Raw genomic sequence first — 72,089 nt, forward strand, 5'->3', positions numbered from 1 at the left:
TGGTGGAAATATTTAGGGTTATTCGTCCTTCCTTGCAATTGAATGAAAAACAACTGATTCAGAATTATTCCATGTCACGTGATAACGTTTCACCCAATAGAATTGTTTAACATATATGTAAGGTATAATAACAGTTGTTATTCATTTGTTTGATGTGGTTGAGCTATTGATTTTGTTATTTGATTAGGGACTTACGTTTTTGAACTTTCTTCGGAGTTCAGGAACTTTGTGATTCTACTTTTTGCACATTGTCCTCTTGATCCTACACTATTACTTTTTGTTCGATTCATGTCAACTTTGTAAACTTTAGTTTTCTCTGTTAACGATGATGGTATGATTGAAACAAAATACAGAAACCAATCGGATAGAAACAATTGGCCGTTGTACACAAAACTTATCTTCTTACTTTAGACTATATAAACTTTTTGTACTTGACCTTTTATTATTATTTCAAAGCAGAATATACGCGTCACACTTTATAATAAAATATTATTACTGAAATAGAATTTCTCAATAGATGATATCAGACACATTTTGAATATTATGGAATATCATATGGGGTATTCATGAAGTCAAAGCCACTAATTAAAGTTTGAATTATTCAGTGAGAGAACACTATCAGTATAGCGAAAAGTAAACTTAAAGGATACTGCTAACTTCTTTCATTCTTCCCAAGAAGTTTCTTTATCAAGTCAGACTCATATAAATAAAGAAATTAACATATCTGTAGAGGGACACAGATTGTTCCCTTGTGGATGTCGATTTTTTGTTGAAAAACACGTCCTCCAAACGGAACACATAAACTTAACATAGATGTTGTGTACATGTTGCGATTTTGTACAGGTTATACATGTAATATGTACAAAAATACTGTACGTGTTATAACTTGTATAATGCAAAAATACAAGTTATCACATGTACAAAAGTACCTCGTACATATACTTGATTCGATACGATATTCCCGTGTTTGCATTTCCTATCATGATTTTCTTGATAGAGGGTTGCTGCTCACAAGGAAGCTATTAAACCAAGAGTTCCAAATGGTAAAGTTGAAATCATCCCTTCGTAAATTTTACGGACGACATCACGAGTTGGTTGACCGTTATGGAATAACCGTTTCACAAATGATATCGGATATGTTCCTTATGTCGTAACTACAATCCCCTTCCCTTTCATGAATGTGACCTACCGAATTAGACTATTTACCGGATTTGTTATCACATTAGCAACACAACGAGTGCCACATGTGGAACAGGTTCTGCTTACCCTTTAGAGGCACCTGAGATCACCCCTATTTTTTGGTGGGGTTCGTGTTGTTTATTCTTTAGTTTTATATGTTGTGTCATGTGCACTATTGTTTGTCTGTTTGTCTTTTTCATTTTTAGCCATTGCGATGTCAGTTTATTTTCGATTTATGAGTTTGACTGTCCCTTTGGTATCTTTCGTCCCTCTTTTATAACATGTACGAAATATTGGTTAAAAATGGTTTTAACTTGTACAAAAATTAAGATAAATCCAAATGAAGTAAAACAGACATTACAATTTATTAATGAATACAGAACAACAATCAATAGGCCAGAACGTGTTTTTTTTCTTTTGAGGACAATGATCACAAAGTTTCAGAAATGTATGCTTCATGACTTAATATGTTTGCATAATGTGTTTTCATGTAATTGTATGGTTTATGCAGTTTAATATCATGGCTCACATCAGTGTGACACTATTTACTAAAAGCATACATTTCCTTAATGACAATACATTAGATACTAGTAAATAAATTCTTCTGAAATTTTTAAGAAGAATGCCTTAAAATTTTGCATAATACTCCTCCCTCTCGTTTTATAGCTTGCAAAAACTAAAGCAATGTCTCATATGCCTACTCTGTAAAAGCAAGAGAGAGCTGAATTTGTTTTCATTGAACCACGCTTTATTATAAATATCTTTGGAGCAACTCTTCAACATTTTTGGCCTTTAGTATGACTTAGGTAAATTTATACCTTAAATTTTTTTTTTTTTGGATAAATTATAAGATCATTGCATGAGGCGATTGTCATTTTGATGTTTTATATATATCCTCTACTTTGAAAGAAGGTCTTGGTGGCCTTCGGCTGTTATCTGCTCTATAGTCGGGTTTTGTCTCTTTGACACATTCCCCATTTCCATTTTCAATTTTATTTGTAGAGAAATCTATTCTGGCTATCCTCTTACGTCTTTTAGTGTCAACTACAAGGAAAATATTTTACTATTGTCTTCAAAGTGGACACTCACAATTATATACCATCGGATAAGAATACTGAATATATATAGTGTTTGTTGACTGAATGTGTGTTTTAAAAAGGTATAAAGAAAGTATTAAAACTATGCATCTGGAGCCAGTTTCACAACGCTGTTCTAGGACCAAGACATCTCTTAGAATGGTCTAATGACATAAATTACTCCTAAGTGGGTTTCACAAAGTATTCCTAAAGTAGAACATCCCTTAAAGTTGGTCATAAAGTTAGGACTACACGAGAGGTGTCTAATGAGGGTCGTAGGATAGTCATAAATATATTTATATAAATTACACTTATTTATTATCTTATCATCAATTTTCATTTTACTGCTAAATCTTTATAGATTAACTGATTATTATGAGTTGTCAACAATAAACCTTCAATGCATTGGTCATAAAAACATATTGAACATACTTGACAATAAGAAGAAACTTGGTTATATTTGGCAAAACCTTTTTGAATTTTGGGTCCTGAATGCTCTTCAATTTCGTACTTTATTTGGGCTTAATTTTTAACTTTTTTTCGATTCCAGTGTAACTGATGAGTTTGTTGTTCTTTTTTTTTTAAAGAAAAAACGAGCGTCTGGTATACACCATCAACGCCTGATATTGGCTGATGAGATTAGTAAAGTGTTAAAGGGACATTGTGAATAAACTAAATAAGTCATAAATACCAGGATTGAAATTGCATATTTGCGCCAGACGCGCATTTCCTCTACAAAAGACTCATCAGTGACGCTCGAATAAAATAACGCCAATAAAGACGTACGAAGTTGAAGATCATTGAGGACGTGAAGAGCATGTGATAGTTCTTAACAATTGTTATTGACCTTTAACGGTTAAATGAAGTTTGTTTAGCTATAATTTATCAAAGACAGTCATCAAAATGATTCTTTATCACATTAAGAGACGCATGCAATTACTGTTAACTTTAATTTTTCCTGTATCTGGATTAAGAAAAAATAACGAATAGTATGTCAATGAGTATATATTATTACATTAAATTAGGAAAACTTATACGAAGACCACCAAGACCATCAGCCATCAGTGTTTTGACTACAAGATAATAACTAATACTCCTTCACAGAAATTATCTAAGGTGTTAAATGCATTGGTCGACCTATCTCAAGCAGGCACAGCTTCAGTAAATGTATATTTGAAAATCTATACTCAGTTAAAAATGCCGTGTCAAATAGTATAGACATATATAAATCATTATATGTCTTAGTCATAGAACCTTTGGCATATATTGAAATAGCAGTAAAATAAAGGGATTACGTGTTCCAAATAGTAAACAAAAACTCAAATTATTGCTCGACTATAACGACAAACATAATAGTAGTATTGAGTTTGTTAAGGAATTCGAGTATTTTGGTTCATTTTGTGGTCTAAAATAAATTAAAGAAAAACCCTGAAATTCTGGCAATAGGTTTTTAACAATGTGAGAATATAACATTGGGTTAATTGACCAAAGAAAATGTAAAAGTAAAAGGCATATAATAATGGTTTGCAGAAAATAAGGTGAAGAAGAATAATTCAATTGGATTCCTATAATCGCAACACTATTGTGCTTACATGGGGGAAACAAAATTATGTAAGAAAATGCATTATTAGTATAACATGTATCTACTACGTAGCAAGAGTTATTTCGCTTCCCATATATATTTTAATACAATTAACAGACCTAGATTCAAGTTCCCCAGAATGAATTAGGTGGGAATAATTTTGAATTAATGATTATATGACCTCACAAAAATTAGTTAACTAGTACACTATAATGAACAAAAGTGGTAATCCATATATCAAAAACATACACAGATCTATACATGTGTAAACCGTGGGAAATGTTCTACGTATTTGATTGGACGAGGTATATTATGTACTGTTATTATTTAGGACGTTTACCAAATATGGAAAACATGGTATTTCACAATATACATTAGCTTTCAGTTGAAAAAAACACACTCATGTTGTCGTTAGTTAAACTGCTTTTCTTAAGAACGAATATGTGACACGTTCCTGTATTAATTTATTACATGTACATATTTGTGTTACTTAATAACTTTGATGTCTTTCGCACAACCTCATTTTGAATGTGCCGTTAACAGTTCTGTTTAATTTTGCATCGGAATTTCGAACAAGGTTGGTATCTTTTTATAAATTTTCTTGTAAATATCGTGATATCGTGAAAACAAGTCTCCGTGAAGTCAACAACTTTGTCGAATATTTCCTTATCCAGTGGCGGATCCAGAACATTTTATAAGGGGTTGTGGGGGGGGGGGGGGGCTACTGCCATATGAGGGGTTTTTTACTGTTTATTGTTATTCCATGGTTTTTTTACTTTTCATTTAACTTGTTGTATAAATGATCTTTTCTTCATTTTTCTATCCGTCTTGGAACAACGATACTGTTTTCATGAATTTTTAAAAGGAAACCTTTTTTTATTAATCGTCAGTCATGTTCCCGGGTTTATAAGATTATTTTCTTAACACGTTTGCACTAGATACCATACAGGACGACTGTTACAATTAGTCAAATAGTTTTAAGGGAAGTATTGTTTTATAAAAGTTATTGGACGACGCACAACAGACGACGGACGCCAAATAATGACACTAACTCACAAATTTGTCTTCAGGTCAGGTTAGGTCATAACGAACTGACAATATCGCACAATTAAAACTAAGCAGTACTGCTATGCTTAATTAATTGCTATGTATATAGTCTCAGAGTATATAGTATAAGTAAACACGGGATTTTAAATTAATTAAAGTATTAATTATATCATATTTTTGAATGATCGTTATTGTGTCATAGATGCAGGGGCGGATCAAGCCATTTAAAAAGGGGGGGGGGTCCTAACCCAGGACAAAAAAAAGGGGGGGGGTTCCAACTACATGTCCCCATCTAAATGTATTGATCGTCCAAAAAAGGGGGGTTCCAACCCTCGGACCCCCCCCCCCCAACCCCGGATCCGCCACTGTAATCTTACTGTGAATTGCTACGTACAGACTATTCAACTAGTAAATGTGCATGTACGCACCTTTATTAATGAATCATATGATCAAGCTTATTGTTTTCAACCCACGTGTTATACATGGTTATACATGGTTATATCGTAGACAGTTTATCAAGTAGTACGGAAAACAGTGTTCAAACTTGATTTAATATTGTGTGACGAAAAGTTTCTTGAATGAGGCCCAACATGAAATCAATTTGTTGTTCGTTTGCATATATATGAAATGCATTGATATAAACAAGTTCATTACAAAAATATGTTTATTTAGGTGAATACTTATACCTTGTGACGTCAATGATAGATGATTCATGATATACAATTTAAGTGCAAAACAAAATTGTCTCGTTCGAATGATCACACAAGAATCGAATAGTATGATATTACAAATTTAATATTCAAAATACGTAAACAAGTGGGAGTGGTTTTTTTAAGTGTTTACGGTGTTAGTTTTCGTTTGTACTCATACGTAAATGGTAATTTTTATTTATTTTAACTTTTAAAATATGTATTGCCAACAGTCTTGATTAACAATGGGATGGTTTTTTTTTTATTCCATTTCAGCCTTAGAACATTGATACAGCAACCAACAAACAATGCCACCTAACCACAGAGATGTAATAAATTGCAACTATATTCAACATGAACACTATGTTAGACAAGGCGACTTCTGTAAAAAATGTGATCAGTGTTTCCCGGGATTAGGTCTGGCACCATTCACGGTATATATATATATGTATTTAGAATGTATTTAGAATGTATACACTTAACATCGCTGAAATGATTGTATCATATACGGTCAATGCTAAAACTAAATAATTTGGCAAAACAAGCTGAGCATTCAACATTATGAAACACACTTGTATATTTAGAAACTTTTCAGTTATTTTTCGAGTCTTACTGAATGAAACATACCTGAAGTATTCCATAAATGTGTTAATATATAAATATATAAACTATTAATTGTGCCATCAGAACAAACTATTTGTGTGTTCCATTGCCAATTAAGTCCCTTTCTATCACTAACAGAATGCTGCCCTCGGTTTCAGAAATTTATCATGTTGTCACAGCACCTTTTCTAGTAATCAAAAACACATTGTGAAACACGTATATTTTATTGATAAAAAAATATACTAAGCAATGACATGGTCTACGTGAAGTCCAAGATAGTTTTAATGTATGCAGGTAGAATAATTATGAATGGTATTGCAACACATTTTATCAATGTATGTTCATGTCTATATTTATATTAGGAAAGACAGTTTGCAATCGACCAACTGCATGGTGCTTTGGGATGTCTTCACTGTATCCCCTGTCCATCAGGTTTCTATAGCAAACACCTATCGTTTGAGGAATGTTTACGTTGTACAGATTGTAGAAAGCAAGGGGTATATGAAACACAGAATTGTACATCCAAACAAGATGCAGTTTGTGGGGAAATTAAACTGAAGTCAACCATGTAAGAAATAAAAAAAAAAAATTATTTTTTGTATTGATTTAAAATGAGAGAGCAGGCCTCTTAATCTTGACGAGACTTCAGCAAATATCATTGTAGATATAGACAGTCTGTAAAGCTGAAAAAAGCAATACAATAATTAATACTTTAAAAAATTCTGAATATTTAGTTTTTGATGATCATTTTCGTGTGCATCATTTTCTATCAGTTCTGTCTTGACTTAATACTTATAACCAGAAGAAACACGTAAAGTTAAGATTTGTGTGAAACAATGAAAACAAATTGAACTAAAAAATTACCAAAGTTTCTCCACACCTTCCAAAAAACTAAACGAAATGTAAATCTATGAGAAATAATTTGATACTTTATTGTTTTAGACATGACGATAACAAACACTATAATGAACTGAAAACTATCGATACTAACAATCGGAAACAGAATCATTCTACAAATATCGATAATAACCATATGACAGCTGTAATAAGTATTTCTGTCCTTTGTGGTGTCCTTGCTGTGTTGATTATTTTTGCGGTGTCTCAACATCTCAGTGAGTATTTTCATTTCTCAATATTAATATTGAAAGCCAATCGGATTAAAATTCAGATCTACTTAGTATATTTACTCGCATGATCGTACTTGTATGAGTATAACGAAATCAGTTTTGTTTTTTGTTTTTCAAGTACACAATAACTTTGTTTGGTTAACAATTCAGAATTTATATATAAAAGGGAATTACAAGCATTATGAATGTTTCGATACATGTTCTTTATTTGATTTTATAATGGCTTATGTCAATCCGATTAATTGAAATACTAACGATAGCATGACATTGAAATTCATTATGAAGCCAGTCATCAAACATCTCATTTCATATATCAAGATTATATGATTCTACAACCTTATCATACATACTTGAAATTGTCCATATCCGAAATGTTGTTTTAGATATGAACATCTTGCGCGGTAAATGATGAGAAATATAGTTGAATTTACAAATACATAACAGACAATTGACTTCCGACATTGTAACATTTCCACTGGTTTTGCTGTACTAAATTGAGTTAGTTGGATGGTTTACTTTATACAAAAAAATTACATGTAGGTTTATGTATGTCTAAAAATTAAACTTCATTCTTATGCTAGCTTTTGATTATGCTCATTTTTATTGGGTTTTTTTATACGACCGCAAAAATTGAAAAAAATTTGGTCGTATATTGGTATCACATTGGCGTCGTCGTCGTCCGTAGTCGTCGGCGTCCGAAGACTTTTGGTTTTCGCACTATAACTTTAGTATAAGTTAATAGAAATCTATGAAATTTAAACACAAGGTTTATGACCATAAAATGAAGGTTGGGATTGATTTTGGAAGTTTTGGTCCCAACAGTTTTGGAATTAGGGGCCAAAAAGGGCCCAAATAAGCATTTTCTTGGTTTTCGCACTATAACTTTAGTTTAAGTAAATAGAAATCTATGAAATTTTGACACAAGGTTTCTGACCACTAAAGGAAGGTTGGGATTGATTTTGGGAGTTTTGGTTCCAACAGTTTGGAATTAGGGGCCAAAAAAAGGGCCAAAAATAAGCATTATTTTTAGTTTTCGCACAATAACTTTAGTATAAGTAAATAGAAATCAATGAAATTTAAAAACAAGGTTTATGAACACAAAAGGAAGGTTGGGATTGATTTTGAGAGTTGAGGTCCCAACAGTTTAAGAATCAGGGGCCAAAAAGGAGCCCAAATAAGCATTTTTCTTGGTTTTCGCACCATAACTTAAGTATAAGTAAATAGAAATCTATGAAATTTAAACACAAGGTCTATGACCATAAAAGGAAGGTTGGGATTGATTTTGGGAGTTTTGGTCCCAACCGTTTAGGAATAAGGGGCCCAAAGGGACCAAAATTAAACTTTGTTTGAATTCATCAAAAATAGAATAATTGGGGTTCTTTGATATGCCGAATCTAACTGTGTTTGTAGATTCTTAATGTTGGGTCCCATTTTCAAATTGGTCTACATTAAGGTCCAAAGGGTCCAAAATTAAACTAAGTTTGATTTTAACAAAAATTGAATTCTTGGGGTTCTTTGATATGCTGAATCTAAACATGTACTTAGATTTTTGATTATTGGCCCAGTTTTCAAGTTGGTCCAAATTGGGGTCCAAAATTAAACTTTGTTTGATTTCAACAAAAATTGAAATCGTGGGGTTTTTGATATGCTGAATCAAACATGTACTTAGATTTTTTTATTATGGGCCCAGTTTTCAAGTTGGTCCAAATCGTGGTCCAAAATTAAACTTTTGTTTGATTTCAACAAAAATTGAATCCTTGGGGTTCTTTGATATGCTGAATCTAAACGTGTATTTATAATTTTTATTATGGGCCCAGTTTTCAAGTTGGTTCAAATCATGGTCCAAAATTAAACTTTATTTGATATCAGCAAAAATTGAATCCTTGGGGTTCTTTGATATGTGCTTAATCTAACCATGTATTTAGATTTTTGATGTTTGGGCCCGGTTATCAGATTTGTCCACATTGAGGTCTAAAGGGTCCAAAATCGAACTTTATTTGATTTCATCAAAAATTGAATTCTTGGGGTTCTTTGATATGCTGAATCTAACCATGTATTTAGATTTTGGATATTGGACCATAATAGGTAATGTCCAATTCAAAATTTAAAGTTTTTAAGTTTAAGTTCTTACACCACATTCATTATGTGTCATAAACCTGTGTTGTGTCAACTATTTAATCACAATCCAAATTCAGACCTGTATCAAGCTTGAATGTTGTGTCCATACTTGCCCCATTGTTCAGGGTTCGAACTCTGCGGTCGTATAAAGCTGCGCCCTGCGGAGCATCTGGTTAAATTTTCAATTTCTTTTATCTGAAAGGAAAGAAACGGAGAACAGCCAGAAAACAAAAGGAAGAATCGAAAAGGTGAGTTATAATCGCAAACGTATTCTATAAAAACAACTTGTGTATAAGTATATGGATTTTTATGAAATTTTTCCACAAGGTTGCATACTTTGAAAGGTAGGCTGAGATTGCATTCGGGGGTCTCGGTCCAAACAGGGAAGGAATTAGGGGTAAAATTTTAAGGTAGCAATACACAGTTAGAAGTTTAGTTTTCGCATTATGGCCATGGTGATCTTTTTTAAATATGAAGGTTTTTGTACAATAAAATGGATTTTTAGATGGTTACAGAATAATATAGCCTTCCAAGTGTGTTTATATGAGCATTTAGATTGTTTTTTAAAAGCATGGTTTATAGGTCATTTATCAGTTTTACAGTCCGTATTTTCCTATCCGTACCGCCCATAGGGCCAGAAATTCTTGTAGTGTTTTTCAACAAAGATTTGACGCTCGATCTTTTCAATTCAATTTTATCGAAAAACGAGCAGAAATGCATATGATTTGTTTACCCTCTTGACAGATAAATGTCTTAGGTTTCGGGAAAGGTATCACACTATTTGATTGACATTTTTATATGAACCAAATTTTTGAGACTTTTGTGACTTTTTCACCCCCCTTTTTGCAATATTTTGTATCAAATAAATGCAGATTAAATTTCACCTTTATAACTATTTGAAATCAAATCTATGGAAGATTCTCTTTCCATAAATGTACAGTTGCATAACACAAATAGTAAGCTTTATTTATTAGAAAGGAAGGAAAAGAGGGTGTTTAAAAATTATAAGTGTCAATTTTGAGTTTTTTTCCTAAATGTGTATTGCTACCTCAGGAGCCAAACAAAACCTAAGCTTTTCTGGTTTCCGGACAATGAGATGCGTAAAAGTCTATAGAACTCTTATGAAATTGTACCACAAGGTACCATTCCAAATAAGGAAGGTTGGGATTGATTTTGGGGGTTATGGCCCTTAGTGTATGGAATCATAAGGGTTCTTTAATATGTCAAATCTAACCGTGCATTTAGATTTTGATTGTTTGCACCGTTATCAAATTGGTTAATTCACATTGAAGTTTAAAGGGTCTAAAATTAAAACATTGTTCGATTTCTACAAAAACTGAATTACTGGGATTCTTTGATATGCTGAATCTAACAATTTCATGTTTCAAAAAAACTAAGGACATACCGTGTTTATACTTATCACCGTGTTTGTACCTGCATCATGAAAATACGACAGGTGCCATATGTGGAGCATAGTCTGTTCTACTTATCCCCTCCCCCTCCCCCCCCCCAAAGGTTACCTGAGCAACCCGCTTTTTGGTTGAACTGTTTTCCCTATCTTTAATTTTTTATGTTGTTTTTTTGTATACTGTTAATTGTTCGTCTTTTGCAATCATATGATATCTGCTTATTTTTATTCTTTGATTTCTTTTCATTTTTGACCATGCATGGCATAGTCAGTTCGACACGGGCTTGGACTCATAAGTTTGAATCCATTTATTATCTTTCGCCTCTCTTAAACAACAACATAAGACTTATAAGTTAAACAATACCTTTTTAAATAGTAAATAATTAAAACTTTTCATCTGATTTGAATCCGAATGGTACATAGTATCCCCTTGACAAGTTTTGTCTAAGATTGCTAAGGTTATACAATAATGTAATTGGTTATCTCATCCGGCAATGTTTACAGAAGACGGTCTAGATTCATTTGTTTTTTTTTCCTGTTTGATGTTCATGCTATTAAAATTTTACAATGTTGTCCTTCCCTTCTTTAAGATTTAATTGAACATAAAACAGTGCATTCAAAAGCCATGTGTTGCAAGCAATCAAAGATATAATATCTGTGCTTCACTGTTTCCAAAACTTTCACCTGTTATACATACAACTTTGACTTCAATGAGTATTGATATATCTTACCAAATGCCTTGATATATCTTACATAATGTCTTAATATATCTTACCTAATGTCTTACTATATCTTATCTAATGCCTTAATATATCTTACCCAATGTCTTAAAATTGAGAATGGAAATGGGGAATATGCCAAAGAGACAACAACCCGACCATAGAAAAAACAACAGCAGAAGGTCAATATATATCTTACCCAATGTCTTAAATATATCTTACATGTCTTAATATATCTTATCCAATGCCTTGATATATCTTACATAATGCCTAAATATATCTTACCTAATGTCTTGATATATCTTACCTAATGTCTTAATATATCTTACCTAATGTCTTGATATATCTTACCTAATGTCTTAATATATCTTACCTAATGTCTTGATATATCTTACCTAATGTCTTAATATATCTTACACAATGTCTTGATATATCTTACCTAATGTCTTGATATATCTTACCTAATGTCTTAATATATCTTACCTAATGTCTTGATATATCTTACCTAATGTCTTAATATATCTTACCTAATGTCTTGATATATCTTACCTAATGTCTTAATATATCTTACCTAATGTCTTAATATATCTTACCTAATGTCTTAATATATCTTATCTAATGTCTTGATATATCTTACCTAATGTCTTAACATATCTTACACAATGTCTTGATATATCTTACCTAATGTCTTGATATATCTTACCTAATGTCTTGATATATCTTACCCAATGTCTTAATATATCTTACCTAATGTCTTGATATATCTTACCCAATGTCTTAATATATCTTACCTAATGTCTTGATATATCTTACCTAATGTCTTAATATATCTTACCCAATGTCTTGATATATCTTACCCAATGTCTTAATATATCTTACCTAATGTCTTAATATATCTTACACAATGTCTTAATATATCTTACCTAATGTCTTAATATATCTTACCTAATGTCTTGATATATCTTACCTAATGTCTTAACATATCTTACCCAATGTCTTAATATATCTTACCCAATGTCTTGATATATCTTACCTAATGTCTTAATATATCTTACCTAATGTCTTGATATATCTTACCCAATGCCTTAATATATCTTACACAATGTCTTAATATATCTTAATATATCTTACCCAATGCTTACTCAATGTCTTAATATATCTTACCCAATGTCTTAACATATCTTACCCAATGTCTTGATATATCTTACCCAATGCCAGATTTCAGGTCGACAATTGACGATTGTAAACGGATATGCTTCACGAACCATAATAAGTAACACAGACATGTATTATTTTACTTTAACAGTTCAAGAGGACTCTTAGAGGCAGAATCACTAGGAAGTTCGTCATCGTCATCAAGTAAAACGACAGACAGTTCACTTCTATCATGTAGTCAAGAAACAGTAGAGACAGACGGGGAGGAAAATACTTTTAACTCAAAAAGTATTGTAGATATATTTAAACAAAGTCATGGTTAGTCACGAACATCATAAAAGTGTCTACATTAAAAAGAGTGAATTTTTCCAAATCCTGTTAAGTAAAATTTTGTCATTTAAATTATCTAAAAAGGTTTGTTTATTATATAGTCAAAACAAAAAGTTCAGACCCAATACATGCAATAACTTAACTGTAAATGCAGATTCACGGAATAATGTCATGTTATACTCACAATTTTACAATTAACATTGGGAACAACAGCTTAACATTCAAGTAAATTATGATGGAAATAAGTGTTAAAACCGGGTGTTTTTTTTTGTTAAGGGGGGGGGGGGGGGCTTATTGTGCAGTGTTTTGCGTGAACTATTGAGTTTTTCTTCTGTCCTTATTCTTTGGATGAATTAATCTGGTTCTGCTTTCATGCAATCAAACCCGATGTAAATGAGCCAGCAAAGTATTAGTCTTAATGCATACTATGATGCTAAAGATGCCACAGAGAGAACCAAAACTCACAACTCAAAAAGATGCCGATATAATCATGGTAAAAAACGGAAAACTACGAAAAGACAAAATAGTTTACAAAATACTACCTTAATAAAACGTACGAACTAAGTAATACGAATCATTTCAAAAATCCGGTTGTGATACCAGGTGCTCCAGAAGGGTAACCATCTAATTTCTGCTTTACTTGTGGCACTCGTCTTTATTACTTTATTACATATTTCTTCCTAAGTATAACGAGATTCAATCTTCTCGTCTTTCTTCTTCTAAAAATTACTTAAATTGGTTTGGTTTTATTTCAGATCGTATAGTACACAATGAAGAGCTATCAGAAGCACATGCACGAATGATAAGTAAGCATATAGCTGTGGACAATATTTTCTACGATATCGGTATAGCTCTAGGGATACCAGACACTGATATCAAAATAATTATAGAAAATAATAAAGATGTAAAATCCCAAGCATACGAAACATTACTGAAATGGAAACAAGTGAAAGCATCAGAAGCTACAGTGTTACGATTAATCGATACTTTACAACGATTAAAACTTCATAAGGAAATCAGGGAATTCTGTAAAACGTACGATCAAGTGACCAGGCCATTACGATAAACTGTGATATTAAATAATAAAGTGTAATGCCGCAATCAGTATTATGAATGCTTCAAGATTTCGATGATGCAATCCAAAATGTTTAATGTTAAAAAAATGACCAGGGCCAGTGCTATATTGTTTAAACTTGCAGCTAATTCACTGTTTGTTACATACTTGGTATTAATATGTTTTATTGTTTCTCTGTATTATATTGATATGTTTTATTTTTTTATGAAATACATTGATATGTTTTATTTGTTTATGTAATATTTTTTATTGAATAAATATAAAAAAAAAATGAAATTATAATTGTTAATAGAATATTGGTACTGCAGAAAATTTTAAGATTACTAGTATTCCTTTACATGCGATAAAATCAATGCATTGAAAGTGACTGCTATTTGGCAATTCAACTTTAAATCTTGACTTAATAATGTTAATAAAACGAACTTGGCCCTCTCCCTTTTATTACTGAAAAGGAAACTCGGTGGCGAGAGGTCTAAGCAGTCAAACTACCAGTTCGATTCCCGCACGTGGTAGTTGCGCACGACTCATTTGACAAGGACTGTTTATTTAATCTGCCGAAGGTTGGTGGTCCTCTCCAGATACTCTGACTTCCTCTCGATATTTCTTCAAAGCTGACCTCTACAAAATAGCACAATAGTGCTGAAAATAGCGTTAAACACCAATATATCAATCTATCTTACAATCAATAAATAATTACAACAATGAAAAAAAATAATATTCGTCATTGATTTAATCATGCATCAACTTCGTTATTTAAAGTAATTAAGTTAACCCAAAGATGGTGTCTAACTGATCCGAAAAGCGAACAGAACATATTATATATATCATCACTACAAAGCGGATGACCAGATAAAACGTCATTCTGACCAGTAGTACTGGCGAAATGTGTGACGTGTAGAGATCATTCATTATGCTGGAAAAAAACTGAAAGTCGGTGTCTGACGTCACAAATCTGTAATTTTTTTGTTGCTGCTGACCAATTTGAATATGAAGTAATTCTGTAAAGTTAAATGGGGAGATGTGGTATGACTGTCAATGAGAACACAATTTTATCAATTTATTAGACACCTTATGTCTAGTAAAATGCAATACAATAAGTCAATAAGTTGAACACTAGTATAACCAGTCATTTATCCGTGGAAGTCCAGAAATATTAGAAAATTAGAAGAAGAATTTTTTTTTCGAATCGTTTAAAATAAAAGCATAGTTTTTCCATATTTTAGAAAATTAAGTCATACACAAGTAAAAAACGCAAGGACTACATAATTTTGCCTTTGAGACTGAACATTTTTTTTATTTAAGAATTGAATGCTGCTTTTTGTAACTTTATTGGGGTGTAAAAGCGTTGACCGAAGTACATTTTGTATGAAGCGCGGAAGCGCTTCATACTTAAAATGTGCGCACGGTCAACGCTTTTACAACCCTATAAAGTTACAAAAAGAAGCATTCAATACTTATAATTACATTCTTTTAGCTAGAATCATGAAAACACGATTTTTATCAAGTTTTCATTGAATTTGCCTGTGCACTTTATTGTGGGACCTCGTGTCATCATGAATGATAAATGTTATTGTCTAATACAATTGTTTCGGGAATAGCACGTGCTGTGCAGTTAGCCAATCAGAATAACGTATTATAATGAAACATACATCTAATGTAATTATTATTACATATTAGGTCAAACGCTATTGTAAGATCTTGTCAAATATTCAGTAAACATACATTTATATTTGTTTTATCAGTGATCATTAAATACACCAAATTTACTTAGGTCATTGTATGTTTTTATCAAGGTAATAAGTACTCCTGTCACACCTTACGTGAATAAGCAAAGTTTTCTACATGTATATAATAAACATCCGGGTTTGAGGATTTTACTGTTTTTAAAGTCGGATAATGACGTAGTTTATGTTCCACTTAATTTTTTCGATCAAGGACAATTTATGACCTTGAATTTGAAAACAGATTATTAAAGAATATTTTGTTTTGATGATCCAATAACAATAATATTTTAAAATGTGTTAACTTTGTATTTAGTGTCAGGTGCAAAATTGTTCAAATGTACAAACAACAAACATGGATCGAGAAATAATAAATAATTGTTTTTAAACCTCGATTTTCCATGACGTATTTAATATTTATTTTTAGGTATTACAAATAGTCATATGTAGACTAGTGATCACATGTTAAGATAAAGCTCGAGATAAAGAGATAAATGCAATAAATCACAATGACGTACATAGTTCTAAGCGTCATGAACAGTGTATGATATTTTATGGAGATAATCTAACAATAAGATACTGATTGAAGACAATTCATGACCCTTAAATGTCTAAGACATTCTAATTTAAAAGAAGAAACAAACTTTGTAAATATCATTAGTGTGAAACGCTTTTCTGGATTTACCTTCATCGGCTTGAAAGCCAGGGATTTAAAAGAAACTTAACAGTTTAAGAGTTTTTTTTTTTTTACCAAAAATGGACGTAAAAAGCAGTTGTCTTTTTAAAAGTTGGTGTTAAGGTTTTGAAAGTTAAAAAATCCTTGCAAAAACTCTTAAAGATATTAGTAGTTGCAAAATTTCGAACACAAATCAACATATATACATAGATAAAAGAAGAAGTGGTTAAAGTGCCAATGAGACAACTCTCCATGTAAGTCACATTAGAGCTTTCTTACAAATTGACGAAAGGTACGTATGCTTGACGAATCATACGTAAGACTCGTTTTAGGGATCCTTTATTTTGACATAATCACATAATCGTCATGGAACTTCGATGGCATTTCACCCCTCAATGTTAGCCTTCTATGGACCTTTACCCTACATGCAACGACACTTATTAAATTAGATTTTTCGTGAGATATAGGATTTCGGGACGTACGATAGGTAAAAATATTACTAGGTGAAAGGAGATAACTCTACAAAATAAACTAAATATAAGGAAGACAGAAGAAAAACATACTCCTAAAATCAAAACAAAAAAGGCGTCCATTCCACATCCCCCCACAATTTTCAAAAAGAAAAAAATGCAATATTCAATTTGCAATATTTAACCAAAGAAAATACCAATGCAAATACATTGTCCACTTCCCTGAGAAAAAATAAGAAAAAAAAATACTTCCTTAATTCCTTAATTCAAAAATTGCAACGCCCATAATAATAAAATGAAAAAAAGATGACCTTTATACTCTGTCATATACAGGTGCTCATTTAAAAACTTGTGAATCACCGCCTCTCCCTGGGTATTATTCATTGTCACCTTTTGATGTATCTATACACCGGAGTAAGTCTCTTTTTATGGAACTGTTTTATAGCGTATGATTGCGTTTTGGTACTTTTAAAACATTCATGAAATATTAGCCACTGGACGTCTATGCGTCTATCTCCAAAGCATGTTGTGTGTTTAAACGTCATTATGAAATCCACAATCGTAACCTCCTTCCCCGTTTGAAGTTAAATGATTGCCCCATAACTTGTTGTTTAGTTTTCCTCTCTTTTTTTTAGTAATTTAATGCTCGCTTAACAGTGTGAACTTTGTTACGTTCATAAGTACGTTTTAAGTATTAGTTTCACATTTGTTGACTGCGATCACAAGATTCACATTACTTTTCGTCATTCACCATAACATTAATTAAAAAAAAAAATTTATCACAAAATCTGTTTTCCTACATTTATTTCCCTTTGCTTTTTCAAAACATTGTAGCATCCTTATATCGATAATCCATGTTGAAAATTTGGTGAAACGGAACTCATAAAAAATAAAAATAAATGTGAACGGTATGGGCTTTGCTCATTGTTGAAGGCCGTACGGTGACCTATAGTTGTTAATGTCTGTGTCATTTTGGTCTCTTGTGGACAGTTGTCTCATTGGCAATCACACCACATCTTCTTTTTTATACTTGTAGTTAAACCATTAACGCACTACAATAATGCCATTAAAATTTTATCGTGAAACTCGTGCTTGAAGAATTCCCGCGAAAATGTATGTAATCGTGGTTTACGTAGGTAACGTGATGTACGTAAGTGTATTGACACTATTTTTCTTATTTTCTGATATTAAAGCGTGTATTATTTGCGATATGCTTATTTTTGAAAGATACATTTGATTTAGAAAAGAATGCTGTTTTACCGATAAACAAAGACTCTTTTAAGATCTTTTAACTGTTATTGTGGAAATGTAATACGTGCTCCCTTCACGTTCGTTCGTACCTTTCGTCAATTTGTAAGAAAGCTCTAATATGTAAAAGCAAACCATTATAGGTCAAATTACGGAGTTTGGCTCCCACCGAGCAGCAAGCATGCATAGCAGCTAGCCTACTGTCGTGGTCTATTAAACTGTCCGGTTTTTTTTAATTGTAAAGATTTTCACAGATCTCTTTTGAAATTAGATCAGAATTATGTTCTTTACATATTTGTGTTATTTTCCCCATTGCAAGACAACTTGGTACAATCGTGACTTCATAAATACCATGCAATGTTAAGTGATATACAAAATATAATTCTAGTGTCAATGATTTCGTTCATTCAGGGAGATAAAACTGTGTACAGTGAAAAGGTACACTGATGATTGCTTTCTTGTAGTTGATGTCCTTTTAATTGTTTAATTTTACCCGATTATTTGAATTAACCTTCCTTTTTAAACATGTTAAAGCTAAATAAACAGACTTTATTTTTAAAAAAGAACTCTAAATGGCACATTATTCACACGATCGTTATATTGGTGATCCATTAATTCTCTCTCTATACATGTATATCTGATATGCCACTCTGTCATGAGTGATCCTCTTGAAATACAAAATATTCCATCAATACAAAAATGAAAATGTTAAGATGAACTAAATCTGCGAATATCCTACTAACGATGCAACTTAACGTTGTAATCAGAACAAAGATTGTCAAAATTGGTCGTCGACTTTGATTCAAGACTTTGCTAACAGCAAGTTTTCTTATTTTGCAATTATTAATGAATATCCAGACAATCAATTTGACTTTTTTTTTTTCGTTAACGTTGTAGATGCCCCCCAGTGAGCCAGAGTCTTCCTGAATACCGCACCTGTTATTGATTGACTTTTAATTTTTTTTCGTTAACTTTAACATTATAGATGCCTCCAGTGAGCCAGAGTCTTCCTGAATACCGCAACTGTTATTGGTTTTTCCTCAGCACAATACACACATGATTGTGTTGCTAAATATAATTATTATGTTTTGAGTGATGTTTTTGTTTAACTTTTGTCTGTCTTCTGATAGCCTCCAAGGTATTTTTTTACTTTTGATCTCACTATTCGGAGGCGATGTGAACTTTTACATTCATATGTTGTCCGTCCGTTTTCACAATGATCCTCTTCTTACTTTCTAGCTGATTCTTCATAAAAAAAAGTAGCCGCTATTGTTAGGTGTCTGTTTTTATGAAAAACTTTCTGTTCAGATCCTCTTTGAACAAACTATTACAAACTTCGAAAATATGTCGCTGGATGCCCTTTTCTGTAAATAAACTCTCATAATAGATACCAGGATTGAAATTTTATATTAGCGCCAGACGTGGGTTTCGTCTACAAAAGACTCATCAGTAAAGGTCGGTAATAAGAAGTGATATTTGTAAAAATGGACGATTAACCAATAGGATCCTCAAGTTCCTCATACTCCTTGATCATTGAAGACAAGAGACTAGACTCCATACTTATACGCAATGTCTACAGTGACAATTATTCCAGTACGTCTGATATACTCCGCACACCATCTCCCTTGTCATCAATAATGTCTGTGATGACATCAAAACCGAGTTTGCGGCTCAGGTGACACAAGGTACTACTACAGCTGAGGACTGGATCACCATTACTAAGTAGTTAAAGTATAAATTAAAATTTCCGCATGGCTGTGGGTGGCTAACGTGTTGAGGTCACCTGTCCTTTGAAGACTGGCTATGTGTACAGAAACTACAAGCTCTTATTCTTATATATTCAATATTGTTTTCATTGCTCTAGTCTACCCATCCCTCTTATGTATTCCTGACGTTTGGTTTAAACCCTTGAAACAGTTGGCAACCTTTTTCTGTCCATGAGTTTTTGTGTATTTGCGTTATCATATGGTATTTAAAAAAAATATTCGTATGTTAATTTGATTGTTTTAAACAAAATAATTGATTAAAGAAATATTAATATTTAAACATTTAATCAAATTATTCTGAAAAATTAACATGTAACATGTTGGAATAATGGCACATAACTTTGCGAAACCACTAGCAAAAATTCTTTTTGAACAAAAAAAGACAATTCTGCAAATGAAATTTAAAAAAAATGAAAACGCGTGACAAACATCGTAACATCAATCTAACATATTGTATTATTCGTATGACGTCAGAAAGAGGTAACCACCGTATTGTGATGCTTATGTGTTATGAATGAACGAGATTACGTAGTTAACACGATATTTATAGTATACAGACATATAGGATGTTTAAAGTTATGAATGATTTATTCAACTAAAGTCTTCAGTACGACAGGTAGGAAAGATAGCTTGTCATCTGTTTGTCAATATTTTGTCTGGTCATTTTGGTTCCAATATAAACATCGCTGCATTTTATTGTTTAAATTTGATAAAATTTATTATTTCAATTTATGTATTTTATCGCAATTAGGGTGTACCTTATTAACAACAAGATAGTATTGGCAATGCAGAATAATAGTTTTCAATAATTTAGGAGAGGGTTTCAGGGGTTTGATCATTTATTATTGGAATTGTATTTTCTGCATTTATCATTCAGAATATCCAGTTTGATATAACGACATCTTGATTTAGGTTTTCGTTATTATAACTGTCATATGTTTCTTTGATTGATACCAACTAAAAAAAAATTAAAGGAATTTTGCGTATTCCCTATACATTTAAGTAAAAAAGGATTTTTTTCAGGTTCAGCATGTCCTTTATTTTAGCTGGCTTACTGGTAAATCTGAAAATTGTCTGGACAATGAAGACTGACATATACTGCGATTATAGCAAACACGAATTTTATTTACCCCAAGGAGACTTCTGCAAGAGATGTGACAGGTGTCCTCCAGGGTTTGGTTTAGAGCAACTGAAGGTAAATAATGATAATATAAGAAAAGAGGTTGAATGTGAAAGTAAGTTCGACAAACGCGTCGACAGGTTTAGTATCTAAGATGTTATGATCTCAGTGTCTGTATATTAGTACTATATTGAAAGATTTTGTGAGACTGGTAGACTATAAAGCAAATTGTTTATTTACGTAAATGATGACATTATATGAAAAATTATTACACAACATATGACAGATTATATCCATAATCAGTAAGAATCAGAAGTGATATTACACAAGTCTCTGTCATTAATTTCCTTTGTCTTTCTGACTTATGCTGTTGTTGCTGTTTAGTAAACATATTACATTTCTGATATATATATATCCTGAATCTCAAAAAAAAAAGAGTTAAAAATAATAATATTTCTATGTTTGAAGGATAGGAAAGTTGAATTTGATCCAGTTCATGGTGCCTTGGAATGTAGACGCTGTGTAGCTTGTACTAATGGGTGCTTTAGTCATACACGATCATTTAAGGAATGTAAACTTTGTAGAAATTGCACAAGTGAAGGAAGGTTGGAATTGCGACAATGTACAGAAACATCAAATGCAAAATGTGGAAACATTCTACCAGACATGTAAGTAATTTGTGAATATATATTGGTCTCGATATCGAACTAATTCGGGATGCTTCACTTACGACGTTTATGTTACTCGTAGTAATTGTACATTCGGTGATAAATGAAAGCAAGATCTTTGTTTGAACCAAATATTGGAACGTGTCAATATCTGTTGTAATTTTCATCTCAAATGGTTCTATGGGATTTGAATATATTGTTATTAATTCTTCAATTCTAGTTCACGTCAAATTAAAGGAAAAGATTTGCTAAAGTCTGGAGTGGTACTGCATGCACCAAACACAGAAGATGGAAATGGTAAGTTGTTGTTTCTTGTGCTTGGGATAAGTTATATAAGCTGACAAATTGATGTTCACCGAATTTAACCAAATTCTAATATTTCATTCATAATATACTAAATCGTGTATTCAAAATGCAAAAAGTCCAAAAGAAACAATAACAATACGCGGGCTAGCTGTTATATATGATCATTTTGTGTGTATAGACAAAACGCCATTTAATTGTCCAGAAAGATGATCTCCGAAGACTGCCAGCGTTCATTTAACATGATATAATCATACATTTCAATATAGATAGACAGCGAGCATGTGCAATCTTATTTTTCTATATCTGTTTAAATTCATGCTATATGGTAAAAATATAGGATATTCCACGTTTTACCAGTATACGAATGATCTTTTGCCAATTGTTGAGCAGATAAGTCCATACATGACATTGTTATTTCTTGTGACTACGTAATAGTTACTCCCTGAATTCGCGGTGTATCGGTGTAAGATCACCCAGATAGCCCGAGGGTAATATTACACTGACACAACAAGGGTAAGATTCTCTGTATAGCCACCGGAAATTGAATGAATTTTACATACAAAAGTGATGTTGCAACAGCATTGCGTTTGATTTGACTATAACATCAATGATTTTATTCCTCTATTTAACAAATTTGTTTTTCCAAATCAATCTAGTTTCCTGTAAATAAAAACAAACAACTTTATTTTAAAATCAAAATACATCGGTTTATTTTGGTTGTTATTCATTTGGACTACATCAACCATTACTATTAATCGTTCATCAAACTTATAGCTGCATTAGATCAAAGTAATTTAAATTTAAATTTCTATTACTTCAAACTTCATATTATTCAATATAATAAGCCCCGATAAGACAATGTAAAACAATTCAAACGAGAAAACTAACGGCCTTATTTAAAAAAAATGAACGAAAAACAAATATGTAACACATAAACAAACGACAACCACTGAATTACAGGCTCCTGGCTTGGGACAGGCACATATATAATGTGGCGGGGTTTAACATGTTAGTGGGATCCCCCCTAACCTGGGACAGTGGTATTACAGTACAACATATGAACGAACTATAAAAATCAGTTGAAAAAGGCTTAACTCATCAGATGTACAAAAATAATTGGACGTGGCCGGGTACTCTATATTATCAAATATTATTAATAGTTCATCTTTCATGAAGGATCGTGTCTTCTGATATTAAAAACACACTGTTTACGTTTAATATATTACACTATTACGTAACTTACACACCACGATGACTCATCATAAATAGGGTAACATGGGATCGGTTCAAACGTACAATACTGAAAAATATTGTTATTTTGCAAAATGATAAAATGCATTTAACTTACATATCAAATAATGCAAAATCATTATTAAGAAAATACATAAACAGGTTTATCTTGTGCCTTTCCTTTTGAATATGAAGTAGAGTGGTAAGCAGACAAGAAACAAAAGAGGGACGAAAGATACCAAAGGGACAGTCAAACTCATAAATCTAAAACAAACTGACAACGCCATGGCTAAAAATGAAAAAGACAAACAGAAAAACAATCGTACACATGACACAACATAGAAAACTAAAGAATAAACAACACGAACCCCAAAAGAATTCTACATATGTATACAAGTATGCAATACAATTTTTAGGCACATGGTTGAGACCTAATGACAATCGAACCGAACAAGTACTCGGTAAAAACATCAAAACCGCTGAAAAGGTTGAAGACGTGTACTTAATTAAAGCAATAATTTACAAACGAAAAATATAACTTTTTTCTAATTGCTTTACAGATATTGTATATGTTCTAGCCGCTATTATAGCTTTATTAATAGTTACCATTGTGACCACAATAGGACTCCTTTACAAAAACAGAAAACGATTGGGTGAGTTTTTACTTGTTGTAAGGCACTCATGCTAGACCAGTATACTATATATATTGACTATATATATAGTTGTTTTAATGTAATCGTGACTTATAATCGTTTCCTTTGTGTGAAACAAAGTGCTGGAAGTGACGCTCTTCTGTGCACAACACAGGAGTCGCGATCGCTCATGAATATTCATTATGAGTAAAAGAGTGTTTAATTTGTTACAATGGAGAATGTGCAATTTGCCTAGATCTTTTTAGACTACGATATTTTTTATATATTGGAAAACCATACCTTTACTTAACATATTCAGTTAACTAGTTTTAATGTTTCTCATAGATGCACTGCTACGAATTTAAAACACGAAACTACCTAATATTGTCTTAAACATTGCCACACAATTTAATAAAGAGAAAGAGAGGCGAAAAGGATATTCAAAACTCATCGGTAATAAACTGACAATGCCATGACAAAACAAGGAAAAGATCAAACGACAAACAACTATACATAATCACAATATAGAAAATAAAGATAGAGCAACACGAACCACCATAAACCGGGAGTGATCTCAAGTTGAAGAATATGTTTATGTTGTTTGTAAATCCATGTTATTTGAACTCTGTTGGATAGTCGTCTGATTTTCGATCGTACCGTATCCCTCTACAATCTTATGAGTATAATGTCACATACTTTACTTGCTACGGCAGAACAAAAATGTAGAATTAGACTAACCATGATCTATAGTTGTTAATTTCTGTGTCATTTTGGTCTTTTGCGGAGAGTTGTCTCATTAACAATCATACCACATCTTCTTTTTTTATAAGCCTCATTTATTTGAATATCGATCTCTGTATTTTTTCTTAATCTAAGACATTTGCGTATGTTTGTAGGAATAAGACAAAGGAAACTTGTTATCGACACGAATATCCATTATTCCAAGGACCGTATTGAAAGGTAAAAATTGTTTATTTGTAGTATATTAGCTGCGTCAGATAGTAATCTGCCTCATCTATTGAATATCAATACATCTGTTTACTTATTTCAGGTTTAAAAAAAAAGATAATGAAAAGGGGTATGTGTCAATGTGAGACATGCATATGACCAATGGCAGAAAAAACACAAGGCCAGCAATGGGTTTTTAGCGCATCTTCATCTTGCCCTTTAACAGTTTAACGATGTTTGTGTAAATCAAAAACAAAAGAAAGTTCTTGTTGATGATGATTGTAATTTCATGTTGATATAGTCATTGCTCTCAACCAGAATCTGGTAGAAAATTCACTATTCATTCACCCGTCAATGAAATTTAGTTAAAACTGAATAAATTCATCAGCTTACAAAAACACTGTATTTATCAGATTTGGTTAAGCTTTCAATATATCACCTACCGTTTTTGGTTTAACAGAGGGAATACAGAACAGGATCGAATGTTGGATACTAAATACAATGACAACTCTGTGATATGTGATATGGAAGACGATTGCGTGAAAATTTCTTTCCCTGTTCTTGAAAATTGGAAGAAGCAACATGGTATGAAAATTAGTTTTGTTATTAACATGGAATTTTACAGTCTTGGTTGCATATAAAGGGACACAACTCAATCATATATTGAAAAAGTAAGGCATGTACTAATGTGTAAATAAAACGTCAACCATAAAAATCCATACCCGCATTTTTGGTACATAAAGTGTTGCTAAATTTATTACCACGTTCACGCTTTAAATTTGAAAGAATAAATATATATTTATACATATACGTGTACATTGTTAAAACTTTAACACTAGTTTGCGTACGTTTCGGCCATTATGGCCTTCTCCATCGGGACGTAAAGGCCAAAACGTATGGCAACTTATGTTAAAGATTTCTTTCTAATGAATAAGGCCGTAAATTAATAGCCGAAATATATGGAAACTTGTGATTTACTTTTTATTATTTAATCAATCACAGACTTAGTATATATTTATTTATTTTTAACTTTTGATTTTGATAGTACTTAATTTGGTAAATTTATTTCTTTTTTTTAGGTCACAACGAACTTCTTAAGGATAAACATGTCTTGTTTCTAAGCAAACTTATCGCCACAGACAATACATTTCACAAACTTGGAATAAAACTCGGCATTCCTGAGAACGAGATAGCCATAATAAAAACAGATAATCCTGGTGACGTTTCCAATCAGGCATATTATACTCTTGACAAATGGCGAAAGCTTAAAGGTGAATCAGCTTTTATACTGGTCATTTTAAATGAGTTACATGAATTGGAAAGAAACGATATCATTAAAAAGTTCTGTTCCGTGGATCGGTGACCAACAATTGGTACAACATGTACAATTGTGAAAAGAAGTGCAGCTTATGCTGAAAGTTTGATTGTCCAGAAAAAAATGCATATGCGTACAGACATGCCGCTACAAAGGAATATCTGGTTTCACGACGATCAAGAACCGAAAATAGGAAATGCGTCAGGTGTTCAGTTCTGCATCAAGGCAAAATTGATATAGAAATGAAAAATAAAAAAAAAAAATGTTTCCTACATATTTCTGAACTTACTGTCTTAATTGCTACGTGAAATTTTTGTTGCAACAGTTATCGTGATAGCAATTAAAATATCTTACTTGTCTTCTTTTTAAATTGTTATATACACCAATAATTACATTAGATGTATGTTTCATTATAATAAGTTATTCTGATTGGCTAACTGCACATCACGTGTTATTCCTTAAGCAGTTGTATCACACAATAAAACTTATCATTTATGATGACACGAGGTCTCATAATAAAGTGCACAGGTAAATTAAATAAAAACTTGATGTAAATCGTGTTTTCATGATCCTAGCTAAAAATGTAATTATAAGTATTGAATGCTTCCTTTTGTAACTTCATAGGGTTGTAAAAGCGTTGACCGTGCACACATTTTTAGAATGAAGCGCTTCCGTGCTTCATACAAAATGTACTTCGGTCAACTCTTTTACACCCCAATAAAGTTACAAAAAGAAGCATTCGATTCTAAAGTAGTATACCGCTGTTCCAAGGCCAAACATCAGTTGAGAGAAAACAAATCCGGGTTACAAACTAATACCGAGGGAAACACATCAGCTATAAGAGGAAAACAATTAAACAACGGAAACACTGAAGTGTATATGTTACGTATCAATTGCAATGCTGTACAAATAAAATTTGTATGAAAAAGTTATAGGTAATTTGTAAACTTTTTAACATAATTGGATAAAACGAGGGTCTGTCTTTGGATTATCTTATTGCTATCATATTTTTTTCATGACTATAAGCTATTGTCTTATACATAGCACGTTAGAAAAATAAAATCAGAACACTGAAATATACTGTGTTAGACATAAATTGATTGATGGTGTTTTAACGCCCCTTTTCGATTACCTAGTAGTGGCCAGTTTTTATTGGTTGAGGAAGCCGGAGTGCCGGAGAAAATCACTGACCTTGATAGGAAACCTGACACTCCTAGTCAATTAAGATTGGAGTCGAGTGCACCCGCACGAGTTGGTTCGAATTCACTGTTGACTGGCTAGTGATAACAGTAGTAGAACTAGACCACTTGGTCACCGAAGCCCTTGTGTTAGAGATAGAGTATTGTACCGTAAAATGGCAAAAGTAAGAAGAGAATGTTAACAGGTTTTCTCATTTGCTCAATGTTGTGACTAACCGTACAGCGCTAAACGTTAGGATTATATATTTGTCTAGTAAAACATTAAGCCGCTTTAATATTAAAGATAAACTTGTATCGCCTAGTGAAAAAAGGTATGTGCTTAAGATTCATCATAAAAAATCGACAATTATGGCTGTATACACCTCAAAAACTCCTCGGTGTACAGACTTACCTGTGTAGTTTAGAAAGGATTAAGGCCTTGCATCCACTAGATATATAACAGTTAAATGCATTTTGTGTTTCAGAAAAAAAAATTATTCTCGAATGCTGTCAAATGAATATTTTTTCCGTTTCTTTAGAAGATGTAAAACTAAACAAACACCTGAATTGTATTTGATACTGTCCCCCAGTTACACCCTTTAACTTGCCAATAGATGTGTAGATATATTGTCCATGCCAATCAAGGACAGTCAATACAATACAAAGCAGTTGTTACCTGAGAGGGAGCATCTCAAAGTTGTATCCCAATAGTTATCAAAGGTACCAGGATTATAATTTAGTACGCCAGACGCGCGTTTCGTCTTCATAAGACTCACCAGTGACGCTCATATCAAAATATTTATAAACCCAAACAAGTACAAAGTTGAACTTAATTGATTTTTTCACCTTCTGCCAAAATTCAAAATACTGTTAAGTTTTATATATCTAGTGGATGCCAGGCCTTAAATCTTTTCCAACTGACAGGTTAGTCTGTAATTGTATTAGTTTATGGGGTGTAAATACCGCCATTTTTGTCAGTTAGTTATGATGAACCTGAACTGCTGATAACTTCTACAAACAAACAAAATCTGTACAAGAACACAGTGTACACGTCCCGGTTCATATGATATAACAAATGTTTTTAACTCTTAAAGCAAACAAGACTACAGACACCGGAATTGTTTTAGTGATAAATATTATCAACGTTTTCCTTCAAATTGATTTGCAGTGGGAATTCGTTAATAAACTTTAATTTATAACAATTCATACAAAAAGTCTGCTATTCAAAAGTCGAAATTTGCGTTCATAAGAATCCCTACATCCTTCGGATAAACTTTATTTCCGAATCGTGTATAATTGATATAATTGAGAAATTGAACAGCTTCCATCATTTCTTTGCAGTTATGTGTCGTGAATGGTAACCCCATATACCTTTTGTTCTATTCTCGTATCTGGTTTGCAAAAAATATGTTAGGTACAACATGAAATAAGTCAATGTCCTCTCCCCACACAAGATTCTTTCTAAATAATTTCTGAAATGGGGTTCGCCAGTATCTAATAAAAATAACTTTATAAATGTGGGTGTCATACGCGCTTTCATATTAACTGTATTTACCTTCACCTGAATCGCTCAAGTGTAAACATTTGGTAGAAATGACATAAAATATTCATAAAACAAGGCAATTTAATAATAAGTGATAATTGTCAGATATCTCCCGTTTAAACCACAATAAATTGTAAAAGGGCACTAACTATACGAGATATATAGAAAAAAATAAAAAAAATAATTTCTTTTGTTCAATCATTAATGAAAGTGAAATAGTGAAATAATAATTCGCTTTTAGCGGCCAGTATGGTTAATTGTTTCAAAATAAGCTAATGAACCATGATGATGAATTATTCACTTGCAAGTGAATAATTCGACCTAATATTTATGTGGACTTCAGTTTAAACCCTTAGCTAGAGATGGATAACGCATGAACTGTACGTGTTTAGTTTGTTGACTGAAAAGAATGTCAACTTTGAAAGCGAATCAAAGATAAATCATTGTTCTAACTACACTATAATTTAGGCCAACTAAATAAAACTCAACTCAAATATGTGAGTTGTCGTCAAATCAAATCATACATCATTGTCCCGTACAAAATATGATAGAAACTTAAAGACAAACCTATACTGCGAAACGCTGAAAAAACTGATTGACTCATTCGATCACATAACTTTTCATTCTTACACAGGTAAAAGTGATAATTTATAACATTATTTTTAATCTAAAATATGAAATTAAACAGACCTAGGATAATCAAATTGCAGGAGTTTACTATCTTTTTATATATATAAAAAGTATGTTTATATAGCTAATACGACTATCGGAAGTCTTTGGAGGTCAACTCGGTAGTTACATAGACGGCGGAAAGACCGAAATACACACGAAACAAAGCTACATATTCTGGAACCAATGACTTGTAAAATATTTACTTTTATACTTTTTTATAACTTGGATAAATGTTTTACATTGTTATAAATCAAATATGAGAATTTAAGTCGAATCGGTAAACACTAATTTGACAGCTAGTCTCCCATTAACACCACCATTGTAATGTTAATTTTGGCCTTTGTTGGTGTAATGGTCACATGGAATTAAAGGAACTTATTCATAATCATTATTGGTTAGACATCACGTGTTCATAAACGGTTTAGATAAGATGACATCTTAATTCTTGTTGTTGGATATAGGGTTGCACAAATAACGTGTGTGCAATCTAAAAATGATTTTATTAATTTATTTCAGTGCCTTTTTATGTATGGTCCGGATTACTACAGGTACAGTATACCTTATGTTATTGAAGTTTGATGAATTCTTTAATTTCTTATAGTTTTATGTGAGTGAAATGTGATTTTATTGTAAAGGAAAAATGCGGTGGCCAGATAATCTTCCAAACTTTGATTGCTACTGAAACACTCAAGCTTTCTTTGTAGCTAAACAAATCTTTGTATAGGTCGCAATTCTATAACTATAGACAATAAGATTAAACTCGATATTAAAAAAGTCTATGTCCCTAATACGCTTCTGAATGATCACAGAACATTTGGCTTTTTTTTCCATTCCGAATTGACCAATTGATGACATATTTTTCACGCACGGTATTCCAGGTTAAGAATTTTTTAGGTTGTAGTTGCGCGTATCCACTTTCCTCTATGACATTGCATTGGTTACTGGATAAACAGTGACTCAACAAGAGTATTGATCTGGATGAAATAATAAAAGTTAAAAACACATTGATTGTAAAATTCATTTACAATTATAAATAAAATGTAGCGTTTTTTTTATTAGATTGGGAATGAAAATTGCGTATATGTCAAAGAGACAATTACCCGACCAAAAAGCAGATAACACCTGAAGGTCATTAATTAGCTATTCAACGCAGCGAGAAAATCCCGCAACCGGAGGTGAGCCTTGGCTCGCCCCTAAATTGTCCGAGACCACAATTGTCGTCCCTTGAATATAGTCCCTAGTGTTGACAGTGGGTTACTTGTCAATATTTTTCATACTCCTTCCAAATTTATTTCTCCATGTTTTATGCCTCAAATTGGAAGAAGGGGGGTGAAATTACACTGTAAAAAAAATTGGGTCCAGAATTTTAAAGGAAATCAGTGAATTGGTCCAGCTGAAAAAGGTTACAAATTAGCACTTCGGAAACTGTCAAAAGATTTCAAGACGCACTAAACATAAAATTGTCCATATTTTGAGTTAGAGCCGATGAAGTTTTCAATAATTTTGATATAAATTGTCCCAAAAGTAGTACAACTCACTGTAAAAATTTCATTGAGAAAGTGCAGGTGGGATTTTTTAAATTTTCATTTATGTTCTAAAAGAAATGCAATACGAATTAATTGTGGTCTCGGACCAAATAAAATTGTGTACTAGTTCAGTGAAAATGGACTTCATACTTAACTCCAAAATATATAAATGAACTAATATTGAAAAAAAACATACAAGACTAACGAAAGCCGGAGGCTCTTGACTTCGAACAGGCGTTTATGTTTACATTATGTCTATATATTTTCAGCTGTCTTGGATAATAGAGGAAAGGAGTTCTTAGTTGCTTTTATGGAAAACGAAGTAATTCATGGTAATAATATAAATCCCGAGATATATGTTACAACCTCTAAGAAAACAATAGTCCATGTGAATGTTTCAGCCTCTGGTATTCCAAATGCTAAACTCTACAAAACTTTCTCGGTGATTCATGGCCAGACTCAGTTAGTCAAACTGAATACCAGTCTCCGTTTACATCACACCGAACTAACTAAAAAAGCAGTACTTATTGAGGCGGACGATGAAATCGTAGTTTATGTTGTTAACAGAGAAGAAAGGTCCGATGATGCTTATCTTGCTTTGCCCATCGATGTCCTTGGCAAAGAGTATTATACTGTTTCGTATTCCCCTGCTTCACATTACTGTCTTTTTGCGATCATTGGGGTTTATGATAAAACAAATGTTTCCATTCATTTACCAGATGTACATGATTTAAGTGTTAGTCTGAATGAAAATACATATCATGGAGATCAATGGATGAATGTGACTTTAGATAGACTCAGTACACTACAGGTTCGTTCTAGACACGATTTAACTGGCTCCCATATTGTATCCAGTAAGCCAATAGCCGTATTAAGTGGAAACAAGAAAACCACAGTTGGGCATGGAGACTCACGCGATCATCTTGTGGAAATGCTACTTCCATTATCGTCATGGGGTAGAAATTTCGCCACCGTTCCAATACACGATAGACACGATAAAGGCGATATATTTAGATTCATTGCTAGCGAAGACAACACACACGTACACGTTTCTGGTATAAACTCTGGAAAACCATTTCAGGACATTATCAAACTTAACAAAGCCGGTCAATACGTCCAAAAACACTATAGTTCCGGTTTGTACTCTCATATAGTTGCTGACAAAGCTATATCAGTGTTCCAGTTTTTACTGACACGAGAAGGCCATGATGATCATACTGATCCATCAATGATAACTATCGTTCCGATAGAACAATATGCTTTTGAATATACATTTACAACTCCGGAATCTTCTCATGGTAATTATTCGAACTATTTTATGTTTATCATCGATTCCTCGCAGACGAGTGGCCTTAGAATTGCTAATCGATCGTTAGCTGGCAATCAAGTTTATCACAAAATACCCGAGACTCATCTCGTGGGGGGTTACATGAAGATATCAGTTGGTACACATACAGTCATGCATAATGATCCAACTACAGTATTTGGCGGGATACTAGTTGGCAAGGCGGACCATGAATCATACGGATTTCCGGTTGGGTTATTATTAAAACCTATTAACACGGTAATTATATATTAAGTACATGTTTAAAACAATTAGTCTTTGGTTTTATTACGCTACGTAATGTTTATGGTGAACCAAGTGATAACAGTTTCCTATTAGAATAGGGATGTTGACATTTGATTCCTTTTCATACTGTTTTATTATTTGTATGAGAAAAAACGATTCTTGTACCAAACGCAAATATATTTGACAGACACTCCAGACAAGTGAAATACAGAGATAGCCTAACACTATCTTGAAAACACTGTCTTCATTTGTTTTATCTTACCAGTTCTACACGTGTATAAACCTTCTACAAATGTTGTATTGGGTCATAGAAATTTTTAAATTACTTTTATTTTAAAACGTACTATTTAGGACGAAACAAACTAAACATGCTTTCTGATCTTGACCGATCGTCAAGCGAGTGGGATCAAGTATTAGATACAATACAAGGGTAACAAAGAAACAGGCCGGTAACAACCGTTGTCGGAAAGTTTTCTGTACAAGTAGTCAAGTCAACCTGACTACAAGTGCAGAAGAAATATCCGGCATATTGTTTCCGCCCTGTTTTGTTACCTTTGTTTTGTATCTGACTTGTACGACATTTCATAGAAAGAAGAAGTACAATTTGCATTTAGAAAAAGTAGCAAAATTAAACAGATTAGAAAGACAAATGCCACTGCTGGTGGAGTTTTAGTTCCCTGAGGGTATCACCAGCCAAGTAGTCAGCACTTCTCTGCTGACATGAATTTTCATTGATATATTTATATTTATAAATTAACTGTTCAAAAAACTTTTGAATTTTTAAAATACTTAGGCTTTTCTACCTCACGAATAGAAGCATTTTCATAACAGTGTAGCTTCGGCCATTGATATGAAATTTGCATTTACGTTATTTGTAAAACGTATAAATTGGTGTATATAGGAAACTTGAACTGTTCAGCTAAACTGCTTCTATACTTGTGAAAAAAACATTGGCAACAGAAACGTATTCAACTTATTTATTTTCTAAATCGACCCAATTTACATAGTAATGGACGACTTCGTACATTTTATGATAGCAAATAAATATGTTTATGATATTCTGTGCATTGTAGTTCGTCTATTTATTTTTCTTTTGCCGTCTTTCTGTGATTGATTATTTTATGTATGATTGACTTTAAGCTTATTTGCAAATAATTTAAAACCAAGACATTATCAAAATGTCCAAACGAATCATGATTTTCTTTTTTTTTAAACAAACATCACATCCAAAGATAAGGACTAATAAATAATTTATCATTCATGATGACATGTGGTCCCACAGTAAAGTGCACAGGTAAATTAGATAAAAATTTGACAAAAATTGTATTTTCATGATCCAGCTAAAAAAATGTAATTATAAGTATTGAATATTTTTAAAAATCCCTACTGGAAGGCCTCTGATAGACTGAGTGAACATAAAGTCATACCCGACGACAAACAAGTTATTATAGGTAAAGTTTTCAGTATAATAACTGACAAACGCTTTACGTCGGTCCGACGACACTTTTATTTGATTCTTGATTACCGTAGCTGTATTTGTCAACACTTTTAGGAGTATTGGTTCTGAATGCTCTTCAACTTCGTAATTCAATTGGTCTTTTTAACTTTTTGGATATTGAGCATCACTGATGAGTCTTGGGCAGACAAAACGCGCGTGTGGCGTAAATACAACTTTTAATCCTGGGATTATATATGATGGAGTTTATTATTATACTAATTAATGTAAGTTACAGTTTAAACAATTTATTTTTTGAATTTCCGTTTAGCCGAGAATTTTTTTTCAAGAAATTCACGAATCTAATAATTTTATATAAAAAAAACATGTCAAGTAAAAGATGAATGTCGTACACACTTGAGATTTAACCGCAATTTTTATACGTGTGCATGTAAAACAAATTCGTTAAATATATATATTTTCTGTGACTGTATATTACATTAATTTGTAGGATCCTTTACTATAGATAATTTAGCTGATCTGTAACAATAACATCTTCATGCCTTATATATCATGTACTGTAGTACGCCGCTAGATTAAAACTGACGAGGAAAGGTAACACACGGCCAGCGAAAGCTCTTTTTTTGAGAGCCCAGGTGGTCGTGTGGTCTAGTGGGACGGCTGCAGTGCAGGCGAATTGGTGTCACGATATCACAGTAGCATGGGTTCGAATCCCGGCGAGGGAAGAACCAAAAATTTGCGAAAGCAAATTTACAGATCTAACATTGTTGGGTTGATGTTTAGACGAGTTGTATATATATACATGTATATAGGCTATAGGCATATATATTTTGGATTTAAACAAATCATGCTTATAGGTGTGTATTTCTCTCATAGGGTTAAATATGTCACAATATGATCCAATTGCGGCTTACCGTCCAAAATTGGTGACATAAGTTAATGATTTCATTAAAGATTTGCTGTCTACATGTATTAGAACATGTTATACAAGGACACGTTTTATCTATAGGATCAATCGTGTATTAGTGAGTTGAGAGGGATTTTATCTATGAATTTGATTAGATTTGATTTTTTTATACACATTTTTAGGTTTTCTTTGTTTTGTTGTTGAAATATAAACGTTGGTACCAGAATGTCATTACTGTCAGCATGGTAAAGAATACTATTCATGTCCATATATTGAGAAAAAAGAATACTTTAATGGACCGACCATTTAGCTTAAAAAGGGGGATATGTTTTTTCAGAATAAGAAAATTATTTCGAAATTAGCCCTATTATATACGGTATTCTGAAAATCAAGAATATTTTGTAATCTGCATGAAAACAATATATTGTTTCAAATAAAATTGTGGATCAGTTTTTTTGGAAAAAACATAGCAAAAAGTAAAAACACAAAAATACTGAAGAATAGTACTTCTGAAATTGATGAAAACAAATATAGTTATTGATGATATGCCAACGTAAATATTTTAATAAAAAAAAGAAGTAAATATGTCGGTAAAAAAAAAAGTACATAATTATCTAATTGAAATTTAAAGTGCACATGAACTCACTGTTCATGCACTCAAATTCTATTCATAAGAAGTATCCGTGTATCTAAAATGTGTCCCTGTAACACCCGTTAATGTACTGTTTTTTTTCTTCAAAAGATCTGCTTGGGGAAAGTCGTAAAAAGAAGAAAGCAATCAAATTGCATTCATGGTATTGGAAATGTTGGACATTTAATAGTTTTCATATAAAATGTTTGTTATGTAAACGTCTTTTCCTTTATTAAACAAAATAAAACTGGTTTGAAATTGGTTGGACATAAGAACCAATCTAATAATGTCAAATAAAAACAAACAGATCTATGTGGCCTTTTTTAAATCCTGGAAAAGAATATGAATGACAAATGACAGAAAGAAAATCCAAATACAATAACTGAAGCGGATCTGTTTTTTTTTAAATGAGAGGCATAAGTCCCGAGATCAGAAGATATACCGATTTACACTTTATTACGATTTTATGCTAAAGTGGAAATATTTTCACATCAAAGAGGTGGGGTGTAGACGTTCTTCTACCAATAATCCGCCATTGATCACTACGTAAAAAGGGCTTGATGTTATGGTTGCAGTGTTTGAAAACATTTTATTTTTATTATTATTACTAATTGCAGGATTGCCTGGTTAGTCAGATGATAGAGGGAGACAAAATAGATAACGACTGTGACGGAGAAATAGACGAAGAACAATCAGATGGAAAAGGTGAGATTTATCTTACTTCAAATACATTTTTTGACGAATACTAACGAATACTGAATATTTATGTTTCCTCAAAGGACAGTGTTTTTATTACTGCAGATCAAAATGTTGACAATCTTAAGCGTTCTTAATTCACTTGAAGGTTTTTTTGTAAGTACATCACCACTTACGTAATAATCTGTACGAACCCTTATGAGCCCCATCAATAAACGACAACCACTGAACATCGGGTTCCTGACTTACGGAAATATAGTCTGTTTAGAAGTGCCGGTTGCATAAATTGAATTTACAGTCACGACTGGTCACGATGAGGACATTAAAAACATTTTTCGACGAGATTAATTTGTTCTCAGCACGTTAAGAAAACCATCGCAAAATTACGCAATTGATCTGTTGCAAGTCAACTGTTTATTGTTTTCTAGTGGCGATCCTTCGTCCGACCATGCAGAACATTAATATTGTATTAGTTGTTTTATTGGAATAGGTTTTCGTCCTGATTATGCATGTAATAATTCCATTGGAAGTCCAGCAAACATCAAATCAATTAATCATCACGACTTTGACAAAAAATAAAAACAAGATTTTTGTTTCGTTTCAAATGATATTTTGTAATAAGCAGTGATTTTGATTTCAATTTTGCCAAACTAAGATAAAAATACCGGTGATGTAATATAGTCTTGCATGTAAATAATTCAATCTCATTTGAATCCGTGTTCATGGGATATTAAATTTGACCCTGTATATGTACTTGAGACGAGTCAGATATGTGCTAAGCATGTTCAGTTATAAAAAGAAAAGAATGACAACATCGAAAAGTGATGCAAGAAGCCACCGGGAATATGCATTGCGTTGGCTGAATCGATCAACAATAATTAATTCTCATACAGGCAACAGCGATGACTTGCATATGTTTAAAATCACCGAAATAGAAACGACATAGACAACTGGTAACTAAACGATGGTACGTGCTGAAGTTTGCTATCTTTTTTTTATGTTTCAATCGGGTCGAAGACCGTCGGCATGGTCGGCATTTTCTCGGAATTTATCCGATGAATAATAAGAATGGCGTCTACAATATTTTTCATTCAATGCTGTTTTAGAAGTTAGCCGAAAAAAAAAAAAAAAATATCGATTTCTGTGTTTTCAATTTTGCCCTTATTTCATAATCTTTTCGGTTTGAGAGCTAGGCATTAATAGATGGATGGATTGGTTGGTTTTTTTAAAAGTTGAACGGCAAATATTATCTGCATATCAGGACGGGAATACGTAATGTTGATGCAATATGAGAACCCAGCTCTAGATATCCAACTGACACACTGAGCTAATTTTAATCGCGTTGGTTGTAGTCTACATAAAGAATGTTATATCCAAGTCCTTTGCAAAGAAGAAGGACAATCATTGTGCACCACGAATAGAATCATAGACGCCGTATCAGACCCAAGTGAGTAGAACCGATGAACTCCCGCACCCAGGTCAGTCCCTGGGAGAAAACATACGACCACCCATACCCAAGTCAGTTCCCTGTGTTAAAACCTACGACCTAGCTCTCATACCCATGTAAGTTCCCTGGGATAGAATCCACGGCCTCTCGTACCTGAGTCAGTTCCCTTGGAAGGAACACACGACCTCTCGCACCTAAGTCAGTTCCTTGGGATAGAAACCAATACATCTCACACCTAAGTCAGTTCCCTGGGGTAAAACCCACATCTCGCAACTAATTCAGTTCCCTGGGATAGAATCCACGATATTCACACCCAAGTCAGTTTCCTGGGATAGAACCCACGAACTTTCCTACCCAAGTAAGTTCCCTGGGATGGAACCCACGACCTCCCGAACCTAAGTCAGTTCCCTGTGATAGAACCAACGGCCTCCCGGACCAAAGTCAGTTCACAGGGATAGAACCCGCGAACCCCCCGCACCTTAGTAAGTTCCCTGGGATAGTATTCACGACATTCCGCACCTTAGTCAGTACCCTGGGATAAAACCGACGACCTCCTGCATCATATCAGTTCCCTTAGATAAAGTTTTCCCTCCCCCACCCAAGTTTGTGACGACATCCTGGACCTAGGTTAATTCCCTGGGTTAGACCCTACGACCTCCAGCAACCAATTCAGTTCCCTTAAAACATAATTCACGACCTCCCGTATCCATGTAAGTTCCATCGGATATAACCTATGACCTCTTGAACCAAAGTCAGTTCACATGGATAGAACCCATGACCTCCTGCAACTAAGTCATTTCCCAGGGATAGAAACCACGACCTCCAACACCTAATTCAGTTCCCTGGGATAGTTAGTTTAGTTAGTTTCCTGGAATATAACACACAACATTCCGCACCTAAGTCAGGTCGCAGGAATAGACCCCATGACCGTCCGCACCAAATTTAGTTCTCGAAAGAGAACCTACCCACTCGCATCCACCCAGTTTCCTGGAATAGAACACACGACATCCCGCAAACAAGTCAGTTATCAGGGATAGACCCCACGACCTGCCGCACCCAAGTCAGTTCCCAGGGATATACCCCACGACCTCCCACACCCAAGGTAATTGCCAGGGATAGACCCCGCGACCTCCCGTACCCAAGTCAGTTCCCAGGTATAGACGCCACGACCTTCCGCACCTGACGCAGTTTCCTGGAATAGAATATTACATGAAACCACACACCCAAGTCAATTCACAGGGATAGACCCTATGATCTCCCGTACCCAAATCAGTTCCCATGGATATACCCCAAGATCTCCCGCAACCAAGTCAGTTCTCAGAGATAGACTTCCCACACCCAATTCAGTTCCTGTCATTATATAATATTTTTATATCAAACGTTAAAAATGATTGAGCCAACTCTCCACCAGAGACTTAATGATGTAGTAAGTAGAAACTATGATACATCCCCGTATGGCCTTCAACCAGGAACAAAACACATACTGCATAGTTAGCCGATCAATTATGTAGTATAAATCACTGGGGTAAAGCTGATGACCGTATCTGCATTCACGGTCATCCCAAGATGTCGGATGAAAAATTAGGTCAGTTTCTGTATTGTCTGTTAAAGTGTTTCTATATCATTTTCTTTACAAATCATACATTGAAACGATGTAAATTTATAAAAGAATCACTCGAAAATCACTAATTACTTCCGAGAAATGTGCATGAAACGGGAAATTCCATTCGAAAAAATCGTTAAGATGACCGTAAATCATAATCAAAATATTTTCAAGATGACCGTAACATAAAACAAGGATGACCGTGATTGGTAAAAAGATGACCGTAACTTGTAAAGGATGACCGTAATTTGTAAAGACTGACTGTAATTTATATAGGACGACCGTAACTTTTATAGGATGACCATCAATTCTAAGAAATATCCGTATTGTATTCAAAGCTTTTTTGTTGAGTTTGTCGATCTCAATAAGGGCTCGGTTAGCGGATACAAATATGTTTCATAAATTTCTTTTTAACCGGATTTTTGTAACAAAAATGTCGGTTATTGATTTGGGGATGTACGGCGGTCGGTCGGGCGGGAGGGCGGGCGGCAATCAAATGTTGTCCGTGCATTTACTCATGAACCGTTCTACCAAAGCTTTTAAAATTTTAATATGTTGTTACTAACAACTAAATGAAGGTCAAGTTCAATAATGGCGATTTTGACTTTTACCGTTCGGGAGTAATGGTTCTTGAAAGATTGAAAAATGGAGTTTCCAGTCGTGTCCGTGCATTTACGAATGCACTGTTCTACTTAAGCTTCCCAAATTTTAATATGTTGTTACTGATGACAAAATGGAGGTCAAGTTCAATAATGGCGATTTTGACTTTTACCGTTCAGGAGTTATGGTTCTTGAAAGATTGAAAAATGGAGTTTCCAGTCGTGTCCGTGCATTCACGCATGAAATGTTCTACCTAAGCTTCCCAAATTTTAATATGTTGTTACTGATGACAAAATGGAGGTCAAGTTCAATAATGACGATTTTGACTTTTACCGTTCAGGAGTTATGGTTCTTGAAAGATTGAAAAATGGTGTTTCCAGTCGTGTCCGTGCATTTTCTCATGAAACATTCAACCAAAGCTTTTGAAATTTTTATATGTTGTTACTGATGGCAATTAGAGGTCAAGTTCAATAATGACGATTTTGACTTTTACCGTTCAGGAGTTATGGTTCTTGAAAGATTGTGAAATGGCGTTTCCATTCACGTTGTTGCATTTACTCATGAACCATTCAATCTAAGCTTTTCAAATTTTATGATGTTGATACTGATGACAAAATGGAGGTCAAATTTGATATTGACGATTTTCACTTTCACCATTCATCAGTAATGGTTCTTGTGATATTGCCAGGACACAAATAAATATTAATAAATCCGGTTTGCTGTCGTTGTGACAGCCTCTTGTTTTGAACTATAATATAGTTGGCCATATTTAGGATTTATAACAATGATAGTAAATTGCATATTTCTCGTAAACAATGAAATATTTATTGATATCGACGTTAAAATTTTAACACAAATTGACAGCGGTACGACGAAAATTTGAAGAAACATGAATGTGTCCCTAGAACACGGATGCCTCATCTACACTATCATTTTCTATGTTTACTGGACTATGAAAATGGGATAAAACTGTAATTTGGCTTTAGAATTAAAAAGATCATACCATAGAGAAAATGTGTACTAAGTTTCAATTTTATTTAACTTGGAGCTGGACAAACGGACAAACAAACAGACGAACAGACGAACGTACGACAGACCAGAAAAACATAATGCCAATAAATGGAGCATTAAAAACATTAATAATACATACGAATATTTGGTAATCGAGCCCATGTGTATGGTTCCAGAGGAAGCAGATTAAAATCTTAATTTGTTTTGATATATGCAGGCGGAAACACTTTTGAAATAGAACAAAAGAATCGAAGCTCTGTGTTTATCGAGAAAGCGATAAATGTTAACTGTAATGTTTGATATAGTAACAAAATTTTAAAAAGTTAATAGAAACAAATAAAACGACACTTTTCTTATTTTAAAAAACACCATTTGCATAAGTTTTCAATGTATCTATTACATAGTAATGCAAAACAATTAGATATCAAGTCGACGACATGGTTCTTATCGGGGCCTTTTATAGCTGACTATGCGGTATGGGCTTTGCTCATTGCTGAAGGCCTTACGGTTACCTATAGTTGTTAATGTTTGTGTCATTTTGGTCTTTTCTGGATAGTTGTCTCATTGGCAATAATACCACATCTTCTTTTTTATATATAGTATCTAAAGTTGGATGTAGAAAATGCATAACCTCGAATTTTTTTTTTATCACGGACGGAGAACATATCAATCTTTTAGTTCAGAAATTTTCGTGTCTGCCCTTCCATTATGTGAATCAAGAAAAAATTCCCCAAAACAGGTAACGATTGTATCGAAAAGAGAAAAATCGAGTGCACCTTTTTATGTTAGGGCATGTTTGGGGTGTATATTTTGTCTTCAAAACGTACAAAGCAAGAGTATTTTATATAGCATCTCGCTTCAGATTCTATCATTATTATATATCAAAGCTACAGGTTGACTTTATAACGTAAAAAAATGACAGTACGAAAAGATGAAATATATGGGTCAAGTGAGGTACCTATCTAATGAATCACAAAAACAGAGTAGGTGTGTTCGAATAGCTATTTTTTTCTAAAAGTACTTGACGACAGTCTTTTAATTTGGATGATGAAAATGGATATCTTCGAAAAAATATGATTTTCTTGTGTGTGATAACTAGGGTTTATAATCTTCAACCACTGAAAATGTTTAGTCTGCCCTTCCACGAAATATTTAATTAGAATTTTTTTTAAATGCTTAAGAATTTCCAAAAATTCCATCTGATATCCGAACAGACAATATTTTTAAGTTGAATCAATGCAGACAAGATCATTAACTAATGCTCATTAGCTAGTAGATACATTTGTCTTTTAAAATATAACTGACATATAACGATCGGTCGTAATGGTGCTATGTGGATAAATTTATCAGTTTTCAAGAGCAAAATTGGCAGAGCGTCATCCCTACAATGGCTTCCATTTCTACGATTGTGAGCATGAACTGGCGTAATGGGGAGATAATTTTGAAGAAGTAGAATCCTGACTGTATGAATAACATTTCTGTATATATACAAATTGACAACGTTCCGCCTTGTGATACGCTTTTCGTACAATACTATTTTAAGGATCTACTTTGCTGGAGCTCACCTTCACTAGTTTATTTGAATGATATTTTCAAAATATTTCTGTTTTTTATTTGCACGACAAAATGAAAGACGATATAATATCAATGGGTGTACATGCAATTTTTTGGCATTTTTAAAAATGTGTATTTATTATATGTCATTAACAGGAATCCCAGAAACAAACAAAAATCTTTTGTCGAGCAGTTGAAGGCTGTGCACCCAATTTTTTTTTTATTATGCTGGTAGGGTGTCATTTTATCGCGCTTTTGTGGCATGTTTTCCCTTCCTGTTCATTTGCATGTCTTTTGGCAATCATTTGATACAAAAAGATAGTTATATAATTACGTATATTTCTTAGAATTGAGGGTCATCCTTTAAAAGTTACGGTCATCATTTACAAATTACGGTCATCTTAAAAGCAGTTACGGTCAGCCTTGTTATGAATCGCTGATTCTGTTACGGTCATCTCGATTGTGATTTACGGTCATCTTGGCGATTTTTTCGAATCGAATTTCCCGTTTCATGCACATTTCTCAGAAGTAATTAATGATTCCCGAGTGATTCTTTTATAAATTTACATCGTTTCAAAGTATAGTTTGTAAAGAAAATGATATAGAAACACTTTAACAGACAATATAGAAACTGACCTAATTTTTCATCCGACATCTTGGGATGACCGTGAATGCAGTTACGGTCATCAGCTTTACCCCAGTGATAAATGCGTGTGTTTTTTATTTTTATTTATATAATAAGACTTATGCTATTTCTTGTATAATGTGACTAGTAATAATTTTTCATAACGTCCTAAATATTGACACATTTTGGTATTTTGTAATGGGTTTGTATATTTTGGGGATTTGAAATATACTTCCATTTTTTCCTCACAATTATTTCCCCAAATTAACGATATTGATAGTTTCCTATTCTTAATTAAAACTAAACCAATATAAATACTTTTCCAGATAACGATGGCGATGGTCAAATCGATGAAGACTGTATCTGCTGTCCATTTAATGGTACATTGAGTGGTCCAAAATTACCAGACATATGTATGTATAACTCTGTATCTTTCAATTCTTCATTTGAAAAAAATATAAAATATAACTTACCTGTATTAAGAATTGAAGTTGAGAATGAAAATGGGGAATGTGTCAAAGAGACAACAACCCGACCAAAAAATCATACAGGCTAACAAAGGCCTGATGCACCTGACTCGGGACAGGTGCAAAAATTCGGTGGGGAATTAATAGTATCCATTTTACTAATGACGTTCATTACAAACAACGTTGATACATATATAAATGGCCGAATCAGACACACATTCTGCAGACATCCCGAAAAGTTTTACTTTGTCTGAAGTTAGATTGAAAATGAACGAACAAGCATATAATTCGACATACATGTATTGCCAAGTTTTCACTTTGTCTTGCATAATCCAACTGGTCTGTTTATTTTTAATTTTGCTTTCCCCTAAAACTTTCAAACTCCTTGGGTATTTTCTCTCTTGTTGAAACATTTAATGAATGGCTGTTATTTATTTTGAATTTATTGAACCATAAAATTAAATTTTGACTCTTCACATTGAATAATCCGCGAATGTGAAGAGTCAAAAAATCATTTTATGGTTCAATAAATTCAAAATAAATTATTGCCGTTTATTATAAATAAATGTCTATCAAAAATAAGGCTCAAACATATATATTAATACGAATAACAACGTACACAGATGTTTGCCTATGAATACACAACGTTAGAGTGGGCGTGTCGCCATAAAATTGATAACATTGAAAATAAAGCTAATTCTTTTAACCAATCAGAAGACAGTAAATACACCAAATTTATTTATAAAAATATAATGCTATCGACCAAACTTTCTTCTCCCTAAATTTGACGTAAGACAGAAGTTGTTTTATGACCAAGAAATGTTATTTCTAGTATTTAATCGAACTTTCTTATTTGAATGCTATTTCTCGGTCACAAAGAAACCTCTGTCTTAGGTTCATAACATATCTATTGCGAGGTTTGGCAAAGTTTTTGATGTCTACAACATTTGATCCCAGTCTTTATGTAAATGTAAAGTTAGTATGTTTACAAAACTTTTACACCAACAAAGCATCGTAAAAGAATTTTATTCATATTTAATAAAATCTTGTGTTTTACTTTTTTACAGTTGGAAGACGATGATTTGAATGCTGCAAACCAAGTTCACAAGATGCATTTATTATCATGTTTATCCTATAGTACAGTTTATAAAAGACGTTATTCGAATATGTCAATATATGAAAATTGGGTCAAGTTTTATTTTCTTATTCTGTATGATTAAAAGAATGTTTCTGACTGGTTCGAAAAAAAATGATTAGCAACATGCTGATTTTATTTTCTCTTGCGTAATTTCCATGTCACTGTAAATTCCCTTTCATGAATGTGACCTACCGAATTAGACTATTTACCGGATTTGATATCACATAAGCAACACGACGGGTGCCACATGTGGAGCAGGATCTGCTAACCCTTCAGGAGCACCTGAGGTCACCCCTAGTTTTTTGGTGGGGTTCGTGTTGTTTATTCTTAAGTTTTCTATGTTGTGTCGTGTGTGCTGTTGTTTGTTTGTCTTTTTCATTTTTCATTTCCTCAATGCTCTCCAACTTTGTATTTATTTGGCTTTTTAACTATTTTGATCTGATCGTCACTGATGAGTCTTATGTAGACGAGACGCGCGTCTGGCGTATGAAATTATAATCCTGGTACTTTTGATAACTATTTACACCACTGGGTCGATGCAACTGCTGGTGGACGTTTCGTCCCCGAGGGTATCACCAGCCCAGTAGTCAGCACTTCGGTGTTGACATGAATATCAATTATATGGTCATTTTTATAAATTTTCTGTTTACAAAACTTAGAATTTTTCGAAAAACTAAGGATTTTCTTACCCCAGGAGTAGATTACCTTAGCCGTATTTGGCACAACTTTTTGGAATTTTGGGTCCTCAATGCTTTTCAACTTTGTATTTATTTGGCTTTTTAACTATTTTGATCTGAGCGTCACTGATGAGTCTTATGTAGACGAAACGCGCGTCTGGCGTATGAAATTATAATCCTGGTACTTTTGATAACTATTAGCCATGGCGTTGTCAGTTTGTTTTAGATTTATGAGTTTGACTGTCCCTTTGGTATCTTTCGTCCCTCTTTCAGGACAATAAACGAGGGAGTATGCATGTTTTAAGAACTTTATAAACACTCAAGACACTGTAACAAGAAGCAGATAAATGATACAAATAATATTTTACAATGGTGAACAATAAAATAAATAATTCAGAACTATTTGGTTTTCCCAGCGTTTATCATTTATGAGTAACAGTGAAAACTGACCAACTCGAAGTAGGCCAAAAAAATTTGGTATGGTTGAGTATGTTTATATTTTCTACTTAACATTAAGCAATTAAATAGCACAATACACGTGTAATCTCTCAAATTTGATTTCAAACTTATCTATTTTTTGCTTCACGACTGCAGATGTAGTTATTGAATGTAAATTTAAACATCATCTTTAACCTTTTATCAATTATTTCGTTTGTTACAAATTGTTGGCCTTCAAATGTTCGACTTTTGAGAGTTCTTCATGAAGGTAGATCCGGCGTGTCGGACGCATGCAATTTTTAACGTTTTGCTTTCATTTTTTATCGATTGCATGACGATCATATATTGCCTTACATCATTGATTTCAGTTCTAAGTATTGGTACGGTAGGAATAATGAATTCATGATGTCTCAATGAACGTTGTGCTAGGCTCTAATGTGGGATTTTGTACACTGCTAATACACGCTTAATCTAAGATTCAGATCAAATATTAGTTTTTTTTCTTCCGTTTATTTATTTTCTAACTATGAATAATGATGTGTCTTATCAGTGTTTTTACTTTTCTAGTGTGTACGACCATGAATCTCACGGAAGATTCTATTGCTATTATATATCACCCGCTTAAATAAGGACGATTGCCAAGCCAACAATATAGTTCTGTTGACTGACCTTATTATCGTTAGATTTAAATGCAAACAATGCAAATAGCATGTTATCAAATTATATAGCGTTCTTTGAAAAAATAAAGATATTAAAATGTTAGAAATTTCCCCCAAAAAAACATTACCTTTTGCATGTGCGGTTTCAAAATAATTTCGGGTAAAATTGCTACAATGTATATCCAAAATCATTACAAGTCTAGCTAATATCACTAAAGCAGTGTCGACTTTTGTTTTGTGCTGCATATCCATCTGTAATTCGTGCATTGTACGGACCGGATAAAAGATGGAATTTAAGTACTCTGCAATATTCTTTCGAACTTCATGAACATAAATAAACTCATCATAGATACCAGAACTAAATTTTGTATATACGCTAGACGCACGTTTCGTCTACAAAAGACTCATCAGTGACGCTCGAATCCAAAAAATTTAAAAAGGCCAAATAAGGTACGAAGTTGAAGAGCATTGAGGACCAAAATTCCTAAACATTTTGCCAAACCCAGCTAAGGTAATCTATGCCTGAGGTAAAAAAAAAGCCTTAGTATTTTAAAAATTCTAAATTTTGTAAACAGTTAATTTATAAATATAACCATATCAATGATAATTCATGTCAGCACAAAAAGTGCTGACTACTGGGCTGGTGATACCCTCGAATGTTGATCATGCTGCTGGTCATTACTTATTACAAAAAAATGTTCTGTAATTATTTCAGGAAACTCATATGTACTCTCAACACCATTATATTATTGTTACATGTATAGACACTTCCGTTTTTTGAAAATATGAACTTTGGAGTTCTTTTAAATCCGTACAGCGGTAATTTTCAGAAAAATTATGTACTCAGACGCAATGATTTTGGGGAAGATCAGTAAGTAGTGTTTAGAATTGTTTGTTTTGCCACGTTACTCTATGCTGATGTAGTGGAAATGATTTTTAAAGTTCTTAAAAAGGAGTATGTTCGATAAGGTCCTAAAATGGCCCCCTTTTTTAGCGTAAATTTCAAATTCGGATTTATCGACCAATATCACGATAAATTATAGCTAATACATTGACTAGCTAGGATATAAACCATTTTGTTGAAAATTTTACGTTTCTGCGTTTCATTATGACGTCACAAGTTGTACTCATATTGATTTTTCACGAAAAAATCAATGAAAATGGGTGAATTTCCATAGATTATTGGACAGGAAACATAGAGCGCATACGTCGACAACAAAGATCTTTTAAAATAATGTATGTGAAGACATATCACATGTCTCATTTGAATCTTAAGCTTGTCGAAGCCTGCGCTCTATGTTTCCTGGTCCTTTATTTGGTTGAAATCTAGCTGATTTTGTCAAATTTCACCAAAATCCCTTATCTTGACCTTTTTTGGATGTAAAAATCAACGTGTTAGAATTAAACTTTGACAAAACCAGTTCTGTTTAACTTTCTAACATGTCTTTAAGGCAACTTAAAACATTTATTGTCTTGTAACTATGAACTTTATAATTGGGGCCAAATATGGCCCTTACCGAACTTACTCCTTTGAAAATAGTTTTAAAGCTTTTGTTTCTTTCTCCACAAGGTCCAACCTTTTAATTGTTTCTTTAATTTTAATGTCTACCTTTTCAAATTTCTCCATTTTACTAGTTGTGCAGTATCTAAATCATCAGTTTCCTCTGTCAGTAGTTCTAGTTTGTTAATACCATATTCTCCACAATCTCTTTTGAGGCAAGATATGTTGGGGACATGATCCTTTTTGTTACATAATGTGACATCTACAAGGTCACTAATGTAATCATAAACTTTAACATGATTTTCATCATATGCATCATTATCGTTCAACAATTTTTTTCAGAAAAATTCAGGCAACATTTGAATACGCTTTTGGTTTCTTCGTGATACCTGCAGCAACATGTTTGTCTATCTTTCGGACGAACTTGACGAATAAAATACGGTTTACAATTTTCGAACGAACGCTGTGACATTTTATGCATGGATGTTCTGCTGTAAAATCAATGCATACCTCGGTCTGTGTTTTTTCAAGTAGGTATACTTGGTGGCTAGCTTATATATAGAGTCTGTTTTGGGACCAATCCTTTCTCGTTTTACATCTGCCTTGTTACCTGTAGGACGGTATATGCCAGGTTTCATCCAAATGTTATATGCCAGTCGTTTTGTTTCCTCAAATAATGCGTCTTTGCTGGACTTTCTGCATACATAAGCCCAGGATGATTTTTCTGATTTTAAAATATTTGTCCTGATTTGGTTACACCTACTCAATCGTCTTACTGGTAGTCCTAATTTATTTTGCAAATTGTTTGCGATACCTTGTCTCTGTAACTTTATTGCCACTAATGGATTCTACAAGAACGTTCATTGATATAACAGAGTCTTTTGATCTTTTTGGGTTGCAACTATTGGTGGCTGTCTTTATATCTTGTAGAACAGCCTTTTCTATTGACATATCCATCTGGTCTTCTGGTGAATATAAAACTTCCCTCTGTCTTAGGATCTCAACAGCTGGTGATTTTGTATGCTGAAGGTAAGTAGCGAGAGTAGCGGATCTTCTTTTCGATGTTCTTGTTAGTGCGTTTTTCAATCTCTTAATGATTCGGTGTTTAGTAGTCCTGTTATAAAACACATTCTATAAATATTCTGTCGTCTTGTATTTTGAATTATGTGTTGGCTTTTCATAGCTTGTCTGTAATTTCTCTTTCTTATGTTTTCCTTTCTTTTTTGTTGCTTCTTTGGTATTTGTGTACGTATACTAAGTATTTGTTTTACTTCTGTTTTTGTTGTCGACGTTTTAAGAGATTCTGTTTTCTTTTAAATTCCAGTTTCTTTTTCTTCCGTAAACATGAACCAAACCCTTGAAAAAACGTGTGTGTATAACTAGTCATTAGATGGAACCAGTTAATGCAGCTGAAGTATTTGACCTACTTAAGGAATGTCTGTGGTTTTGGAGATTGTATCTAATACAAGACTAATCGTTTGAACATGATTGACTAATCTTGCGTAGGGAGGGAGACTGCAACGCTCCAATGAGGAAGAAGCATCATCGAACTTCATCCATTTATAGAAGAGTGTCGGTGGGACGACACTTACTTTGTTTTCTATGTTATCCAAAAAAAATAGAAATTTCTCTAAATTTTCAGTGGCAGTAAAACTACTTTTTCAATTCTTGTCTCGTTTCATATCCCATTTTCAATTTTATGTTCATTTAATTTTGATCGTCGCCCCAATATAATCTGTGTGTAAAACAGAAAACAACAGCAATCAATTGGTATACTTTTAACAAATGTTGTACAAACTGATTTTCTACCGTGACAAAGTCTGCACTTTGTTTTTCTATATTCAAAGATCTTTAAACAGCCTATCATAACTATGTTAAATCAAAAACATAAATTAATGTAATTCTTAGAAGCCTTTACATATGATAAATTTTGCGCAAACAGTGTTCTTTGGAATATAGAACGAACTCGTGTATATTTTAACACCTACTTTGTAACGTTTATGTGTGCTTCCAATGGTCACCTGTGTGTATTATACATCATATAATTATTTGGAAAAAAACACATTTCGTGCGCACCAAAATAGCTGTCACTGATATACCTTCATACAATGTCACAATCTTGTATGATTTATTTTAAAATCCGGGTACTTTTGATAACTAATTATACTTCTTTTTAGATTTAAATAAAATTACTTCAGTCTTAACTTTCAATTTGGAACACAATCTTACGGCATTATTATACAAACATCACGTGACCATTTTAGATAAGATGAAGTCTTGATACTATTTCTTGTACATCATGAACCTAACAGTTTGTGTAAAGTGTGTGTGTGATCTTAAATTGATTTTATTAATTTATTTCAGTGCCTATTTGTGCATGGTCCAGTTTACCTCAGGTACAGTAAACGTAATGTTATTGAAGGTGGATAGATGCTTTAATTTATCATAGTTTTATTTATGTAAGTGATTATTAAAAAAACCTGCAGTGGTCAGATATACATCTAAACTTAGATGAGATATTGAAAAATTCGTAAATGTGTGCTACTCAATCTTTCTTGGTCCCTAAACAAATCTTCTTAACGACAGTTTTCAGTGTCCGATACAAATTTGAAGCATACAATATTAGGATTAAACTTTGTCTAATTTTGTCCTAATTTGTAAAAAAATTTATAAGGGAGTTTTAGATTCAGTACCGGTGCTAGGGTCTGGGAATGAACAGACTTCAATAAAATTTCTTTCTCATAGTATATGGAACTCAAAAATGTATTGTATGTTTCATTATTCAGACATGCCGTAATAAAAGAGAAGGGAAAAAAAGAATACAATCTTTTTAGCTGAGTAATATTAAAAATTTGATGAAAATCAAATAATTTTCAAAGTCATGGCAGGATAATCAGTTATTGAATGTGGACATTATCTGGTAGAAGTAGAAGTATGGATAACTGTCACTATAAATGAGTAACATTATCGGTTGTTTGTCATGTCATGAACTTTCTTAATGAGAAATGTTAACGATATACAAGGTAATAGTGGTTGCATCAAAACACCTACTTGACAAAAATTGAAAAGCCAACAAATTTCAACGTTTTACATTATGTCACATTAGATAAAAGATCATCCTAAAAAATACAACAACCCGACCAAAGAGCAGATATAATCCGAATGCCACCAAAAGGTCTTCAGCGCAGCGAGAAAACCCAGCAACATCAGGTGGGGCTCATCTGGCACCGAAATAAAATTGAGTACTAGTTCAGTGAAAATGAACGTCATACTATAAACTCCAAAACATATCAATGAACTAATATAAAATAATATAAAACATACAAGACTAACAAAGGCCAGAGGCTCCTGGCTTGGGACAGGCATTGATGTTTACATTATATCTATATATTTTCAGCTGTGTTGGATAATAGAGGAAAGGAGTTCTTAGTTGCCTTTATGGAAAACGAGGTATATCATGGTAATGATATAAATCCCGAGATATATGTTACAACCTCTAAGAAAACAATAGTCAATGTCAATGTTTCAGCCTCCGGTAATCCAAATGCTCAACTCTACAAAACTTTCTCGGTAATTTATGGCCAGACTCAGCTAGTAAAACTGAATACAAGTCTCCGTTTAAATCACACCGAACTAACTAAAAAAGCAGTACTTATTGAGGCGGACGATGAAATCGTAGTTTATGTTGTTAACAGAGAAGAAATGTCCGATGATGTTTATCTTGCTATGCCCATCGACGCCCTTGGCAAAGAGTATTATACTGTTTCGTATTCCCCTGCTACACATTACTGTCTTTTTGCTGTTATTGGGGTTTATGATGAAACAAATGTTTCCATTCATTTACCACATATACATCATTTAAGTGTTTCTCTGAATGGACACACATATCATGGAAACCAATGGATGAATGTGACTTTAGATAGACTCAGTACACTACAGGTTCGTTCTAAACACGATTTAACTGGCTCCCATATTGTTTCCAGTAAGCCAATAGCCGTATTAAGTGGAAACAAGAAAACCGCAGTTGGGCATGGAGACTCACGCGATCATCTTGTGGAAATGCTACTTCCATTATCGTCATGGGGTAGTAATTTCGCCACCGTGCCAATACCCGACAGACACGGTAAAGGCGATATGTTTAGAATCATTGCTAGCGAAGACAACACACACGTACACGTTTCTGGTATAAACTCTGGAAAACCATTTCGGGACAATATCAAACTTGACAAAGCAGGTCAACACGTTCAAAAACACTATAGTTCCGGTTTGTACTCTCATATAGTTGCTGACAAAGCTATATCAGTGTTCCAGTTTTCATTGACACAAATAGGCCATGGTGATCATGCTGATCCATCAATGATAACTGTCGTTCCGATAGAACAATATGCTTTCGAATATACATTTACAACTCCGGAATATTCTCACGGTAATTATTCGAACTATTTTATGTTCATCATCGATTCCTCGCAGACGAGTGGCCTTAGAATTGATAATCGATCGTTAGCTGGCAATCAAATTTTTCACAAAATACCCGAGACTCATCTCGTGGGGGGTTACGTGGAAATATCAGTTGGTACACATACAGTCATGCATACTGATCCAACTACAGTATTTGGCGGGATTCTATTTGGCAAGGCGGTCCATGAATCATATGGATTTCCGGTTGGATTATTATCAAAACCAATAAACACGGTACGTATATGTGTATAACAATTAGTTTTATTACACTACGTAATGTTTATCGTGAATCTAATGATATCAGATCCCTATTAAAATAGGAGTATTAACAGAAAGAAAGAAATACTGGAAAAGAATATAAAATTGAGAATGGAAATGGGGAATATGAATGACAAATGACAGAAAGAGAAGACACATACAATAACAGGAACGGATCTATTATTTTTTAAATGAGTTGGATAAGTCCCGAGATCAAAAGGGTACCGATTTACACTTTTTTTCGATTTTATACTAAAATGGAATTATTTTCCAATCAAAGATATTAAAACGAAGATGTGGTATGATTGCCAATGAGACAACTGTCCACAAAAGACCAAAATGACACAGACATTAACAACTATAGGTCACCGTTCGGCCTTCAACAATGAGCAAAGCCCATACCGCATAGTCAGCTATAATAGGTCCCGATAAGACAATGTAAAACAATTCAAACGAGAAAACTAACGGCCTTATTTATGTAAAAATAAAAAGAACGAAAAACAAATATGTAACACATAAAGAAACGACAACCACTGAATTACAGGCTCCTGACTTGGGACAGGCACATTCATAAATAATGCGGCGGGGTTAAACATGTTAGCGGGATCCCAACCCTTCCCCTAACCTGGGACAGTGGTATAACAGTACAACGTAAGAAAGAACTATAAAAATTAGTTGAAAAAGGCTTAACTCATCAGATGGACAAAAATACAAGTTGACGTGGCTGGGTACTTATACATCCCGACAGGCGGGGTGTAGACGTTAATCTTCTACCAATAATCCGCCATTGATCACTACGTAAAAGGGGCTTAATTTTAATGTTGCAGTGTTTGAAAACAATTATTTTTTTTATTATTATTACTAATTGCAGGATTGCCTGGTTAGTCAGATGATAGAGGGAGACAAAATAGATAACGACTGTGACGGAGAAATAGACGAAGAACAATCAGATGGAAAAGGTGAGATTTATCTTACTTCAAGTTCAAAAAGGTGAGGTTTATTTAACTCCAAATACATGTTATGACGAAGCATAGATATCAAGGTGTCCGCATCATACTGAATAATTACGTTTTTTCAAAGCATGGTGCTATTTATTACTGCAGAACAAAATGTTGACAATCTTAAGAGATCTAAACTCAAGCAAAGAGTTCAACACTTACGTAACAATTAACCCATTCCAGTTTTCATATTCCCATCATTAAGGTCATAGAGAAATAAGCAGTTGTGGTATGAGTGGCAATGAGACAACTCTCCAACCTAGTAATAATTTGTTAAAGTAAATCATTATAGATCAAAGTAAAGCCTTTAACACGGACGCTTGGCTCACATCAAATAACATTCTATTAAGGGCCCCAAAAAAGACAAGTTTAAAGCCATTCAATCATGAAAACCAACGGAGTAATCTATACCAGAAACACTTATGAATCCCATCAATAAACGACAACCACTGAACATCGGGTTCCTGACTTACGGAAATAAAGTCTGTTTGGAATTGCCGGTTGTATAAATTGAGTTTTCAGTCACACGACCGGTCACGATGAGGACATTAAAATCAATACCTTTTTTACGAGAATAACTTGTTCTCAGCACGTGAAAAAATCCTAGCAATATTCCGCAATTGATCTGTCGCAAGTCAACAGTTCATTGTTTTCTTGTGGCAATCCTTCGTCCCATCATGCAGAACATTAATATTCATTTGTATTAGTTGTTTTATTGAAATAGCTTTTGTCCTTCATAATCTTTTCGGTTTGAGAGCTAGGCATTAATAGATGGATGGATTGATTGTTTTTAACGTTGAACGGTAAATATTATCTGCGTATCAGGACGGGAACAGGTCATGTTGATGCAATATGAGAAGAACCAAGCTCCAGATATCCAACTGACACACTGAGCTAATTGTAATCGTGTTGGTTGTTTTCTACATGTCCAAGTCCTTTGTAAAGAAGACAACCATTGTGATAACCTATGGTTTGACCGCACCACGAATAGAATTACCGATGACATACCACACCCAAGTCAGTTCCCTGGGGTAGAACCGATGACCTCCCGCATCCGGGTTATTCCCTGGGATAAAACCCACGACCACCCACAACCAAGTCAGTTCCCTGTATCAAAACCCTAGACCTCCGATACCCAAGAAAATTCCCTGGGATAGAACCCACGAACTCTGGCACCTAAGTCAGTTCCCTGGGGTGGAAACCACGACCTCTTGCACTTAAGTCAGTTCCCTGAGATAAACCCCACATTTCGCACCTAAGTCAGTTCCCTGCGAGAGAACCTACGACCTCTCGCACCTAAGTCAGTTCCCTGGGATGTAAACCACGACCTCTCGCACCTAAGTCAGTTCCCTGAAATATAACCCACGACCTTTCGCATCTAAGTCAGTTCCCCGGGATATAATCCACGGTATTCACACCCAAGTCAATTTCCTAGGTTATACATAACGACCTCCCGCACCCAAGGCAGTTTCCAGGTATAGACGCCACGACCTCCCGCACCTGAAGCGGTTCCCTGAAATAGAATACACTAAATCTCACACCCATGTCAATTCCCAGGTATAGACGACACGACCTCCCGCACCTGAGGCGGTTCCCTGAAATAGAATACACGAAATCCCACACCCAAGTCAAATCACAGGGATAGACCCCACGACCTCCCGTAACAAACTCAGTTTCTTGGAATAGAACACACGACATCCCACACCCAAGTCAATTCACAGGGATAGACTCCACGACCTCCCGTACCCCAATCAGTTCCCAGGGATAGACCCCATGATCTCCCGCAACCAAGTCAGTTCACATGGATAGACCCACCGACATCCTGTACCCAAAGCAGTTCCCAGGGATAAACCACACTATCTTCCACAACCAAGTCAGTTCTCAGGGATACACCACACGAGCTCTCGTACCCAATTCCGTTCCCTATCATTATATAACATTTTTAGATCAAAAGCCAAAATGATTGAGCCAACTCTCCACCAGAGACTCAATGATGTAGTAGGTAGCAACTATACATCACCTTGTGGCCTTCAACATTGAACAAACCGCATACTGCATAGCAAGACGATCATGTATGTAGTATAAATGCGTGTACTTTTATTTAATAGGACTGATAATAGTTCTTGTATGATATGACTAATAATAATTTTCATAACATTCTAAATATTGACACATTTTGGTATAATGGGTTTGTATCTTTTAGGGATTTGATATATGCTCCCATTTTTTCTTCACATTTATTTTCCCAAATTAACCATATTGATAGTTTCCTATTCTTAATTAAAACTAAACCAACAAAAATACTTTTCCAGATAACGATGGCGATGGTCAAATCGATGAAGACTGCATCTGCTGTCCATTTAGTGGTCCAAAATTACCAGACATATGTATGTATAACACCGCATCTTTCAATTCTACATTTAGTAAATGGAAATGAAGAATATGTCAAAGAAACAACAAACCGACTAAAAAGCTGAAAACAGCCGAAATCCACCAATGTTTATTCAACACAGCAAAAAATCCTGAACCTGGTGGCGGGATTCAGTTGGCCCCTAAACAAAAATGTGTACAATATAAAAAAGAAGATGTGGTATGATTGCCAATGGGACAACTATCCACAAAAGGCCAAAATGACACAGACATTAACAACTATAGGTCACCGTACGGCCTTCAACAATGAGCAAAGCCCATACCGTATAGTCTATAATAAGTTCATGGAAAATAGACGTATACTTAATTCAAAAACATATAAATGTATTATATTTAAAAATCATAAAGACTAACAAAGGCCTGAGGCACCTGACTCGGGACAGGTGCAAAAACTCGGTGGGGAATTACTAGTCTCCTTTTTACTAATGACGTTCATTACTAACAACGTTGATACATATATATAAAAATGGCCTAATCAGACACACATTCTGCAGACATTCCGAATGTTTTACTTTTGTCTGAAGTTAGATTGAAAAATGTATGAACAATCATATAATTCGACATACATGTATTGCCAAGTTTTCACTTTGTCTTGCATAATCCAACTTGGTTAAAATGATGTTTACTTTTAATTTTGCTTTCCCTTAAACTTTGAAACTCCTTGGGTATTTTCTCTCTTGGTGAAACATAAAATTATAATCGATCTAACTTTCCCAACCCTAAATGTGACGTAAGACAGAAGTTGTTTTATGACAAAAAAATGTTATTTCTAGTATTGAATCGAACTTTCTTATTTGAATGCTTCTTGGTCATAAAGAAACTTCTGTCTTAGTTTCCTAACATTCTATCATGGTTTGGCAAAGTTATTGATGTCTACAACACTTGATCCAAGTCTTTATTTAAATGTAAAGTTATTGATGTCTACAACACTTGATCCAAGTCTTTATTTTAATGTAAAGTTAGTATGTTTATAAAACTTTTACACCAACAAAACGATATCGTAAAAGAAAATTATACATAATTATGTAATCAAATCTTGTGTTTTACTATTTTACAGTTGGAAGACGATGATTTGAATGCTGCAAACGAAGTTCAAAACATGTATAATTTATTATCATGTATATCCTATAGTACAGTTTATAAAAGACGTTAATCGTATATGGCAATATAAATTATGTAAACTAAATCACGAAGTTTTATTTCCTAACTCTGAATGATTTAAAAATGGTTCTGACTAGTTTAAAAAAAATTTGCTGAACAACATGCACATTTTATTTTCTCTCTTTCCATATTCATTTTGAACATTTCTCTGTAAATTCCTTTTGGAAAGTTAGGAAACTATGTTACAGCCACTATGTTCCGTCAGTTACTTTGTTCCGGCGGAACATTTCAACTAGTTTTTTCGTTCCGATGGTACTTTTCAACTAGTTGTTTTATTCCAAGTGCAGTCGAACAGTTCCGGAAAAAAAGTAGCTAGTTGAAAGCTCCGGAACAATGTAGCTAGTTGAATAGTTCTGGCGGAACAGACCAACTAGTTAATTTGGTCAGAATGTTGCCTTCAAAACGGAATAAGTTTTAATTTCTTGTTATATACATTAATCTGAAATTGATATGATTAAAAATACCCACATGAGGCGGAACTTTTGGGCTAATTTGTTAGTTCCGGTTTTAACTAATTTGCCAAAGAGGAACTTTAAGAATAGTTGAAGTTCATTTTGACTTTTGTAATCAGTATCTTGGTTCCCCTTTGAAAGGTTCAAATATAATATGTTGCGCTTTTACTTTTCATCAATTCTCCAAATGGAAGTTTATGACTGGTTGATAAGTTCCGTTGGAACTTTTGGGGTAATTTGTTAATTCCGGATTCCGGACCAATTTGGTTCCGTTGGAACTTTTCAACTAGTCACTTTGTTCCGGTGGAACTTTTAAATCAGAGGAAGAACAAAGTTTCTAGTTAATAAGTTCCTCAGGAACTTTGCGGCTAGTTAGTTCTTTCTGCCCGGAACTTTCCAACGTCGGAACAAAAGAGCATTTACAACTACACGAAGGAATATGTAATGATATAAGTAAGCAGCTATGGAACACCGTACTACTTTATCAACAATGAACAAAACAATTTAACTAGTACTACTTATAATGAGCTACAAAAGTAACCTCCCTCAAAAAACAAATCTTAAATAATTCAAAGGAGAAAATCTAGTACCTATAATTAATGACAAAATATTAAACGAGACAAAGTTATGTGTTGTGAAAAGATTTGTGACAATAGTAAAAAATAAACGTCGAATTTCACGGTGCAAAAAAAATTCCAAACAAAAACCAAATAAGATTTTATCTTTCATGTGCCTGTCCCAAGTCAGGAGCCTGTAATTCAGTGGTTGTCGTTTGTTTATGTGTTACATATTTGTTTTTTTATATTAATGATGCCGTTAGTTTTCTCGGATGAATTTTTTTACATTGTCTTGTCGGGGCCTTTTATAGCTGACTATGCGGTATGGGCTTTGCTCATTGTTGAAGGCCATACGGTGACCTATAGTGTTTAATGTCTGTGTCATTTTGGTCTCTAGTGGACAGTTATCTCATTGGCAATCATACCACATCTTCTTTTTTTATACTTAAAACTTTCCAAAACTACACAAGAAGTCTGTTCACAGACTAGTTTTTGATTTGAAAATACGGCCATATTTGTCCATTTGTTTTTATGAACCTTAACTGAAATAAATGTCTTCACTCTGAACCCAAGAGCTGAAACGTGCACACTTCGGGTTAGCCTTATAATACCTTGTACCCTGTTTTGTCATTTTTGCACATGGAATCTTTACAAACACTGTCACTGTTTCAGAGTATTGCTTACCAACGACATGTCTACTGAGATAATGAATGCTGCATTCAAATGGGGACTGTTCGATTCATTTTCAAAAATTTGCAATCGTCGAACATAGAAAACAACCTTTTTTTATTTGAAATTGATATTCTACATTAAGAGGAGTCGACGGTAAGGTAGTAATGGAACTTGAATATTTTGTATAAATGTAAATTGGTACAAGTCTTCATCAAAATATTAATGTTTGCCACATATGTAATATGATGGTGTTTAAAGATAGGTCCCTTCTATGTTGCTTTTTCCTTTCAATTCTAATATAGTTATCAAAGGTACCAGAATTATACTTTTAAACGCCAGACGCGCGTTTCGTCTAGTAGTACATAGGAATCATCAGTGTCGATGCTCAGATCAAAATAGTTATAAAGCCAAACAAGTACAAAGTTGAAGAGCATTGTGGACCCAAAATTCCAAAAGTTGTGCCAAATACGGCTAAGGTACTAGTAATCTATGTCTGGGATAAGAAAATCCTTAGTTTTCCGAAAAATTGATAGTTTTGTTAACAAGAAATTTATAAAAATTACCATATAATTGATATCCATGTCAACACCGAAGTGCTGACTACTGGGCTGGTGATACCCTCGGGGACGAAACGCCAACCAGCAGTGGCATCGACCCAGTGGTGTAAATAGTTATCAGACACCATTGGAGCACGTCTGATGTTATAACATTCATAGATATCGACTTATTATGCCTTAACTTCTTTATTTCTTGGTATCAAAGTTCAACTGTGTCATTTTTCACTGGTATTTCTGTCTTATTTAATAAGTTCGTATTGACGTTATTAAAACAATTGTATTCACTACCATTGATACCCTTGTAGCCTTTCTTTCAGATCTTTAGGTGCACTCCATACAATCAAGTCGACGTGTCATATGTATCTTAAAACTTGTAGAAAAATTAAAGAATAAGTATTGCTGTCCTGGAAAAATACGAATTTTCAATTATTATTTTTTACTTTTGCATTAAATTGGTTGCCATGCTACATTTTATGTAACAAAAAATATTTTTCTCACTTATTTTTACAGTTATATATTTATTTTATATTCACAAGATATTTGTAATAATGTATGAAAGATAAAAAAAAATCAACTCAAAATTTTTGAAAAAAAAATAAATTTATTTTTAGATTTCCCATTAAAATAAAATAAAAATATGCAATTTTTAGTGAAAAAAACACCAATTGAAATTTTTTGAAGAAAATTATTTGAATTGAGACTTTGAATGTTACAAATTAAGGTCATCACTCAAGAAATTTTACGGTCGCCATCATGAGCTGATTGGCCATTATGACAAAAGTGTGTCAGAAATCATATCTGATATATTCTTCCTCAGTCATAATAACCTTCCATCATTACCGAACTGAACAAAGAAATAACACGACGGGTGCCGTATACGGTGCAGGAAATGCTTACCCTTCCGGAGCACCTGATTTCACTCCCGGTTTTTAGTGGCGTTCGTGTAGTTTCTTATTTATTATTTATAACTGTTGATGTAAATGTCTTTTGGATTTGTGAGTCTTAAGTTTGTTTACTCCTTGGTTTTGATTGTTATTGTCTTTTAATAGAAGTACGTTAAAAGATACCGGTTTTATATGATTTGATCCTAAGGAAATCATGTTAAAAATGGTTTTATGCCAAAAATAGTCAATTTTGCATGTCTAAAAGTGAAGATTTTTGGCAAAAAAATGGAAAAAAATGAACTTTTGAGACTTCAGATTTAATTCATCATAAATGTATCATCTAAAAAACTACAGAATTTTGGTTATCCATGTAACCATGTGCAAAAATAGTTAAAAAATCTATATTTGACATATATGATTGAAGAATAATTTACTCGTAAAATGTCCAACAATTGGATATCTGTTGAATCGACAAAATGACCCAAAAATGCCTTCAATTTTATCATCTTTAAATTGATCTGTACATTTCATTTCTTGTCCGAATTAAACAATCAAAAGTGATTTTTCCATTGAAAAGTAATCTGTTTTACTTAATACTGATAATTTTTTATTTTAAATGTATATTTTTTTCCCCTTACTATCCCTAATCAGAATTATAATTGTATACGCCAGACGCGCGTTTCGTCTACAAAAGACTCATCAGTGACGCTCAGATCAAAATAGTTATAAAGCCAAACAAGTACAAAGTTGAAGAGCATTGAGGACCCAAAATTCCAAAAAGTTGTGCCAAATACGGCTAAGGTACTAGTAATCCCTGTCTGGGATAAGAAAATCCTTAGTTTTCCGAAAAATTGATAGTTTTGTTAACAGGATAAAAATTACCATATGTCAACACCGAAGTGTTGACTACTGGGCTGGTGATACCCTCTAAGATATCTTCTAAATTTTTAGTCTTTCTCTTAAATGTTTACAAATTTTGAAAACAAAATCTTTTAAATTCTTCGATTCTTTTAGGTATATCAATGTTACAAAGATGAAGAATTGTTGTCCAGCGGCACATATAACAGTCATATCCGGATTCATCATTATACGATGCTGGAAATATCCTATTGTCAAATTTCAATTTCAAATAAATATACCCTTGTTTGACAAAAATAAGATCTTTGTGTGAAACCTAGCTCTGAAATATACAATGATTGATTTAGTCATTGTTGGACTTTTCAGGGACTTTCTATACTAAAATAGAAAGTCCCTGGTCTTTAACGCCACTTTAATATTATTTTTGCTATTTCATGGCGGCCAGTTTTTTTTATGTTGAAGAAAGCTGGAGCGCACGGACAAAGCCACTGACCTCCGGCTGGGAAACTGTCAAACACATTTTTTGAGTCGAAACAAACTACCACGTTCAGGGTTCGAACCCTGAAATAAGCAATAAACAATCAACATGTATAAATCGAGGTATAAATACTAAGTGTAAGGTTCGGATCGTTATAACCAATATGATCTTCTTTTTTCTTCCTGGTACGGGAAAGACTCGGTGCCGGAGTGTGGAATATCCCGGAACTGTGGCGCTATGTACATGCAAATGGAGGTAGAAAATTGTTATAACAAAATAAAATATTTGCCACAGTCAATTACAATTTAAAATAACACTAGTTGTAACTTAATGTTAAACATATTCACATCATGTACAGTGGCTTAAATACAATAACTAATTAACCAGACAGGATCCTGCAAATGTTAAGGCGGAGTTATCACCTTTGAAGGATTCTAGGGAGGGTGACATGCAGATAGCTTCTGGGAGACTGTTTCAGACAGCAATAGTGCTTGGAAAAAATGATGACTTAAAAAAAGTCTTTATTTGTATATATATGTTTAAATTTATGATGTCCTCTAGTACGCCTGTCAGATTGAATCAGGACGTCACTGAGGGACGTCATTAGTGGCTTCGACCAACACCCATTAATCTTATAAATCAAAACAAGTTTAGCTTTTATTCTGCGGGATTGCAAGTTTTCTCATTTTAGTTTGTTTAACATACCAGTGACAGCTCCTGGTGATCTATCACTATATCCATTAAACACATATTTTGCTGCCTTACGCTGTATCTGCTCAATTTGGTTTATTTGGTTTTGCTTGTATGGATCCCAAACTGGTGAGTAGTACTCAATAACCTTACGTGTACAGTTTTTCATGTTTCTGCGTAAAAAGCCTAGTGTTTTATTAGCCTTTGAAGTTATATTGTTATGTTGGACCCCCAGTCAAGATCATTGCTTACTGTAACTCCTAGATATTTACTGTCTTTGACAGATTCAAGTTCATGATTATGTAATCTATACTATTAAACGAGAAGACCTCATTTTGTGTGTCGCTTTTCGTCTTTCCCCAATAAATTAATCAACTTGCCTCTGTGTCCTATAGGTACAGTGCATAGTCGCATTTGTCATCCATTCATATGATTATTCAGATTGAGTTATTTTGGGAGAAAAACGAGACTGAAAAAGGTATCTGGATATTGTTTCCGTCATTGGACGAAATTTTAAGTCAGATTAGACTTCCGGTTTGCGTTTTTCTGTATACTTTGAACATAAAATATACTACGAATAAAGTGTATTTTCAGAATTCCGTCTGCTATCATTAAAATCAAGTTTACTATCCACGGCAGTCACAGAGTTTATTAAATAGAGAGGGTCTGTATGAAATATCAATGACCACCGATCGATTAGTAAACTTTATTTATATAGTAATGAATGTTCATAATATACAGGATCATACAGATAAGTGCTAAAATTATTCATGTGAACTCTTACCCTTCCGGAGCACCTGAGATCACCCCTAGTTTTTGGTGGGGTTCGTGTTGTTTATTCTTTAGTTTTCTATGTTGTGTCGTGTGTACTATTGTTTTTCTGTTTGTCTTTTTTATTTTTAGCCATGGCGTTGTCAGTTTGTTTTAGATTTATGAGTTTGACTGTCCCTTTGGTATCTTTCGTCCCTCTTTTGATACCTTTTCTGAAGCTCTCCAGTCATTAAATCTTTTACAAAAAATAATTGATTACAAAAAAAAGAAGATGTGGTATGATTACCATTTTGAGACAACTCTCCACAAAAGACCAAAATGACACGTGAATTTACAACTATTATAGGTCACCGTACGGCCTTTAATAACTAGCAAAGCCCATACCAGGCCCCGAAATGACAATTTTATACATATTCAAATGAGAAAACTAGCGGCCTTATTTCACTGTGTATCATCGCCACCGGAAATTGGGTACTAACGAAGCGGAGAGAAATAGAAAAAAAAGTAAACAAGTTAAGAATTCATTCAATTTAAAGCATTTCCACTCATTTGATGAGGGTGCCGCTTAAGAAAAGATTTTCTGATATATAATTCTTTAAATTATTAGGCCGATAAGTACAAAATTAATACAAGATTTTAATTTGTGTAATACTCCAAAACTTGCCACTTAGTACAGGAAAATTTCGAGGTCGATCGTCCTTTGTCGCCCCATTCTCAAGATACTGAACTGTTTTTCATTATTTTTCCAGACACGTTTTTAGATTATTATAGTGTGGCATCATATTTACTGAAATTTGTTGTCAAAAAGATGTATTTTAAAGAATATAGACCATAAAAAATAAAGTCTAGGGTACAGCAACTTGCTCGTGTTGACAAATTTACTGTATGGCAACTTGTTTTGAGCTGTACGGCAACTTGCTAATTTTAGAATAGTTATTTACCGTCCTTTCAAAGAAAATAAAGTATTAAGTTCAAATATCTAAGGTTGGGGGGGTACCCTTCACGTTATGTTAAACTGTTTTTTGTCCTTTTCAAGGTTTTAATTTGTTTAAAACTGTTATTTGAATGATAAATTTTAAAAACTGTTAACTGTTTTCGACCCACTGTCTGTAATCGTTTTGTTAAGATTTGCAATGTTGTTAACTGTTTAATATTTGAAATTGAGATTCCTGTTATCTGTTACTTAATACTTAAAGTGATCACTGTTTTTGACATTATTTTCTCTGTTAACTGATCTTAACTGTTATTTACAAGAATCACATTAAAATCTGCTGTCCATCTCTTACTTTACGTTGCTTCCGCAAAGGAGTGACATAAACAGCATATATGTAACTGTACATGTCTTTAAAAAATCTTTGAGTATAAGTAAATCCTTGATAAAATTGAGAATGGAAATGAGGAAAGTGTCAAAGAAACAGAAGCCCGACCAAATAGAAGAAAAAACCCAACGCAACGAGAAAATTATGCACTAGGGTGGGGTGTCAATTTACAGATAGGAAAAAAACTTAGAAATGACACTCATAATTTTTAAACACCCTCTTTCCCTTTCTTCCTAATAAATAAGGCTTACTATTTGAGTTATGCATGTGTATATTTATGGAAAGAGAATCGTCCATAGATTTGATTTCCAATAGTAATAATGGTGAAACATAATCTTTTTTTGTTTGTTTAACCATGGCAACAATCAGCATTTATTTGATACCAAATATTGCAAAATAGGGGGTTGAGCATGTTACAAAGATCTCAAAAATTTGGTCCAAAGGAAAATTTCAATCAATAAGAGTGATACCTTTCCTGAAACCATAGACATATATCTATCAAAAGGTAAAAAAAATCATTTGTGTTTCTGCTGTTTTTTCCATAAAATTGAAAAGATCGAACGTCAAATCTTTGTTGAAAAACAATACAAAATTTCTAAATCTATGGCGGTACGGATAGGAACATATGCACGTTCAAACCGAAAAATGTCTTATAAAACATGCTAAAAATAATCTAAGTGTTCATATAAACCCACTAGGAAGGCTATATTATTATTCAACTATCTAAAAATCAATTCAATTGTACAAAAACTTTTATATTTAGAAAATTCGCCATGGCTATAATGCGAAACTAAACTTGTAACTGTGTATTGATATACCTGAAGCTGTCCTAAGTGAGCAATCATTTAACTACAAAAAGGGGGTAGAAGTTCAATGTTTGTTTCTTGAAACATATAAATGAACCAAAATTTAAAAAAGGAAATAAATACAATACTATATACAAATGTAGCAAAGGTTACGGACTCAGTCAAGTTGGGTCATGCAGGTGCAACAAATGCGGCAGTGTTAAACATGTTTAGGGATATCTCATGCCCCTCTCTATACGTCTAACCAATGTAGTTATATCTGCCTTCTATTTGTAATGTACCCAAAACGTTAAAAGGAAAGGCCACTTCTTATCCAGCTAAAACTCTGGTCAGTCCTATGATGAAAATAATTCAGATGTACAATGTATATGGAATGTTTGATAAGTTATATTGACCCAGAGTACCTGGACGGAATTGTGAAAAATAAATTACCTTTTCAATTTGCAATTCGTAAAATAACTGAACAGTGTGCCCTGGTAGACGAGGCCGTAAACTGAGGACTATAAGGTTCTCAAATTGATGTCAAATTTTCTAGTCTAAGACTTCAGAAATGTAAAGATGGACCAAGGCTTTTTTTATATATCAGATCAGAGTTCTTAATTGGAACTTGGAGATGAAAGAGCGTTTCAACTAGTGACACCTTACATGTTTTTTTTCCTTCTGATTTATACACTGGTTTTGATGATTTAAAATAAAAATCAGTAAACCTTCGTAATTCCTTTTAATAAAATCATGTAAGCAATGAGTCGTATGAATACCCTGACCGAGATGTAACCATAATTTATAAGAGCCCCCGCCACAAAAAAAAATAATGTTCGCGCCCAATAGTATTCACTCATTCTATCTGTGTGTTACACTTTCCTACGTCATGACGATAACCCAAGATTGCTACGACTGATGACATAAAACATTTACTAAACAATATACATAACCAGAAGAAGCCTCCCTTTTGCTGTTTGAAGCATTTTCGATTATTCATGACATAGTCCTTTTTCTTGGATTCAATCACTCCGTCTGCTTTTCCATCCGTTCAATTGTCTGTCCATGTGTCAATAAAAAAAATATGGTACTTGCGTGTGTCTTCTGAAAATTAGTCAGCTTTATAAAAGATTCCTTATGGAGCTTGGCATTTCTGCGACTTTATACAGTGGTTTTCAAACTTTTGAATACATTGAACCCTTTTCATTGCTTTTGGGTTCGTTTGGAAAAAAGGGTAAATTAAAGTTGCTGTTAACTCTTATCAGCATTTAAAATTTGTTGTTAACTGTTTTTGCCAAAATCGGAGTGTTGTTAACATGTTAACGGACCCCCCCCCCCTCCTATCTAATAATTGTGCATTAGATAAAATGCATTAGATAGAAACACCATTTGCTTGACAGCATTTAAGATGTATACAAATCATTTATTTTCAAAAAGAAACTGACAAGAAAATTACAATTCACGATTTGTTTCTCCTTACTTTCGATGAAAACAAAGTCTTTTTTAAATTTTGTCTGTCCGAATTCTCGATCCTGTGGTTCGGTGGTTGTCGTTGCTTCATCTCTATCTGATTTGTTGTTTTCATAAATTGTTTTGTTACACTGTATATGAGTTAGTTGAGTCCTTCCACATTTTTCTGTCGGTGCTTTTTATAGCCGACTATAAGGTACGAATTTTCGTTGTTGAAGGCCGTACGATAGCATATAATTGCTTGCATATTTTTTTTTTTATCCTGATGGATAGTTATCTTATTTCCTATCATACCACATCTCCACTGTTTTTATCTATAAAAAAAGCCAGCACCAACAAAAGATGAATGGACGGTTTATTTTATTGAACTTACACAATTTCAACCTAACAACAAATAAGACAACAGTCGTTAGTAGTATAACGATATATAAATGTATTTAGGATAATATGGTTGAAAAAAACCTTTTTCTACAAAATCAAAAAGCGGTACGCAACGAGGCCTTCTGAACTGAATTAACGGCATATATTTAATAATATTTGATAAGTAAGACATAAATTGGTATATTTGTAAGCCCGTAAAGCTTTGATATCAACAAAATATCGTCACTTGATATTATCTAAACAGCGATTAATTTCCTCTTAAAATTATAATATATTGCAAGACGCTGTACAGACAAGAGTTGTAATTTTGCAATTCGCCGTACAACGTCCTGCAATTCGCCGTACAACAAACAAACAATGTTTTTGTCCATATTCTTCAAAAAACATGTTTTTGACAACAAATTTCAGTAAATATGATGCCGCACTATAATAATCTAAAAACGTGTCTGGAAAAATAATGAAAAACAGTTCAATATCATGAGAATGGGGCGACAGAGGATGATCGACCTCGAAACTTTCCTGTACTAAGTGGCAAGTTTTGGAGTATAATTACTCAAAATCTTGTATCAATTTTGTACTTATCGGCCTAATAATTTAAAGAATTATACATCAGAAAATCATTTCTTAAGCGGCACCCTAATCACATGAGTGGAAATGCTTTAAATTGAATGAATTCTTAACTTGTTTACTTTTTTTTCTATTTCTCTTCGCTTCGTTAAAAGGCCCCGAAATGACAATGTTAAACATATTCAAACGAGAAAACTAGCGGCCTAAAAAAATGAACGAAAAACAAATATGTAATACATAAACAAACGACAACCACTGGATAACAGGCTCATTAATTGAATGTTCATATCATACTTAATATTAGTTTAAACATATTTATTTATAGTGGATTGGGAAACAAGTTTTGCAAGTTATATTAATCCATTTCCACTTTGCGGGTGCGAGTTCTGCCTTGTAGCGGCATTAGCCTGCTCTTTTTCGAAATCTACAAGGGTGTCTTTAACATGCAAGAGATATGGCTCGCTCTTAACACGGGTCAGCCATTTATCGTCCCCTTCCGACGGACTATCATCGTTTCCTCAAGACCATACTCGCAAATGGTGTCAAGGGAGAGCCGAAAATTGAGTTCCTGAAATTTTCATCCCGAACGGGAATCGAACCAGGAATCTTTGTGATAGTAGTCCGATGCACTAACCACTATACCACGGCTCTCTTCATATTGCGGTGACAGAAGTGTAAAAAGTCGTCTAGATCGCGAGTTTAATCTCCCCAAATAACACACGGCTAAAAATGGTCTTAACTTAAAGACAAATATGTCTTCTTTAGTTTTTGCCCTGTCGTCAGAATTTCGTACGGTCACATTTTTCTAAAAAGTTGTTTTAATGACTAGTAGTATATTGGAGAGTTTCAACCCCCCTATTTGAAAATGAAAAAATTGTGTATGTTTTCTCACATTTAATTGAAATAGTTTTTCCTGAAGCCATTTCAAGTTATATGTCAAAATATTCTATTTAGTATTTTATTTTCTTCTAATCTATAAAATTTGCGAAGTTTGGACTGTTTAAAATTGAGGTAATTTTAATTGCAAATTCAGACACAAACTTTAGTTTCTTCTTCATAGTAGTAATACAAATTATCCCATAATATTTTAAGCATATAGTATTTCATAAAACTAATAAGTGATAAAAATTTCGGAACCAAAATATGAGAAAAACCTTAAGAAATCAATGGAAAAAGAATGGACTAAAAGCTTCAATTTCAACACGGAACTTAATCACTTGCCTTCCGTCACATTTTGTGTATTAGTCAATAATTTGCTCTCAACTGATATATGGAATTACTACCTTTTTCGCTATTATATACACATATTTTCAACTAAAGTGCACATATATGCCACATACTTTGTTTGTATATGTTTATATTCTATGTTTTTTGTTATAAAACATCAAACCTATATAGAAAAGTCTTATTGTAAAATCAAAATAATTGACGGATAGTTTCAGTAAATATTCCGTGATATGTGAAGTCCGTTGCAACTTGCTCCAATAAGTCCAATGAAAAGGCACTTGTTTCTGTCAATATGGGTTTACTATCCATACCCGTACGAAAAATCACCCTTGTGATTTTCCGTACGGGTATGGACAGTAAACCCCATATTGACAGAAACAAGTGCCTATGAAATGCGATAGCTGTTAATTCGAATAACTCCGTGCAGGCAGTTTACCATCGTTCATGCTACAAAAGTTACACAAGTAAACATATGTGTGCCCCCTTTTAGAGCGAGGAAGCTTCTTATCTGATATTTAATGACGACATACAATTATCGGACTGTTGTTCCTTAGTTTCGAGTATTTGTATGCGTTCTAGAATGCAGTCGTTCAACTGGAGCGCTTGTACATTTTGTTGCAACAAAACATTTTAGAAATATCAAAAAAAAACTACGCAAGATTGAATCAGATGAGCGTATGAAGAATGTTTTATCCGTGTCAGATAAAGTTAAAATTGAAATAGTTTATTCCGTCCATCTTTTAAACTTCAAGCACTCTGTCATTTTGGTTGCATTATACAAATCATTTGCTAAAAACGAAAAAAGACCCAAAAAAATCCAAACCCGTGGAAGCAGATATCTCAGATCACGATACTGCTTTTACTAATTTTATTTTGGCTAGTGACAACGATTTAATGGTCATTCCTCGTGACACCGTTACTTGATAAATATAGATCTTTTCTTCCGACTGACTCTAATTTAAAATATTCTACTTGTAACCTGCGGTCTAAACTTATTGATTTCTATAGAAATTCAGTTGTCAGACAACAAGTTCAAGGCAAATATAACATAATATATAGTAGCAAAGTAACTATTTGAGATGCAATATCAGCTGCTAGGCAATTGAAAACTGACCTCAAAATCTCAATGTCAACGGTAATAGACACAAATAACGGACAGATATTTCATTCCGCTGCAAGTATACTTAGAAAAGACATCGAAACTCTAAAGAAGAATACCCAACATCGGATGAATTGTCTCTTCCTTCTTCAATTCAGTCAATGCCTTCGTATTTATTGCAATTCATTTTATAGTTACTCGATTAAACTGCATACAGCCAAGACTATTCTCAGGAAATGGCACAAGAGAAAATGCGTAAATGCTAAGAAATTGTTAAGTCAATCGTGTGTGTGGCCAATTTTGTTTTACTCTTTTTTTATTTAGGATTGGCTTTACAAATGTACCATGAGTTTGGTTCAAAACACCTTGTTTAAAAATTGAAGGCTAATGGACTTTATGCTTCTTAAAGTAAAGTGCGACGCTATCTAATGTATTTTCAACCATGAAATTGAGCGAATTCAAGATAGTTTGTACATCTCGTATAATGTTTCCTCAGCATCTTTGCAGACACGCATATGGATGTCATCACACCTTCCTAAACCCCCTTTTAGATCTCTGTTAAATCTTGGATGAATTGATAGGGATGGTTTGAAGCTGGTATTTTTTTTAGGATCAAATGTCTTCGGACTTCCTACAATACCTTGTCTATACTTGTAAAGAAAAACTCAAAATAACGTGTTTGCTTTGAGCAGAACCTTTCATGTGCAGACATGTGGCCATGAGTGAAATGAGTAGAAATATTAAAACATGTCTTGTGATGGTTGATGAATATGAAGATGATGAAGATAACGGGTGATTTGGTATAAAGCTTGTTGCACTGGTACATCCAGGTTAGGGGAGTGTTGGTGCGCCCTAAAAAAGTTTAACCCGGCCACATTCTGTATGTGTCAGTTTCAAGTCACGAGATGGTAATGCAGTGTTTGTCGTTTCTTTCTATTTGTTTCTTATTTATTTTGTACATTAATCGGGCCGTTAGATTTTTCGTTTGTTTTACATTATTTATTTCGGGAATTGAAGACTATGCAGTATGAATTTTACTCATTGTTAAAGCCCGTAGGGGACCTATAATTGTAAGTTAATTTGTGTCTCATTTGCAATCATATCACATCTTCTTTTTTATATGGAATACTTTTGAAGTTTGTGGTACGTTGCAAGGGAAAAAAGGGGGAATATATAGGTACAAAACCTATAATGTAATAGATTTTAACCAGAGTAAAATACACAACAACAGATGATATTATGGAAGCAGTAATAATTGTGAAAAAACCAAAAGCAACGAGTAGTCTATAAAAAAACCTGAAGTATCCGCAAATTCAATTTGAGGTCATATTTGACTGTAGTGTTCTATTGCTTTGGTTTGATACCTCACCCAATATGATGGTTTAAAAAATAATTTTAAAGTATTGTCCTGCATGACACTTGATGTTTACCTGAAATTGAAATTTGTCATAAGGTTAAGGTGCTCTAAATATTTTATATCGATCATCGACAGTTGGCAATACCGCGCAGCTAAGATCATTATGAACACTAAAATGAATATTCCCCGTTCCGCTCTCCTTCTCGAGCTTGGATGGGAACCCGTATCTGCATTTATCACCCGCCAAAAAGTTGCGTACTTTAAAAGGATTAATAACCTACCAGACGATAGACTGTGCAAGCGAGTCTTTAGTGAAATGGTTCAATTAAACGAAAGTGTCTGGAAATATGTTCAAGAGATGAACACCTACACGGAAAGTATTGGGTCTAATAAATTTAACTGTCAATATGGTAGGGAAAGTTTAATTATTGATGTTACTACTAAAAGTAGCCTTGATTTGTATCAGCACTGCTATATTAAGACAGGTAGTCAGCTATACTTAGAGGACATAAGCGATTTTAATTCATCCCGTCTTAAACTGCTCGCAAGAACA

At 33.5% G+C, this 72,089-nt stretch overlaps 4 protein-coding genes across 12 annotated transcripts; all 4 read left to right on the plus strand.

The window, feature by feature from the left end:
• Nucleotides 1-4,125: 4,125 nt before the first annotated feature.
• Nucleotides 4,126-14,335, plus strand: LOC139486135 (uncharacterized). Of its 2 annotated transcripts, none has more exons than XM_071270856.1 (7): nt 4,126-4,414; nt 5,850-6,007; nt 6,539-6,744; nt 7,119-7,288; nt 9,624-9,669; nt 12,855-13,021; nt 13,789-14,335. In XM_071270856.1, exons 2-7 carry the CDS (start codon nt 5,882-5,884, stop codon nt 14,097-14,099), a joined length of 1,026 nt encoding a protein of 341 aa, XP_071126957.1. In that variant the 5' UTR covers nt 4,126-4,414; nt 5,850-5,881; the 3' UTR covers nt 14,100-14,335. The 2 variants fall into 2 exon arrangements, with proteins under 2 accessions (XP_071126957.1, XP_071126958.1); XM_071270857.1 differs by lacking the exon at nt 4,126-4,414 and adding an exon at nt 5,679-5,761.
• Nucleotides 14,336-20,434: 6,099 nt separating this feature from the next.
• Nucleotides 20,435-26,566, plus strand: LOC139486137 (tumor necrosis factor receptor superfamily member 19-like). 5 transcript variants are annotated; one of them, XM_071270864.1, is made up of 8 exons: nt 20,435-20,605; nt 21,013-21,184; nt 21,578-21,777; nt 21,998-22,074; nt 23,874-23,966; nt 24,842-24,905; nt 25,354-25,478; nt 25,973-26,566. In XM_071270864.1, exons 2-8 carry the CDS (start codon nt 21,020-21,022, stop codon nt 26,254-26,256), a joined length of 1,008 nt encoding a protein of 335 aa, XP_071126965.1. In that variant the 5' UTR covers nt 20,435-20,605; nt 21,013-21,019; the 3' UTR covers nt 26,257-26,566. The 5 variants fall into 5 exon arrangements, with proteins under 5 accessions (XP_071126965.1, XP_071126964.1, XP_071126968.1 ...); XM_071270863.1 differs by having other exon boundaries at nt 20,464-20,605; nt 21,036-21,184; XM_071270866.1 differs by having other exon boundaries at nt 20,484-20,605; nt 21,036-21,184; nt 25,354-25,581; nt 25,733-26,566.
• An 898-nt stretch (nt 26,567-27,464) lies between these two features.
• LOC139486136 (IgGFc-binding protein-like) lies at nt 27,465-44,956 on the plus strand. 4 transcript variants are annotated; one of them, XM_071270859.1, is made up of 6 exons: nt 27,476-27,571; nt 30,118-30,149; nt 31,397-32,691; nt 36,309-36,396; nt 43,554-43,640; nt 44,762-44,956. In XM_071270859.1, the coding sequence occupies exons 2-6, from the start codon at nt 30,131-30,133 to the stop codon at nt 44,773-44,775; spliced, it is 1,503 nt and encodes a 500-aa protein (XP_071126960.1). In that variant the 5' UTR covers nt 27,476-27,571; nt 30,118-30,130; the 3' UTR covers nt 44,776-44,956. The 4 variants fall into 4 exon arrangements, with proteins under 4 accessions (XP_071126962.1, XP_071126960.1, XP_071126961.1 ...); XM_071270860.1 differs by lacking the exon at nt 27,476-27,571 and adding an exon at nt 27,585-27,718; XM_071270861.1 differs by lacking the exon at nt 30,118-30,149 and having other exon boundaries at nt 27,465-27,571.
• Nucleotides 44,957-48,415: 3,459 nt separating this feature from the next.
• LOC139486138 (IgGFc-binding protein-like) lies at nt 48,416-57,437 on the plus strand. Its single transcript, XM_071270868.1, has 5 exons — nt 48,416-50,503; nt 51,505-52,799; nt 53,695-53,782; nt 56,134-56,208; nt 57,309-57,437. The coding sequence occupies exons 1-5, from the start codon at nt 50,407-50,409 to the stop codon at nt 57,320-57,322; spliced, it is 1,569 nt and encodes a 522-aa protein (XP_071126969.1). The 5' UTR covers nt 48,416-50,406; the 3' UTR covers nt 57,323-57,437.
• The last annotated feature ends 14,652 nt before the right edge of the window (nt 57,438-72,089 follow it).

Source organism: Mytilus edulis, chromosome 8 (assembly GCF_963676685.1).
Source record: "Mytilus edulis chromosome 8, xbMytEdul2.2, whole genome shotgun sequence".
NCBI classification, from domain to species: Eukaryota; Metazoa; Mollusca; class Bivalvia; order Mytilida; family Mytilidae; genus Mytilus; species Mytilus edulis.

Coding starts and splice junctions, on each gene's coding strand:
- LOC139486135 (XM_071270856.1), top strand. CDS start 5,882: ATGCCACCTAACCACAGAGATGTAATAAATTGCAACTATATTCAACAT. Junction 7,289..9,623: donor TGCGGTGTCTCAACATCTCA/GTGAGTATTTTC, acceptor TTTATCTGAAAG/GAAAGAAACGGAGAACAGCC. Junction 9,670..12,854: donor CAAAAGGAAGAATCGAAAAG/GTGAGTTATAAT, acceptor TTACTTTAACAG/TTCAAGAGGACTCTTAGAGG.
- LOC139486137 (XM_071270863.1), top strand. CDS start 20,572: ATGATTTATTCAACTAAAGTCTTCAGTACGACAG. Junction 21,185..21,577: donor TTGGTTTAGAGCAACTGAAG/GTAAATAATGAT, acceptor CTATGTTTGAAG/GATAGGAAAGTTGAATTTGA. Junction 22,075..23,873: donor AAACACAGAAGATGGAAATG/GTAAGTTGTTGT, acceptor ATTGCTTTACAG/ATATTGTATATGTTCTAGCC.
- LOC139486136 (XM_071270858.1), top strand. CDS start 30,095: ATGATTTTATTAATTTATTTCAGTGCCTTTTTATGTATGGTCCGGATT. Junction 32,692..36,308: donor TATTAAAACCTATTAACACG/GTAATTATATAT, acceptor TACTAATTGCAG/GATTGCCTGGTTAGTCAGAT. Junction 36,397..43,553: donor AGAACAATCAGATGGAAAAG/GTGAGATTTATC, acceptor ATACTTTTCCAG/ATAACGATGGCGATGGTCAA.
- LOC139486138 (XM_071270868.1), top strand. CDS start 50,407: ATGAACCTAACAGTTTGTGTAAAGTGTGTGTGTGATCTTAAATTGATT. Junction 50,504..51,504: donor CATGGTCCAGTTTACCTCAG/GTACAGTAAACG, acceptor ATATATTTTCAG/CTGTGTTGGATAATAGAGGA. Junction 53,783..56,133: donor AGAACAATCAGATGGAAAAG/GTGAGATTTATC, acceptor ATACTTTTCCAG/ATAACGATGGCGATGGTCAA.